This window comes from Ovis aries, chromosome 5 (genome assembly GCF_016772045.2).
Source record: "Ovis aries strain OAR_USU_Benz2616 breed Rambouillet chromosome 5, ARS-UI_Ramb_v3.0, whole genome shotgun sequence".
NCBI lineage: Eukaryota > Metazoa > Chordata > Mammalia > Artiodactyla > Bovidae > Ovis > Ovis aries.
Genome location: NC_056058.1, coordinates 57,426,038 through 57,478,301, shown reverse-complemented (window position 1 = coordinate 57,478,301; position 52,264 = coordinate 57,426,038). Strand labels below are relative to the sequence as shown.

Here is a 52,264-nt window from a genome sequence, read left to right as displayed (position 1 = left end):
AGAACAGTTTTTCAAAATATAGTCCTTTGAACTAATTGTTTTTCAGCCAACATAGCAGTGAACCTGGAATATTTTTACAAACTTATCTCCCTCTTGTAAGGTCTTATTTTTTTTATTGCCCTTAATTTCCTTGTCAGTTGTTCTTTCATCTCACCAGCTTGGGGTGAGAATGGAAATGGGAATGGTAAGGAGGGAGAAATGTGCAGAATGTTTTAAGTTCTATGTGGAGAGAACATGGCATCTGTGGGGAAAGGGTAACTGTGGCTCTGGGATGTGAAGGACAGAGCTATTTAACCCTGCTCTCCAGGAAAAGTGAACCCATCACTCAGGCAGTTGCATGTGTTTTCCTTCCAAGTGGTGTGATTGCCAGTGAAATTTGGCAAGAATGCCACCCCCAAATATGCCACTTTGGCATAATGATTATTTTGAGCTAAAGGCACTTATAAAACAGCAGGTGCGAGAAAGATATACTGACTAGTACAAGAAAACATGAATTAACACTCTCATGTGAAAGATGTCCTCTCTACACCAGGAGAAAAGACACACATCACCAAAAACAAGAGTCAATGCCAAGAGAATTGTATGCAAACAGACCTTATTAAAATAACTCTTATCTTCCTTTGCCCCTCCTATATTTCAGTTACTTTTCCACAATTGCCTCCCTTTGTTTAGCCAAGTATGAAAACATTTAGGTCTTCTTTAATTCTTTACTTCCTCCCATTTCATAAGTAAACCTTATACCAAATATATTAGTGTGCTTTTTTCTTGTTACTATGTCTTTTGTAACAGAGTCCTAGTCAAGATGTAAGACAGGTAGAAGAAATGCTTTCCTCCCCTGCATCATGATGAATGGCTGATGACATCACAAGCTTCCCTGCTCCTCTTTGTTAGATTCAATCGCTGCACATGCTTGGCAGAGGATTTAGCCCGCAGCTTCTTAGAATTCTTTCTCACACATGGAGAAGTTTTCTCGAGTTTTGAATGGAGATAATGTGGGTGGGCACAGCTATCATCCAGAGTCATCGTTTGGACAGATCATGAGCATAAGTATGAACAGGCATGCCAGCATTGCAAGAAAGAAGCAAATGGGGAGAAATCATGGCTAGTGCCTTCTATTTTCCCTGTCTGTGAAAGAATATCCTCAGGCTACCTCCGATGGTACGCCCTCAAAATGATGGTAAAGGGAAAAACTCCAGATCCTTAGGTAAGGAGATTGGAATGTGAAGACATTAGAGTGGGTTGACTTATAGAGTGAAGGGGCACAGAAGTTAGGAAAGAGTAGCTGAGGCAGGTGTGTGTGAGAGAAGGGTGTAGGAACTAAGGCTTTGAGAAGATGACAAAACTGGAGAAAAGGAATTTTCAGAGGAGTGGCTAGGCAGCAAAGATAGAGGGTTAGGAGTTGAAATCTAGGAAGAGGAGAAAAGAAGCAGGAAATCACACAGGAATTTTCTGATGATTCTTTTTTTTCCCAGTTGGGAAAACTAACTACAATGAGAAAGAGTTTTGGAACCAGAAGAGAAGAATAATATCAAGTTTTATAATGGAGACTATAAAGGAAGAAGATGAAAAGAGTTAGCATTGTAAAGAGACCCAATCTGGAAGAGCACTGAGGATGAGAGGAGGTTTAACAGGGGCTAGGAGTGATCAGTAGCCCAAATTTGAGAAGCTATTAATTTAGAAGGAAAGAGCTAGAAGATAAAAATTAGAAAGTATCAAGTTATGAAGAGGGAAAGTAGAAGGGATACCACTTATTGTTTCTAAGTGACAGTAACTTGAACAGTGAAAGAATTTAAAAGTTTTTTTTAGTGTGAAGTGAAGTGAAGTGAAGTTGCTCAATCGTGTCCAACTCTTTGCGACCCATGGACTGTAGCCCACCAAGCTCCTCCGTCCATGGAATTTTCCAAGCAAGAATACTGGAGTGGGTTGCCATTTCCTTCTCCAGGGGATCTTCCCAACCCAGGGATCGAACCCAGGTCTCCCACATTGCAGGCAGATGCTTTAACCTCTGCACCACCAGAATTAGAACAAATAATCCTAAAATTTTTATGGAACTATAAAAGGCTCAGAATTACCAAAGAAATCCTGAGGAAATAGAACAAAGTAAGTAATCAAAACAGCATGGTATTGGCACAAAAACAGAAAATACATCAACAGAACTGAATAGAGGGTACAGAAATAAAACCACACACTTAGAGTTAATTAATCTTCAACAAAGGAGGCAAGAATATACAATGGAGAAAAGATTATCTCTTTGGCAAATGGTGTTGGGCAAGCTGGATAGCCACATGGAAATCAGTGAAGTTAGAACACTCCTTCAAACCATACACAAAAATAAACTCTAAATGACTGAAAGACTTAAATATAAGATCAGTTCAGTTGAGTTCAGTCGCTCAGTTGTGTCCGACTCTTTGTGATCCCATGAATCGTAGCACGCCAGGCCTCCCTGTCCATCACCAACTCCCGGAATTCACCCAGACTCATGTCCATCGAGTCAGTGATGCCATCCAGCCATCTCATCCTCTGTCGTCCCCTTCTCCTCCTGCCCCCAATCCCTCCCAGGATCAGAGTCTTTTCCAATGAGTCAACTCTTCGCATGAGGTGGCCAAAGTACTGGAGCTTCAGCTTTAGCATCATTCCTTCCAAAGAAATCCCAGGGCTGATCTCCTTCAGAATGGACTGGTTGGATCTCCTTGCAGTCCAAGGGACTCTCAAGAGTCTTCTCCAACACCACAGTTCGAAAGCATCAATTCTTCAGTGCTCAGCCTTCTTCACAGTCCAGCTCTCACAGGACACCATAAAATTCCTAGAAGAAAACATAGGCAGAACATTCTCTGATACAAATTGTAGCAATATTTTCTTGGGCAGTCTCCCAAGGGAATAGAAATGAAAGCAAATATAAACAAATGGAATCTAATCAAACTTAAAAGCTTTTGCACAGCAAAGGAAATCATCAAGAAAACAAAAAGACAACGTAAGAACTGGGAGAAAATATTTGTAAATTATGAAACCAACAACAGGTTAATTTCCAGTATATGAAAACATCTCATCAGCTTAATATTAAAAAAAAAAACCCCAATCAGAAAATGGACAGAACTAAGTAGACATTTCTCCAAAGAAGACATACAGATGGCCGACAGGTGCACGAAAAGATGCTCCACATTGTCAATTGTTAGATAAAGGCAAGAAAAAACTACAATGAAGTTATCACCTCATATCAGTCAGAGTGCCCATCATTAAAAAATCTACAAAAAATAAATACTGGAGGGAGCATGGAAAAAAGGAGCCCTTCTACACCATTGGTGGGACTGTAAATTGGTACGGCCACTGTGGTGAACACTTAAGGAGGTTCCTTTAAAAACTAAAAATAGAGTTACCATATGACCCTGTAATCCTGCTCTTGGGCATATATCTGGAGGAAACCATAATTTGAAAAATACATGTACCCCAATGTTCACTGCAGCACTATATGCAATAGCCAAGACAGGGAAGCAACCTAAATGTCCATTGACAAATGAATGGATAAAGATTATATATATATATATATATATATATATATATATATATATATAATACAAATATTAAAATATAAATATATAAAAGATAGAATTATATATATATATATCTTCCCTGGTGGCTCAAACGGTAAAAAATCTGCCCAGAATTTGGGAAACCCAGGTTTGATCCCTGGGTCAGGATGATCCCCTGGAGAAGGAAATGGCAACCCACTCCAGTATTCTTGCCTGGAAAATCCCATGAACAGGGGAGCCTGGAGGGCTACAGTCCATGGGGTCACAGAGAATTGGACACGACTGAGCAACTAACACTTCCAATTTTCATACATATGTATATATATATACATATGTATATTCATATATATAGATACATGAAATGGAATATTACTCATAAAAACAAATGAAATTATGCCATTTGCAGCAACATGGATAGGCCTAGAGATTTTCATGTAAGTGAAGCGAGTCGAAGAAAAACAAATATCATATGATATCACTTACATGTGGAATCTATGAATCTATGATACAAATATACTTATTTACAAAATAGAAACATACATTAAAAAAGACCTGTGGTTATCAAAGGGGAAATGGTTGGGTGGAGGAATAGATTAGTAGCTTGGAATTAGCAAATACAAGCTACTATATATAAATTTGACTGTATAGCACAGGGAGATATATTCAACATCTTATAATGACCTGTAGTGAATAAGACGGAGAAGGCAATGGCACCCCACCCCAGTACTCTTGCCTGGAAAATCCATGGAGGGAGGAGCCTGGTGGGCTGCAGTCCATGGGGTCGCTAAGAGTCGGACATGACTGAGCGACTTCAATTTCACTTTTCTCTTTCGTGCATTGGAGAAGGAAATGGCAACCCACTCCAGTATTCTTGCCTGGAGAATCCCAGGGACAGCGGAGCCCGGTGGGCTGCCGTCTCTGGGGTCACACAGAGTTGGACACGACTGGAGTGACTTAGCAGCAGTGAATAAGAATATGAAAGAGTAATTCTAAAATTTGAAAAATTCTAATCTACACAAAATTCTGAAACATTACATTGTCAACAAATGTGGTCTAAGGTTTTGCCTAGTTGTATTTTTTGATACTAAACCTCTAATGATAAGAAAGCATGCTTAATGATTCTCTAGATTAAAGAGGTTACACTAGAATATAAATCACTCTATCCTTTATGGAGAAAGTTTCACTATGAAAAATACTCTTAGTAGTTGAATTAAATGTTCTTAATGATGTAGTAAGAACTGTGAATTGTATATGGCTAATGCATTACCACTTGGATATTACTGTCTTTTTTATATGATAATGTGGATGTTGATCTTAACCATGGTTGTTCTCTGTACTTATCAGAAAGAAATGATCTGTTGAATATTTTACCACAGAATATATTCCCACTATTTCTGCAAGACCTGAAACTAGTTTGATCTCAAATTTTATTTATTTTTTTTTTTTATTTTTAAATTTTAAAATCTTTAATTCTTACATGCATTCCCAACATAAACCCCCCTCCCACCTCCCCTCCCCATAACATCTTTCTGGGTCATCCCCATGCACCAGCCCCAAGCATGCTGCATCCTGCGTCAGACATAGACTGGCGATTCAATTCACATGATAGTATACATGTTAGAATTAAAGCCAGACTTATTTGTCTGATATGTTGAGTATTTTTAATTAATATATCCATTCAAAGAAGGAGTGTAAGATTTTTTTTTTTTAATGAGCAAAGGTGAAAAACAAAAGTTAGATGTTTGGATGAACAGAGTATCTACAAATTATTATGACATATATGATGATTTAACAATTATCAATAGCTAGTGATAAATTTGGTGTTGAATGTCTGTGAAAAGTTAACACCAAAATCTTACATATTTGTATCTAATTTAAATTTTATTTTCTGTCAAAAGAATATTAATGCATAGGAAATTTTTAAATTAATTAATTTATTTTAATTGGAGGCTAATTACTTTACAGGATTGTAGTGGGTTTTGCCATACATTGACATGAATCAGTCATAGGTGTATATGTGTCCCCCATCCTGAACCCCCATCACCCTCCCTCCCTATCTCATCCCTCAGGGTTGTCCCAGTGCATTGGCTTTGAGTGCCCTGTTTCATGCATCAAACTTGGACTGGTGATCTATTTCACATATGGTAATATACATATTTCAGTGCTATTCTCTCAAATCATCCTACCCTTGTCCTCTCCTAGAGTCCAAAAGTCTGTTCTTTATGACTCTTTTGCTGTCTTGCATAAAGGGTCATCATTACCATCTTTCTAAATTCCATATATATGCGCTAGTATACTGTATTGGTGTTTTTCTTTCTGACTTACTTCACTCTGTATAATAAGCTCCAGTTTCATCCACCTCATTGGAACAGATTCAAATGGGTTATTTTTAATAGCCGAGTAATATTCTATTGTGTATATTTACCACAGCATTCTTATCCATTCATCTGCCGATGGACATCTAGGTTGCTTCCATGTCCTAGCCATGGTAAACTGTGCTGTGATGGACATTGAGGTACATGTGTCTCTTTAAATTCTGATTTTCTTGGTGTATATGCCCAGCACCAGTAATTGCCCAATTACTTCTTTTACCTTACATCTCTATTAACTCCTCTAATGATATACAGACAAATGAATTAGAAAATACAGATCAAAAACAATCCTTATGGACACCATTGGTACTGAATATATCTGACCAAATATAAATATCAAAATTAATGGTAAAAGATTTTCTAGTCTCCTCAGTATTGGATTTGATATCACTGTTATTTCCAAACACTTATGGCCCAAATCTTGGCCTATACAAAAAATTTCTTGCCAAATTACAGGAGTTTCTCAAACCAAAATGCAAAAGCCTATCAAAGTATTCAAATTTATCCTTGTGAGGGACCAAAAGGTCAGCCTGCAACATTACAACCTTATGTGATAGATGGACCCCTTAATATCATAGGAAGGGATTTACTTATGCAATGGCAAACTCAGATATACATTCCACATTTTTCTTAGGGGCCACTGCTCATTTAACAAACAATGCAATTATTAAAATAACTTGGAAAAATGACGAGCCTATTTGGACAGAGCAGTGGCCTCTTACAAAAGAAAATGTACAAACTGCTAAAGAACTTATAGATACACAATTGAAATTAAAACATATTGAGAAATCTTATTCCCCTTGGAACTCTTCCATTTTTGTTATGAAAACGAAATCTGGCAAATGGCATCTCTTCAGTTCAGTTCAGTCACTCGGTCGTGTCTGACTCTTTGTGACCCCATGAATTGCAGCACACCAGGCCTCCCTGTCCATCACCAACTCCCAGAGTTCACTCAAACTCACGTCCATTGAGTCAGTGATGCCATCCAGCCATCTCATCCTCTGTCGTCCCCTTCTCCTCCTGCCCCCAATCCCTCCCAGCATCAGAGTCTTTTCCAGTGAGTCAACTCTTCTCATGAGGTGGCCAAAGTACTGGAGTTTCAACTTCAGCATCATTCATTCCAAAGAACACCCAGGACTGATCTTCTTTAGAATGGACTGGTTGGATCTCCTTGCAGTCCAAGGGACTCTCAAGAGTCTTCTCCATCTCTTAACAGACCTTAAAAAAGTTAATGCATTTATAATACCTATGGGTACATTACAACCAGAAATCCCATCACCTACTGTTATTCCTCAAAACTGGCATATTATTATTATAGATTTACAAGATTGCTTTTTTAATATGCTTTTGCACCCTCTAGACTGAGAGATATTTGCTTTCTCTCTTCCTTATCCTCATCACACCAGGCCTCATAAATGGTACCAATAGACTGTACTGCCTCAAAGAATGATAAATTCTCCCACCATGTGCCAATTCTATATAGTCAAAGCCCTTAAACCTGTAAGAATACAATTTCTTAACTTTCTTGTTATTCATTACATGGATGATATATTGTCAGCTCCATCTGTTTTAGAAACTCAACACATGTTTAATATAGCTCAACAATGCTTGAAAGACTGGATTAATCATTGCCCCTAAAAAGATTCAAACCTCTACACCTTACCATTACTTAAGATTTGTTGTTAATAAATAACATATTACTAACACAGATTTACAGTGATAAATTATCAACCTTAAATGATTTTCAAAAACTTTTAGATGATATAAATTGGATTAGATCTTCTTTAGACATTGCTAATTATCAACTGACTAATCTATTTATACTTTGAAAGGAGATCTCAATTTAAATAGCCCTCATTCACTTTCATAAGAAACATGAGAAAAACTCTATTTACAAAATAAATAAATAAATAAATTTTGTATTTTAATACAAAATAAATTGCAAAAGCAGTTTCTTACACATATTAGACTTAATTTGCCTCTAAAATTATTTATACTCCCCTCTCTTCATTCTCCCACAGGACTTCTTGCCCAACAGAAACACTCAATAAAATGGATCTATACCCATTGTAGAGGGACAAAATCGCCTACATCCTATCTTGATTTAATCGCTCTAATCATTATCAATAAAAGAAATAAAACTGACTTTAATTGGCTCCAATCCTTATAAAATTGTAATACCTATTGATAAACCTCAATTCAAGAACACATTACAAACTTCTACTAATTTCCAAATAACTTTTCTGGAATATTTTGGAGAAATTTCATTTCATTATCCTTCTAACAAGCTCTGGAATTTCTTCAAAAATACTGAATTTATTATCTCCCACATTGTCAACTCACAGCCTGTACCTCAAGCTGATGTTTTCTATATAGATGAGACTAAAAATGCCAAAGCCTCATTCTGGTTTCTCAAAAAAATATGAAGTCTTTTATACTAAATTTCATTCTGCTCAACAAAACAAATTATATGCTCTTATTCAAGTTATTCACCTACATCCTTAATCCATTAATATAATCCATTAATATAATCCATTAATATAGTCTCTGACTCCTTATATTCAGTTTTTGTATTATAAAATATAGAAACTTCCACTATAAACTCCAACCAACCTATTATTCAACGTCTTTTTTTCAAACTGCAATCTATTATTAGAAACCACAGTTCTTTCATTTATATTACTCATATTCAAACATATTCCTGCCTTCCCAGCCCCTATGACTAATGGAATAAACAAGCTGATAAACATTACTTTTGCTACTCCCAAGAAACAATATGCTTTATTGCACAATAATGCTGGCTCCTTATACCAAATTTGAAAAATTCCATACCGCCATAACAGCAACAAAAATTATTAAAAATTGCTGTACTTGTAGGCCCCTACATCTTTGACCTATTACACAGGGTATCAGTCCTCGAGGATTACAACCCAATGAACTATGACAAATGAATGTAACTCATTGCCCTGAACTTTCTCCCTCTTCCTTCTTACATGTCTCAATTTGATACAAATTCTTCTTTTATATGGGCCACACCTCTCCGAGGTGAAACTACATGGCATATTATAACCCAGCTGTTAACTTGCTTTACAATAATGAAAACTCCTAGTTCTATAAAAACAGACAATGGCCCTGCCTATATTTCTAGACACTTCAAACAATTTTTACAATCATTTTCTATTAAACATGTTACAGGTATTCCTTATAATTCACAGACACAAAACATAGTCAGACGGACACATCACGCACTGAAACTGCAAATGAAATAATAATTTAAATTTTAAAAAGGGGAATACACAGGAACACTACTATCTTCCTTATCTAAAGCAGACTTTACTAGATTCCAACATAAGTTATTTCTAAAGCTATAACTATTGTTAATACAGTTTTATTTGTTTTAAATTTTTTAAACTTACCACAAGGAGATATTTTGACAATAGCAGAAAAACATTTCGAGACATTGAAAGATGCCTGCCTTCCTCTTCCCATTTGGTATCAAGATGGGTTGACTAAACAATGGAAATCTGAAAAATATTACAGAGAAAGAGATATGCTTATATTTTTCCAGATGGATCCAATGAAGTCAGTTAGTTCCTTCTTCAAAAGATCCGCCCCCAGGGAACTACCAGCGTCCAAGATAGAGAGGAAAAGGCAAAATCCCCAGAAAGAAGAGGTTCCAATACAAGCCATAGTGGCTTTAGAGATTTCCAAAAAACACTGCACTGAACATCATCTACCTGGTGATCTCCCTCCTTGGAGACAGATTAAAAACCCTTACTAATCAAGCTGAAAATCTGATTTCTCAATAGGAAATGCCTCAGAATCCAGAAAATATTTTTGTCTCTGTGCTTGCTTTGCTTGCTTTTGCTCTCCCTGCTCAAGCTGAATATATTAATCATACTTACTGGGCTTATATACCCAACCCCTTTTACTGTAGGTTGTAAAATGAAGACAGAAAGAAGGATGCGGGGGACCCATGTTTCTAGTGGAACAAAGGCATTTTATTAGCAGAAATGCATGCTTATATATCTTCAGTAAAATGATTACTCAGCCATTACAAAGAGTGAAATTCCACCAGTTGCAACAAAATAGATATTCTAATAAACACAAGGTCACTGAAGAGAGTCACTGAAGGGAGTCACCAAAAGAATCCAAGCGGGTGCCCTTTCCCATGGTCTCAGTCCTGAGAACTGTGTGCAGCTCTACTCGTTCCTGTATTCCAGGAACTGATAAGGAACAGAGTCCTTGAGAAATGGCACAAAAGGAAAATGCAACATACTGGATCCCTTAAAATTGAACGTCCCCTGACAGTATGGCAGTTCTATTTCCAGTTTTTAAAAGAATTTCCACACTGTGATCCATAGTGGCTATGTTAGTTTGCATTCTCACCAATGGTGTAAGAGGGTTCCCTTTTTTCCCACACCCTCTCCAGCATTTATTGTTTGTAGACTTTTTGATAGCAGCCATTCTGACTTGCTTGAGATGGTACCTCATTGTGGTTTTGATTTGCATTTCTCTGATAATGAGTGATGCTGAGCATCTTCTCATGTGTTTGTTAGCCATCTATATGTCTTCTTTGGAGAAATTTCTGTTTAGTTCTTTGGCCCATTTTTTGATTGGGTCATTTATTTTTCTGGTATTGAGCTGCATGATCTGCTTGTATATTTTTGAGATAAATTATTTGTCAGTTGCTTTGTTTGCTATTATTTTCTCCCATTCTAAACACTGTCTTTTCACCTTGCTTATAGCTTCCTTTATTGTGTAAAAGCTTTTAAGTTTAATTAGGTCCCATTTGTTTATTTTTACTTTTATTTCTACTCTGGGAGGCGGGTCATAGAGGATCTTGCTGTGATTTTTGTCAGAGAGTGTTTTTCCTATGTTTTCCTCTAAGAGTTTTATAGTTTCTGGTCTTACATTTAGATCTGTAACCCATTTTGAGTTTATTTTTGTGTATGGTGTTAGAAAGTGTTCTAGTTTCATTCTTTTACAGGTGGTTGACCAGTTATCTCAGCACCACTTGTTAAAGAGATTGTCTTTATTCCATTGTATATTCTTGCTTTCTTTGTCAAAGGTAAGGTGTCCATAGGTGCATAGACTTATCTCTGGGCTTTCCATTTTGTTCCATTGATCTATATTTTGGTCTTTGTGCCAATACCATACTGTCTTGATGACTGTAACTTTGTTAGTAAAGTCTGAAGTCAGGCAGGTTGATTCCTCCAGTTCCACTCTTCTTTCTCAAGATTGCTTTGGCTGTTTGAGGTTTTTTTATATTTCCATACAAATTGTGAAATTATTTTTTCTAGTTCTGTGAAAAATATTGTTGGTAGCTTGATAGGAATTGCATTGAATCTATAGATTGCTTTGGGTAGTATACTCATTTTCATTATATTTATTCTTCTGACCATGAACATGGTATATTTCTCCATCTATTTGTGTCATTTTTTATTTATTTCACCAATGTTTTCTAGTTTTCTACATATAGGTCTTTTGTTTCTTTAGGTAGATTTATTGCTAAGTATTTTATTCTTTTCCTCACAATGGTGAATGGAATTGTTTCCTTAATTTCTCGTTCTGTTTTCCCATTGTTAGTGTATAGGAATGCAAGGGATTTCTGTATGTTAATTTTATATCCTGCAACTTTACTGTATTCATTGATTAGCTCTAGCATTTTTCTAGTGGTGTCTTTAGGGTTTTATATTTAGAGGATCATATCATCTGCAAACAGTGAGAGTTTTACTTTTTCTATTCTAATCTGGATTTCTCTTATTTCTTTTTCTTCTCTCATTGCTGTGGCTAAAACTTCCAAAACTATGTTGAATAATAGTGGTGAGAGTGGGAACCCCTGTCTTGTTCCTGACTTTAGGGGGAATGCTTTCAGTTTTTCTCCATTGAGAATAATGTTTTCTGTGGGTTTATCATATACGGCTTTTATTATGTCGAGGTATGTTCCTTCTATGCCTGCTTTCTGGAGGGTTTTTATCATAAATAGCTATTGAATTTTGTTAAAGGCTTTCTCTGCATCTATTGAGATAATTGTATGGTTTTTAATCTTTCAGTTTGTTAATGTGGTATATCACATTGATTGATTTTCAAATGTTGAAAAATCCTGGCATCCCTGGGATAAAGCCCACTTGGTCATGATGTATGATCTTTTTAGTATGTTGTTGGATTCTGTTTCATGCATAGAATGGATCCAGATCTATTTCTTTCATGCATGGGAAACTTACACATGAAGTGGATCCAGATCTGTTTCTTTCAGATCTAATTTCAATTTAACTTTAATTTTACACAGCTCATTTTGGAACTGGTTACTGATGAAAAATTAAAAATACAACATCACTTCCTTTATATCCTATAAAAGTTAAGAGTGAATATCCTGAGCTTTGTTGAAATTGCTTTAAATAGCTTCTAAAAAAACTTAAGTAAATATTGTTTAGGTTGTTTTTTATTTAAGTAAAACAACAAAACAGAAAAAGTTTTAAACATACATTATCCTCTGAGGCAGCTTTATCCTCTGGAGACAAGATTAGATGAGTTAACTAGCAAGGGGCATATTAAAACCTATAAAACTACAAGAACACAATTCTTTCAAAATAATCAAATAGGTGTTTCTTACTGGGAATTGCTATTTTGCTCAATTATAATTGCAAAAACAATACATTGTGAGTGAAAAAATAGCAATTAACTATATTAATGACCTATTTGTTCAATTTCAAAAACAAGTACAGTGTTCTAATTTTTTTCTCTTTTTTATGCTGTATTTGCATTTACTTAATTTATTAAAATTAATTTTATATGTGAATTTAATGTTGACTATTGTTTTGAGAAATAATGCTGACTGTTTTGAGAAATTTTTATCTTTTTATTTTCTAGTAATGGATTTTGCATTTTATAAAATTATTGATCTTTGAAGGGTTGAATGTTAAAAAATAATTGGTCTTTAGATAAAAGTGGTTAAAGAACTTCACTTGAGAGTTTGGTGACTTTATGGCTAAAGGTGGAGTCACTAGGGAGATAAAGGAAGAATAGCATTTTTGAGCCTCATAACAAAATAAATCTCCTTGGACTAAAACTGGGCCAGCAGGAAGAGGAGTTGGCTTGTGTGGCAAGGTGCTTGGTTGAATTTGGACCTTTAGATTGTAAGATGATGATAGAAAATTCAGATACAGGGTCTAGCAGGAGATTGGAGAGGAGGGACTGAAGCTCAGGTCATGGAAAAGCACAAGGAATCATTTGCACAAATATTGTAGTTGGGTCATGAAAATGACAAGACATTCAAAAAAATGAATATCCTATAAGAACTGATTGCACAGTTGCACTCATCTCACATGCTAGTAAAGTAATGCTCAAAATTCTCCAAGCCAGGCTTCAGCAATATGTGAACCATGAACTCCCTGATGTTCAAGCTGGTTTTAGAAAAGGCAGAGGAACCAGAGATCAAATTGCCAACATCCGCTGGATCATGGAAACAGCAAGAGAGTTCCAGAAAAACATCTATTTCTGCTTTATTGACTCTGCCAAAGCCTTTGACTGTGTGGATCACAATAAACTGTGGAAAATTCTGAAAGACATGGGAATACCAGACCACCTGACCTGCCTCTTGAGAAATCTGTATGCAGGTCAGGAAGCAACAGTTAGAACTGGACATGGAACAACAGACTGGTTCCAAATAGGAAAAGAAGTACATCAAGGCTGTATATTGTGACCCTGCTTATTTAACTTATATGCAGAGTACATCATGAGAAATGCTGGACTGGAAGAAACACAAGCTGGAATCAAGATTGCCAGGAGAAATATCAATAACCTCAGATATGCAGATGACACTACCCTTATGGCAGAAAGTGAAGAGGAACTAAAAAGCCTCTTGATTAAAGTGAAAGAGGAGAGCGAAAAAGTTGGCTTAAAGCTCAACATTTAGAAAACGAAGATCATGGCATCTGGTCCCATCACTTCATGGCAAATAGATGGGGAAACAGTGGAAACAGTGTCAAACTTTATTTTTTTTGGCTCCAAAATCACTGCAGATGGTGACTGCAGCCATGAAATTGAAAGACGCTTACTCCTTGGAAGAAAAGTTATGACCAACCTAGATAGTATATTCAAAAGCAGAGACATTACTGTGCCGACTAAGGTCCGTCTAGTCAAGGCTATGGTTTTTCCTGTGGTCATGTATGGATGCGAGAGTTGGACTGTGAAGAAGGCTGAGCACCGAAGGATTGATGCTTTTGAACTGTGGTGTTGGAGAAGACTCTTGAGAGTTCCTTGGACAGCAAAGAGATCCAACCAGTCCATTCTGGATGAGATCAGCCCTGGGATTTCTTTGGAAGGAATGATGCTAAAGCTGAAGCTCCAGTACTTTGGCCACCTCATGCGAAGAGTTGACTCATTGGAAAAGACTCTGATTCTTGGAGGGATTGGGGCCAGGAGAAGAAGGGGACGACAGAGGATGAGATGGCTGGATGGCATCACGGACTCGATGGACGTGAGTCTGAGTGAACTCCGGGAGATGGTGATGGACAGGGAGGCCTGGTGTGCTGTGATTCATGGGGTCGCAAACAGTCGGACATGACTGAGCAACTGAACTGAACTGACTGATGAGAACTGAGCATGCAGATTTTATCACAGAGTGACTTTCAATAAAATTGGTTTACACTTTTTACAAATGTTGTTATTTTCTGAACTGATTTACAGTTTTCTAAAGAGCTGGGCTTAGAAAAGACAGGAACTAGAGATCAAAATGTCAACATTCATTGGATCATAGAGCAAGTAAGGAAATTCCAGAAAAATATCTACTTTTGCTTCACTGACTATGCTAAAGTCTTTGACTATGTGGATTACAACAAACTGGAAAATTCTTAAAGATGAGAGTACCAGAACATCTTACTTGTCTCCAAGAAACCTGTAGCCAGGTAAAGAAGCAACAGTTAGAATTGGACATGGAACAATGGACTGGTTCCAAATTGAGAATGGAGTCTAACAAGGCTGTATATTGTCACCCTGCATATTTAATTTCTATGAAGAGTACATCATGTGAAATGTGGGGCTAGATGAACCACAAGCTGGAATCAAGATTGCCAGGAGAAATATCAGCAACCTTAGATATGCAGATGATACCACTCTAATGGCAGAAAGTAGAGAGAAACAGTTGGAGAAGGAAATGGCAACCCACTCCAGTGTTCTTGCCTGGAGAATCCCAGGGACGGGGGAGCCTGGTGGGCTGCCATCTATGGGGTCGCACAGAGTCGGACACGACTGAAGTGACTTAGCAATAGCAGAGAGAAACAGAAGAGCCTCTTGATGGAGGTGAAAGAAGAGAATGAAAAACCTGGCTTGAAACTCAGCATGAAAAAAATGAAGATCATGGCGTCCAGTCCCATCATTTCATGGCGAATAGAAGGGGAAAATGTTGAAGCAGTGATAGATCTCATTTTCTTAGTCTCCAAAATCACTATGAACAGTGAATGCACAAAGCTATGGTTTTTCCAGTAGTCATGTATGGATGTGAGAGTTGGACCATAAAGAAGTGCTAAGCACTAAAGAATTGATGTTTTTGGATTGTGGTTCTGAAGTCTCCTGAGAGTCTCTTGGACTGCAAGATCAAATCAGTTGATCCTAAGGAAAACAGCTATGAATATTTATTGGAAGGGCTGATGCTGAAGCTGAAGCTCCAGTACTTTGGCCACCTGATGCAAAGAGCTGACTCATTGGAAAAGACCCTGATAATGGGAAAGATTGAAAGTGAAAGGAGGATGGGGTGGCAGAGGATGAGGTGGTTAGATAGCATCACCAGCTCAATGGACATGAATTTGTCCAAACTCCAGGAGATAGTGAAGGACAGGGAAGCCTGGCATGCTGCAGTTCATGGATTCCAAAGAGACATGACTGAGCAACTGAACGACTATTCTCCCTCCAGCTCTATACTCTTGCACAAGGCCATCTGAATGTGAACTCCTTGAGAATAGAGGCTTTATCTGCCTAGTACCTCGAATGGTATCTGGCATAGTACAGGCACCAATAAATGTTTGTTATACAAATCAATAGGTTTTATTTGCCTGTGATCTGAAAAAAAAATTCTTAAACTGTTTTATAGACAATAAGTAGATCTGTAGATCAGAAAACAGATTATATCTAAAAGGCTGATTCAAAGTGAGTATCAGGTAATTTAAACATCTGAAAAAAATAAGCAGGAAAATTGGCTCCCATTTGAGGAGACTGAGGTTTCTAATTTTGCAAACAAAATTTTATTTTGATACATTATTTGTCCACTAATGCTTCTAGGCTGTTATTCTAGTCCCTTCTGGGTTTGTAGACAACATAAGGTTGTGGTTAGGAGCAGGGTCATTGAGTCTAAATTACAACCCTCCTTTGTAAACTACAAGGTTGCATAGTATACCTTGTCTAAGTTTAATTACCTCATTTGTAAAATGAGGATGACAATGGTAGCAGGCTCATAGGACTGTGGAGAGGATTCACTGAGACAAAGTAAATAAAAGACAGTACTTGGCATGGTGCATGTCCTCACTGAACATGGGCTAATTATTGTCAGTACTTACCTCTGCTTATAAGGCTGGACCAAGGTGTAAGTATTCCCCTTCCTTTTCTGGAATACTTGTATTCTCATCTAAAGCTTCAGATGGTTATTTCCATTCTCAGTTTATTTTTCATATGAGCTTAGGTACCATGTGTTTGTTCATATCTGTTTCCTAGTCAGTGCAGCATTTTCATACTACAGAGAAGCTACTTATGAGTCAGAGATTTCTAACTATCCCTGTTTATTTCTCTACTAAACTAGAATAATTGTGGACTCTCTCTTTTATTGAAGAAGGGAAAGTAAAAGAATTTTTATGCTTCTCTCTTTTTTATTCTATAGCAGCACAAGTTGTACCTCCCACCTCCTGTTTGGGGAAAAGATTCTGCTTTTGTTATTTTTTTGTGAGATAGAGATGGAAAGATGAAATAATGCAGTAGTCTTCAACTATACAAGATGATAAAAATTAATAAGAGAAGGTCAGTATTTTAAGAGCCTCTTTACTTTGAGGGACCCAAGAGAGCTGAAACTTTATCACCCCAGCTCCAGAGAGCCACCCAGATGGACCCTACTGACAGGGCACTGGAGACAGCAGGGAGAAAGGTATAAGAGGATAAAGGTCTCACCTATTAGCAGAGATGGACTGTGTATGTACTGAAACGGTGATGAAGGGACTTAATGTGCTTTTTCTGAACTCAGCTGGCTCAGTTCCTCAGAGTGAGTTAGAACAGTGAGGCTGGCATCTAGTGGCAGCACCAGGTACTAGGAACAGAGCACAAAAGCCTAAGGAGAGAGCTCCTCATTTTTCACTTCTCCAGATTAAATATAGTGATTTTACCTCACTGTATTAGTTAAGATCTTTCAGCCATAAGTGACAGATTATAGACCAGGTTAAGCAAAAAAGAAAAGAGGATTTATTGACCGGTGTAATATGAATGATGGGATGGCGTGAGAATTAGGCATGCTTGAACTGAGGGTCAAATGATAAGCACTTTCTCCCTTTCTCTCAAAAACATGCTTGTTCCCCAAAGCTCTTAACTCTTATTTATTCCTTCTATTAATATTCCCTTCTTTTCTACACTACTGAAGGTGGGCTTCATTCATGAATTTGAGGTAGAAATTCTTAAACAATTGTATTCAGGTGTAAGGGGAATATTTTCTGCTTTGTTCATGTCTTTAAGTGAGATTAGCAGGACAGGGACTGACTTTGCAGATAAACCAGCAATTTGGGATAAATTGATTCAGGGGAGTGTTCATAAGCATATTTGATAACAGACCCAAGCAAAATGAAAGGTGACTTGAAACAATCAATACCCAGAGATGAATACCTCCCTTTTCAGTATTGTGTTTATTTGTAATAAATGTGATACTCAGTTCTCCATTAGTTTTCTTTTGTTTCCAATTTTGTTCCAAATTTGGATAAAGCATAGATGTGTGTTACTTATTTAATATACATATTCAAATTTCAAAAGAAATAATTTTCGGAAGTCATGAAAAGAATAAGCAAGTATAACACTCAGTTATCCATTAATCACATTTTCCATACTTTACAAATTTTATATGAGGACCAAATTCCCTAAAGAAAAAAGAAAAAAAAAAGATTAGTATCATAAAGAAAGAGGGCTTTGCTTCACATTCCTTTCTCTTCCAAATGGAGTCCTGAGAAGGAAAGCTGCTTCTATAATTCTCTTTACCTCATCTCTTTTCCATTTCTGTTCATGACCACCACAGTTGGCACATTTCCCACCCATGTCTTAATTATTCAAAAAGTGTTCTGAAGATGATGGAGGAGTGGGTGGATGTGGAGTACATCTCTCCCCATGGATACATCAGAAATACACCTTCAGACACAGAAGTGTATGCAGAACACAAGTTGAGAGTGGACAGGAGTACCTGACCAGTGGAAACGAACGTATAGAACCATGCAAAACTGAATATCAAGCCCTGAGCCTTTGGAGTGAGACCACTGACTCCAAGACCCTAGACTACCGGAGAACTAACCCTAGGGAGGATCAAATAGTGAGAACTCACACAAAGGAAACCGCTTGAATAAAAGACCCAGCATCACCCAACCACCAGTAGCAACCCTGTGCATAATGCCTCATCTAAACAACAAACAAAACAAAAATACAAATCCAGTCATCAGCAGACAGGATTACCACCTCACTTAGCCTTGCCCATCAGAGGAAAAACAAACAAAAACCAGCACAAATCTCACCCTATATGAAGCTTACACAAACCACTGGACCAACCTTAGGAGGGCAGGAACCAAAAGGAAGAAAGAATTCTACCTTGAATCCTGGGAAAAGGAGACCTCAAACACAATCACTTAAAAAAATAATAATGAAAAGGCAGAGAAATACTACACAAATGAAGGAACAAACTAGAAACACAGAAGTCCAAATAAATGAAGAGGAAATAGGTAAACTACCTGAAAAAGAATTCAGAATAATGATAGTAAAGATGATCAAAAACCTTGAAAACAGAATGGAGAAAATGCGAGAATTAATTAACAAAGACCTAGAAGAATTAAAGAATAAACAGACAAACAACACAATTACTGGAATTAAAAATACTCTAGAATGAATCAAAAGCAGAATATCTGAAACGGAAGAACAAATCAGTGAGCTGGAAGATAAAGTGGTGGAAATAACTTCTGAAGAGCAGAATAAAGTGAAAAAAATGGAAAGAACTGAGGATAGTCTCAGAGACCTCTGGGACAATATCAAATGCACCAGCATTCGAATTATAGGGGTTCCAGAAGAAGGGGAGAAAAAGACAGGGTATGAGAACATTTTTGAAAAGGTTATAGTTGAAAATTTCCCCAACATGGAAAAAGAAATGGTCAATCAAGTCCAAGAGGTGCAGAGTCCCATACAGGATAAACTGAAGGAGAAGCACACCAAGACGCATACTAATCAAACTAACAATAACTAAACACAAAGAAAGAATATTAAAAGCAGCAAGGGAAAAGCAACAAGTAACATACAAGGGAAACCCCATACGTTTAACAGCTGATCTTTCAGCAGAAATTCTGCAGACCAGAAGGGAATGGCAGGATATATTTAAAATACTGAAAGGGAAAAATCTACAACCAAGATTACTGTACCTGGCAAGGATCTTGTTCAAAACTGAATGAGGAATAGAAAGCTTTTCAGACAAGCAAAAGTTAAGAGAAGTCAGTACCATCAAACCAGCTTTACAGCAAATGTTAAAGGGACTTAAATATTCAAGAAATACAAGAGAAGAAAAAGGCCTACAAAATCAATCCCAAACAATTAAGAAAATGACAATAGGAACATATATATCAATAATTATTCTAAATATAAACGGATTAAATGCCCCAACCGAAAGACACAGACTGGCCAAATGGATACAAAAAGAAGACCCATATATATGTATTTATAAGAATCTCACTACAGACCTAAAGACACATATAGACTGAAAGTGAGAGGATGGAAAAATATATCCCATGCAAACAGGAAGCAAAATAAAGCTGGAGTAGCAATCCTCATATCAGACAAAATAAATCTTAAAGTAAAGATTACAAGAGATAAGGAAGGACACTACATAATGATCAAGGAATCAATCCAAGAGGAAAACATAACAGTTGTGAATATCTATGCACCCAAAATAGGAGCACCTCAATACCTAAGACAAACACTAACAGACATAAAAGGAGAAATTGACAATAACACAATAATAGTAGGAGATTTTAACACCCCACTCACACCAATGGACAGATCATCAAAACAGAATATTAACAAGGAAACACAAGTCTTAATGATACATTAGATGAGATGGATCTCATTGATATCTTCAATACATTCCATCCAAGTGCAGAAGAATACACCTTCTTCTCAAGTTCACATGGAACATTCTCCAGGATAGACCACATCTTGGGTCACAAATCAAACCTCAGTAAATTTAAGAAAATTGAAATTGTATCAAGCATCTTCTCCAACCACAATGCTATGAGACTAGATATCAATTACAAGAAAAAAACTGTAAGAAACACAAACACATGGAGATTAAACAATATGTTTCTGAATAACCAAGATTACTGAAGAAATCAAAAGGGAAATAAAAAAATTTATAGAAACAAATGACAATGAAAACATGACAACTCAAAACCTACGGGATGCAGCAAAAGCAGTCCCGGGGGAAGTTTATAGCAATACAATCCTACCTCAAGAAGCAAGAAAAACATCGAATAGACAACCTAACTTTACACCTAAAACAACTGGAAAAAGGAGAACAACAACAAAAAAACACCCCAAAAATTAGTAGGAGGAAAGAATTCATAAAAATCAGAGCAGAAATAAATGAAAAAGAAATGAAAGAAACAACAGTAAAGATTAATGAAACTAAAAGCTGGTTCTTTGAGAAGATAAAATTGATAAACCTTTAGCCAGACTCATCCAAAAAAAGAAAAGAGAGACAAATCAAATCAACAGAATTAGAAATTAAAAAGGAGAGGTTACAACAGACAATGCAGAGCTCTTGCCTATCCTTCTAAAACTCTTTCAAAAAATTGCAGAGGAAGGAACACTTCCAAACTCATCACCCTCATACCAAAACTAGACAAAGACAACACACAAAAAAGAAAAGTACAGGCCACTATCACTGATGAACATAGATGCAAAAATCTTCAACAAAATTTTAGCAAACGGAATTCAGCAACACGTCAAAAAGCTCATATATCATGATCAAGTCGGGTTTATTCCATGGATGCAAGGATTCTTCGATATATGCAAATCAATCAATGTGATATACCATATTAACAAATGAAAGATGAATACCATATGATCATCTCAATAGATGCAGAAAAAGCCTTTGACAAAATTCAGCACCCATTTATGACTGAAACTCTTTAAAAAATGGGCATAGAAGGAACCTACCTCAACATAGTAAAGGCCACATATGATAAACCTACAGCAAACATTATTCTCAATGGTGAAAAACTGAAAGCATTCCTCCTAAGATCAGGAACAAGACAAGGGTGTCCACTTTTGCCACTGTTAATCCATGTAGTTCTGGAAGCCCTAGCTACAGCAATAAGAGAATAAAAAGAAATAAAAGGAATCCAGATTGGAAAAGAAGTAAAGCTCTCACTGTTTGCAGATGACATGATACTGTATATAGAAAACCCTAAAGATAGTATCAGAAAATTACTAGAGCTCATCAGTGAATTTAATAAAGTTGCAGGATACAAAATCAATACACAGAAATCACTTGCATTTCTATATAACAACAATGAAAAAGCAGAAAGAGAAATTGAAGAATCAACCCCATTCACCATTGCAACAAAAAGAATAAAATACCTAGGAATAAACTTACCTAAGGAGACAAAAGAACTGTACACATAAAATTATAAGACAATAATGAAAGAAATCAAAGATGACATAAACAGATGGAGAGATAGTCCATGTTCCTGGGTAAGAAGAATCAATACTGTGAAAATGACTGTACTACCAAATGTAATCTACAGATTCAGTGCAATCCCTATCAAATTACTGTAGGCATTTTTCACAGAATTAGAACAAAAAATTTCACAATTCATATGGAAACAAAAAATACCCTGAATAGCCAAAGCAGTCTTGAAAAAGATGAATGGGGCTGGAGCAATCGACCTTCCTGCCTTCAAATCATACTGCAAAGCTACAGTCATCAAGACAGTATGGTCCTGGCACAAAAACAGAAATATAGACCAATGGAACAAGATATAAACAAGAAATAAACTCATGCACACATAGGTACCTTATTTTTGACAAAGGAGGCAAGAATATAAATGGGGCAAATATAGCCTCTTCAGTAAATGGTGCTGGAGAAACTGGACAGCTACTTGTAAAACAATGAAATTAGAACATTCTCTAACACTATATTCAATAATGGATTAAAGACCTAAATGTAAGCCCAGATACCATAAAACTACAAAGCTTCTAGAGGAAAACATAGGCAGGACAGTCAGTGACATAAACCATACCAGTATGTTTTTGGATCTCTCTCATAATAGAAAGAAAAACAAAAACAAACAAATGGGACCTAATTAAACTTAAAAGGTTTTACACAGCAAAAGAAACCATAATGAAAACAAAAAGGCAACCTAAAGACTGGGAGAAAATATTTGCAAACATTGAGACCAATAAGGGAATAATTTCCAAAATATACAAACAGCTCATCAGCTATAAAAACAAACAAGCAACCCAATCTGGGCAGAAGATCTAAATAGATATTTCTCCAAAGAAGACATGCATAGTCTATATACAGAAGCAAAAATATTCAACATTGCTAGTTAAAATAGAAATGCAAATCAAAACTACAATGAGTTATCACCTTGTATCAGATAGAATGGCCATCATTATAAATAATAAATGCTAGAGAGGCTCCCCATGGAAAAGAAATGCAAAAGAGCAAAATGGCTGTCTGGGGAGACCTTACAAATAGCTGTGAAAAGAAGAGAGGCAAAAAGAAAAGAAGAAAAGGAAAGATATAAGCATCTGAATGCAGAGTTCCAAAGAATAGCAAGAAGAGATAAGAAAGCCTTCTTCAGCGATCAATGCAAAGAAATAGAGGAAAACAACAGAATGGGAAAGACTAGAGATCTCTTCAAGAAAATTAGAGATACCAAGGGAACATTTCATGCAAAGATGGGCTTGATAAAGGACAGAAATGGTCTGGACCTAACAGAAGCAGAAGATATTAAGAAGAGGTGGCAAGAATACACGGAAGAACTGTACAAAAAAGATCTTCATGAAGAATATTATTGTTGTTTAGTCGCTAAGTCATGTCTGACTCTTTTGCAACCCCATGGACTATAACCTGCCTGGCTCCTCGGGCCTCTCTGGTGCCTGGTAAGGCCCAGAATATTTTGAGCTTGAGTTCTATATGTCCTTTCTAATAAATTTCTATTTGTGATGAAAAAAAAAAATAAAGCAGAAAAAAGAAAAAGATCTTCATGACCCAGATAATCATGATGATGTGATCACTAATCTAGAGCCAGACATCTTGGAATGTGAAGTCAAGTGGGCCTTAGAAAGCATCACTATGAACAAAGCTAGTGGAGGTAATGGAATCCAGTTGAGCTGTTTCAAATCCTGAAAGATGATGCTCTGAAAGTGTTGCACTCAATATGCCAGCAAATTTGGAAAACTCAGCAGTGGCCGCAGGACTGGAAAAGGTCAGTTTTCATTCCAATCCCAAAGAAAGGCAATGCCAAAGAATGGTCTAAATTCCACACAATTGCACTCATCTCACATGCTAGCAAAGTAATGCTCAAAATCCTCCAAGCCATGCTTCAGCAATACATGAACCATGAACTCCCTGATGTTCAAGCTGGTTTTAGAAAAGGCAGAGGAACCAGAGATCAAATTGCCAACATCTGCTGGATCATGGAAAAAGCAAGAGAGTTCCAGAAAAACATCTATTTCTGCTTTATTGAGTATGCCAAAGCCTTTGACTGTGTGGATCACAATCAACTGTAGAAAATTTTGAAAGAGATGGGAATACCAGACCACCTAACTTGCCTCTTCAGAAATCTGTATGCAGATCAGGAAGCAACAGTTAGAACTGGACATGGAACCACAGACTGGTTCCAAATAGGAAAAGGAGTACGTCAAGGCTGTATATTGTGACCCTGCTTATTTAACTTCTATGCAGATTACATCATGAGAAATGCTGGACTGGAAGAAACACAAGCTGGAATCAAGATTGCTGGTAGAAATATCAATAACCTCAGATATGCAGATGACACCACCCTTATGGCAGAAAGTGAAGAGGAACTAAAAGCCTCTTGATGAAAGTGAAAGAGGAGAGCGAAAAAGTTGGCTTAAAGCTCAACATTCAGAAAACGAAGATCATGGCATCTGGTCCCATCACTCCATGGGAAATAGATGGGGAAACAGTAGAAACAGTGTCAGACTTTATTTTGGGGGGCTCCAAAATCAGTGCAGATGGTGACTGCAGCCATGAAATTCAAAGACGCTTACTCCTTGGAAGAAAAGTTATGACCAACCTAGATAGTATATTCAAAAGCAGAGACATTACTTTGCCGACTAAGGTCTGTCTAGTCAAGGCTATGGTTTTTCCAGTGGTCATGTATGGATGTTAGAGTTGGACTGTGAAGAAGGCTGAGTGCCAAAGAATTGATGCGTTTGAACTGTGGTGTTGGAAAAGACTCTTGAGAGTCCCTTGGACTGCAAAGAGATCCAACCAGTCCATTCTGAAGGAGATCAGCCCTGGGATTTCTTTGGAAGGAATGATGCTAAAGCTGAAGCTCCAGTACTTTGGCCACCTCATGCGAAGAGTTGATTCATTGGAAAAGACTCTGATGCTGGGAGGGATTCGGGGCAGGAGGAGAAGGGGACTACAGAGGATGAGATGGCTCGATGGCATCATGGACTTGATGGATGTGAGTCTGAGTGAACTCCGGGAGATGGTGATGGACAGGGAGGCCTGGCGTGCTGCGATTCATGGGGTTGCAAAGAGTCGGACACCACTGAGCGACTGAACTGAGAGAGGGTGTAGAGAAAAAGAAACCGTTCTACACCATTGGTGGGAAAGTAAATTGGTAGAGCCTCTATGGAGACTAATATAGAGTTTCCTTAAAAAACTAAAAACAGAGTTAGCATATGATCCTAGAATCCCACTTCTGGGCATATATCTGGATAAAACTCTAATTTGAAGAGACCCAAGTACCCCAAGTTTCATTGCAGCACTATTTACAGTAGCCAAGACATGGAGGTAACCTAAATGTCTATCAACAGATAAGTGGATAAAGAAGATGTTGTGTGTGTATGTACACACACATACACACAATGGGACTATTACTCAACCATAGAAAAGAATGAAATAATGCCATTTGTAGCAACATGTATGGACCTGGAGATGATCATATTAAGTTAAATAAGTCAGAAAAAGACAAATATCATATGATATCACTTATATGTGGACTCTTAAAAATGATACAAATAAACTTATTTACAAAACAGAAATAGACTCATAGAAGAAGAATTGATGCTTCTGAACTGTGGTGTTGGAAAACACTCTTGAGAGTCCCTTGGACTTCAAGGAGATCCAACCAGTCCATCCTAAAGGAGATCAGGCCTGGGTGTTCTTTGGAAGGACTGATGTTGAAGCTGAAACTCCAATACTTTGACCACCTGATGTGAAGAGCTGACTCATTTGAAAAGACCCTGATGTTGGGAAAGATTGAGGGCAGGAGAAGGGGACAACAGAGGATAAGATGGTTGGATGGCATCACTGATTCAATGGAGATGGGTTTGAGTGAACTCCAGGAGTTGGTAATAGACAGGCAGGCCTGGCGTGCTGCTGTTCATGGGGTCGCAAAGTGTCAGACATGACTGAGCGACTGAACTGATATGTGGAATCTTAAAAATAATACAAATAAACTTATTTACAAAACATAAATAGACTCATAGACATAGAAAAAGCTTAGGATTACCAAAAGGGATAGGAGGTTTGGGGAATAAATTAGGAGTTTAGGATTAACATATACATGCTAATATGTATATAATTATTATCTTATAATACTTTAATATTTATTATAGTATATAATATAATTATATAATATTAATAGTTATTATTAATTTTGGATTGGATCCAAATTGGGAAAGGAGTACATCAAGGCTGTATATTGTCACCCTGCTTATTTAACTTATATGCCGAGTACATCATGCAAAATGCTGGGCTGGATGAAGCACAAGCTGGAATCAAGATTGCCAGGAGAAATATCAATAACCTCAGATATGCAGATGACACCATCTTTATGGCAGAAAGTAAAGAGGAACTAAAGAGCCTCTTGATGAAAGCGAAAGAGTTGAGAGTGAAAAAGCTGGCTTAAAACTCAACCTTCAGAAAACTAAAATCATGGCATCCAGTTCCATCACAACGTGGCAAATAGATGGGGAAACAATGAAAACAGTGACAGACTATTTCCAAATAGTCTATCACTATCTGCAGTGATCTCCAAAATCACTGCAGATGATGACTACAGCCATGAAATTAAAAGATGCTTGCACCTTGGAAGAAGAACTATGACCAATCTAGATAGCATATTGAAAAGCAGAGACATTACTTTGCCGACAATGGTTTGTCTAGTCAAAGCTATGGTTTTTCCAGTAGTCATGTATGGATGTGAGAGTTGGGCTATGAAGAAAGCTGAGCAGTGAAGAATTGATTCTTTTGAACTGTGGTGTTGGAGAAGACTCTTGAGAGTCCCTTGGACTGCAATGAGATCCAACCAGTCCATCCTAAAGGAAATCAGTCCTGTATATTCATTGGAAGAACTGGGGCTGAAGCTGCAACTCTAATACTTTGGGCACCTGATGTGGAGAACTGACTCACTAGTAAAGACCCTCATGCTAGGAAAGATAGAAGGCAGGAGGAGAAGGGGATGACATAGGATAAGATGGTTGGATGGTATCACCAACTCAATGGACATGAGTTTGAGCAAGCTCTGAGACTTGGTGATGGACAGGGAAGCCTGGTGTGCTGCAGTCCATGGGATCACAAAGAGTCAGACACGACTGAGCGACTGAATTGAACTGATATATAAAATAGATTTAAAAAGGACCTACTGTTTAGCACTGGTAACTATACACAGTATCTGGCCTAGAGAATTCCATGGACTGTATAGTCCATGGAGTCGCATAGAGTTGGACATGACTGAGTGGCTTTCACTTTCACATAATAGAAAAGAATCTGAAAAACAACACACACACACACACACACACACACACACACACATGGGGAGGGGGAGGGAGCAGAGAAAGAAAGGAGGGGAGAAAAATCTGTGTGGAAAAAAAAATTCTATCCTGTAACTGCCTCTTCCATCAAATGACTCTCCATCCTAATCCCCATATTAGGCTTACATTTGATATACATTTGATTTTCTCTCTTGGTTCAGGGGTTTCAAACATAATTGTTTGTAGGGGCCAAGCTGGTAATATAAATAAGTGAATTGGACCACCTTCCCACAATAGAGAGAGGTGGGACTGTGGCTTTCTGAGATACCTGGACTCCATTTGGATGGAGAGTTGCTACTAGATAACTGTTGATTTTCTTGCAAGTGAAGTCCTAGCTTCACTTTGTATTTTTTAAAATAAATTAGAAATCTGTATTTTTAGGTAAAATCTGATTTTTTAAAATACTGTCAACTATAAAAATTTAGTGATATACTGTTCTGGTTAAACAGAAGCAATACTGTTTTCTATTTCCATGAATTTTCTTATGCAATATTTCTTCTTGGCACATAAAACCACAAATTTATGAAGAGTTGGGGATGTGTTTCATACAATTGTGTTTTCTTGGTAGTTATTCTTAGGGCCCTACAATGAGTAGGCTTGTATTTTCCAGTTTTCTTTTTTCTTTTCTTTTTCTGAGGGATTTACATTGTTCATAAATGGTAGATATCTCTCAGGATTATGATTCCAATTTATCAGAATTTTTCTTCAAAACACTAGCTAAGGGCAAAGACAGCCTTAGTGTTTTGACTGCCTCCCTCACTCCAAGAACATCAGGACTGTTCTTTTTGCCCTGAATACAGGAATGGCATAAAGGCCAAGTTTATACATGCAAGTCACAGTGAAAATTAAAACAAATACACAGTCTCCTGTACCATCCCTGCCATTGGCGTCAATATTCTCTGGCACACTTATAAAATGGAAAAGAAAGAAAAATGAAAAAGAGAGGGGGAAGGAGGGAAGGAAAGAAAGAAAGAAGGGAGGAAAGAAAGGAGAGAGAAAGAGCCAGAATAGATCAGAGGCATGATCTTAGAATTTCTAAAACTTTCTCAAGTCTCCCAGTTGAGGCTGAAGAAAATCTCAGAACCATCTTTGAGAAGTCATTGGGTTGTAGCATACTGGAGAATCAAGCCCACAATGTAATTCTGTGTCAACCTATTCTAATTTCCAAAAGCCCAGGCCATTCTGGGTAGGTCCTTCTTATGCTGGTCATTGTAGTGGTGTGCACCCAAATACCAGACAGTATGAAAAAAGCTTATGTGTAAGAACTAGGAAGACACTTCCAAGTTTCTTGCCTAATTATCCCTGCCTGAGAAAGTGACAACCACCATATTATGTAATTTAATCTTCTACATAGTCTGACAATATTCATGAATTCTCATTCTTCTTTCTTAGAAATCAGTGGTAGATACTTGTTTAATTCACATTTTTCAGTTTCCAATTCTTTCCTTTAAAGTCATCCTCTGAGGCTACTACTTGCTGTGAAGATGAGTCAGTATTACTTTTATTGGACTAATTTCTACACCTTGTTTCCTTCAGTGCTCAGAAATAATTCTCTTGGTGTGGTAGCATGGTGCCAGAAATCCATGAAGATTCTTCTCAAAGAAAGATAGGCATAAAGGAGTTAGCTCAGCAGACTCAAGATGCTCAAAATCAATTCAAAGGAAGTAGCCTATAAACCCTTGGGATATTCTGCCTAAGAATAATTTTGTAACCTAGGGCCATAGGCCATGCCAGATAGTTTACCCTCTGGTGAATGTTTTTTTTTTTTTTGGCTGTGCTGCTAAGTCACTCTGTATCAGTTTAACTCTTGAGGGGAGGGGGCTCGAGACTAGTAGTTGTCAGTCGAGTAGGTGCTGCCTGTCCCCATTAAAAAGCCTAGACACCAAAGCTTTTGTGGGTTTCCCAGGTTGGCAATACTTTATACAAGTTATGACACATCATAGCTGGGAGAATTTAAGCACTACCTTTGTGACTGTCCTGGTAGAGCACAACTGGAAGATGGTGCTTGATCTCTCAGACTCTACCCAATGAGTTTTCTGCCTTTGCTGATTTTATTCCATATACTTTCATTGTAATAAACTGTTACCATGCATGTAACGGCTTTTCTGACTTCTATGAGTCCTACTAGGGCGTCATCAAACTTGAGGGTACTCTTAGAAACTCCCAACAGAGAGGATCTCATAGGTCATGAAAGAGTTACTTACAAGACACAACAAGACTGATTTGTAAAAACAATTTCAAATAGAGCTAAAACATATTACAAGGAATATAATTTTTAGTCTAAATGTCCCATTGAATTTATTTGAAAGGCAAAAAATATTAAAAGTTCACTGTCAATTTTTATCCATGTAAGACCACATAGCCACTTTGTTACTCATGTGTATATCTACAACTTGTGTTTTTGTCTGTGTCTGTATCTATGTCTATATCAGTACCTGTATTTATTTCTTCCAAGCTAAGGTATGGGTGCTATTCATATGTATGTCACTGTAAGTTGTTAAAGAAAATTTGATTTTTTAAAAATGGATTTCTATTTATGCTTGTATGATCTATAGACTATCTACTAATACGATCTCTGTACAATTCTGCCAAAATATTGTGTAAGCTTTTTATCTTTTGTTTTTAAATGAGTCAACTAAATTTTTTTAAAAAGACTTTTCTCTTTACTATATGTATAGTCTATCTCCAGTCTTCCAGTCTTTTGTGAACCAATGGAGGCTATTAAAAAAAAAAAAAATCCATGAATCAGCAAATCCAGCTCCTTGCTAAAATTATTGGAAATTTCTGTGGAGAAATATAGAGAAAAAATAATGGTATCTTATTTTGAACTTACCACTGATCAACACAAAGGAAACACTCATTCTTGTAAGTGAGGCCATTTGTCCCACAAACATATGCTGTCACTTCAGGACAGTCTGCATCATAAAGAGGATCCAGTGGGTAATATATTTTACACGGGGGCTGCAAACATCATAAAATATCGTATGAATAAGAACTGATCAATTTTCCCTCATCTATTTCTGGCCTGTCACTTCTGCCCCGCATAAAAGTAATATCAGATGTTACTAGTTAATGGATGTTAATGGATCTTTCTCAAGATTTTGTCTCCTTTGGGCTTTAGTTAGGCAAGTTTCTTTTCTGACTACAAAGTCGTCACCCATTCATCATCTGTTGAAGCCATAAACAGTGTAATAACTCAGTTTAAACCCCAAATGGAAAGTTCTCCTTTAAACTTGGAGTCCCCATGCCAGTAACTCAGAAGTTTGTGAGTAGAGATAGCTATGTGAACTCCTAGAATACAAGGGTTTAAATGATGAGGTACCACTTCACACCAGTCAGAATGGCTACGATCCAAAAATCTGCAAGCAATAAATGCTGGAGAGGGTGTGGAGAAAAGGGAACCCTCCTACACTGTTGGTGGGAATGCAAACTAGTACAGCCACTATGGAGAACAGTGTGGAGATTCCTTAAAAATTGCAAATAGAACTACCTTATGACCCAGCAATCCCACTGCTGGGCATACACACCGAGCAAACCAGAATTGAAAGAGACACATGTACCCCAATGTTCATCGCAGCACTGTTTATAATAGCCAGGACATGGAAACAACCTAGATGTCCATCAGCAGATGAATGGATAAGAAAGCTGTGGTACATATACACAATGGAGTATTACTCAGCCGTTAAAAAGAATTCACTTGAATCAGTTCTGATGAGATGGATGAAACTGGAGCCGATTATACAGAGTGAAGTAAGCCAGAAAGAAAAACACCAATACAGTATACTAACACATATATATGGAATTTAGAAAGATAGCAATGATGACCCTGTATGCAAGACAGGAAAAAAGACACAGCTGTGTATAACGGACTTTTGGACTCAGAGGGAGAGGGAGAGGGTGGGATGATTTGGGAGAATGGCATTCTAACATGTATACTATCATGTAAGAATTGAATCGCCAGTCTATGTCTGACGCAGGATACAGCATGCTTAGGGCTGGTGCATGGGGATGACCCAGAGAGATGTTATGGGGAGGGAGGTGGGAGGGGGTTCATGTTTGGGAATGCATGTAAGAATTCAAGATTTTAAAATTAAAAAAATAAAAAACTAAAAAAAAAAAAAAGAGTGAGGGTTCTGTATTGAGACTGGGATTAAATTCTGAACGTGTGCTTAGCTTCTCAGTTGTAGCCAACTCTTTGCAACCCTTTGTACTGTAGCCAGCCAGATTCTTCTGTCCATGGGATTTCCCAGACAAGAATATTGGAGAGGGTTACCATTTCATTCTCCCAGGGATCTTCCCAATTCAAGGATCAAACCGCATCTCCTTGGTCTCCTGCATTGCAGGTAGATTCTTGACCCACTGAGCTATTGTACCACTGTTAAACTTTTTAAGTGTTAGTCGCTCAGTCGTGCCCAACTCTTTGTGACCCCCATGGACTGCGGCTCACCAGGCTCCTCAGTGCATGAGATTTTCCAGGCAATGATACTGGAGTGGGTTGCCATTTCCTTCTCCAGGGGATCTCCCCAACCCAGGGATCAAACCCAGGTCTCCTGCACTGGATGCAGATTCTTTACCGAGTGAGCTACAAGCCTTGGACAAGTGACAGGGATTATTTCATTTAACGTTCAGAGATGCATTTTATTATTATAATGCTTATGCTACATGGGGGTAAATTTAAGCCTGACAAGGTTAAGTTACATGCCCAAAGTCATACAGAAAACTTCCATTCTACTTTACCACTATGAAGTTTGAGATCCCTTGAAGAGAGTGATCAGATTAAAATAAAAATTCAGAACTGCTATAAATTTAAATTTACCTCAGGCCATTCAGAGTAATCATGTGGTTTGAAGAGTTCTGCAAATAAAGAACAGACACAATAGGTTAGTAGTTCTCCACGGAATTTGATTTCACTCACTGAAGTTACTGACTGAATAAAGAAATGTAATGCAGTTACTTATTTGCACAAAGTGTACAAAATAATTTATGGCAATAAAATTTGTAGGTGGTCTGCCTTTGTTAATTACTTCATCCATTTATTTATTCTCTACTTCTTTTTCACAGTCCTAACTTCATTTATAAATTTGCTGTGTCATTGAAGAAAGAGTAAAAACTATTTGGGGTTATATGATCTGAACATAAAAAATAAAACTATTCAAAGATCAAAATACAACACAACTGAATTCCTCTTTAATCTTAACGTAGGAAAGACTTTCTGGTAATGGTTCATTGATCTCTGTGCAATAACAGAAATAACTGATACACTTTATGACATTCAAATAAAAATAATTTTTTCATGACAAAACAAACTAAAAAATTCTGATAAACTGGAAAAAATATTTGCAACACCTATCATAAAGGGTTCATATATACACACAAACCCCAAAGATATGGAAATGACCCTTAAATTTGTAAAAGATATTTAAATGCAGTATGATAAGAAAAATGCTATAAAACTATATTGAAATACCATCTATTACTGGTGGGAATGCAGATTCGCACAACTTTTATGAAGCGAAATTTGGCAATGTTGAACAAAACTACTTTGCATTCATATTTGATCACAATTCAGGGAATATACCCTGAAGATAACCTTCCAACAATAGAAAAATATATATGCATAAGATTATTTATTGCAGCATTGTTTTTATTGCAAAATGTTGGACACAAACTAATGCCTGTACACCTAAAGACTGACTGAATAAACTTTGGTATATTCATCCAATAAAGTTTTATGCAGTTGCATAAAAGAATGAGGAAATCCCTGTAAACTGATAAGCACTGGTTTTCAAGACATTCTTAAATTGGGAAAAGCATGATGCAAGTAGGTACTTATACTATGCTATCTTTTATGGGAGAAAGTAGGAAGAATGACAAAATGTACATATGTATGTTTATTTGAGCAAAAAGAAACACAGAAAAAATAAACCAGAGACTAATAAGATTGGTTACATAAAGGATAAGGATGGAATTGCAGTAGAAGGTGAAGGGTTTGAAGGTAATGACTCTCTTTGAGTCTAAACTTTTGTTCGTTTCATTTTTGTCATGTTCAAAATAATTTAAAATTGCATTTTGATTTTTCTTGACCCATGGATTATATAGAAATGTGTTATTTATTTGATTTCAAAATAATGGAGGATTTTCCATAGTAACTCCTTTTCTAATGTGTGTGTGCGTGCTCAGTCACTCAGTCATGTCTGACTCTTTGTGATCCCCATGGACTGTAGCCTGTCAGGCTCCTCTGTACATGGGATTATCTAGGCAAAAATACTGGAGTTTCCATTTCCTCCTTTAGAGGATCTTCCCATCACAGGGATTGAACCTGTGTCTCCTGAATCTCCTGCATCGGCAGCAGATTCTTTTACTCCTGAGCCACGAGGGGAGCTCTCCCTTTCCATAGTGCTGTGCTCAGTCACTCAGTCATGTCTGATTCTGTGTGATCCCATGGACTTTAGCCTGCCAGGCTCCTCTGTCCATAGGGATTCTCCAGGCAAGAATACAGGAATGGGTTGCCATGCCCTTCTCCAGGGGATCTTCCAAACCTAGGAGTCGAACCCAGGTCTCCCATATTACAGGCGGAGTCTTTACCATCTGAGCCACCAGGGAAGCCCCCCTTTCCGACAGTGATACCCAGTTGGTATTATCAAGCCCAAAGGCTTATGTTTCAGCAAAATTTTCCCATCCAGTCACAAATGACTCTTTTTCTTTTCTACAATGAAAAGAAAAAAACAGGTGTTTTGCTCCTAAGTTTGCTTACCTGAAAAAACAATATGTGCCAAAGTGGAGGATTCCAGGAAAAATATGATCATACAGGGAAAGGCAGTCATTTGATCTCATCTAATGCCCTTCTTGAAGAGGCCTGTGGAAATGCTCAAGATAGTTTATTCATCATTTCTTGCACAGCTGTCTTTCCAAACCTAAGATAATCCACTACTCTGAATTGAACTTGGTCATGGTGGTCTCAAACTGGCCTGGTCTCTAGGGATTCAGACCTAAGAAGGCTCTTCTGCCCTGAAGAGGGAAAGAAAACCATTAAAATAACTGTTTTCCCCCAGCCAGCAAGCATTGTGTTATTACAATCTGTTTTGACTTGGAAGAAGAATTAGCCTCAAGGCTATCACCAGGACTGGACCCAGGCATGTTACATATAAATGGATTTATCCTACAACATAAAGTGAGGTTAATGAATATGGATACTTTAAGAATTCTGAGAAAAAAGGTATGATCTGAGGACTATCTTATACAATCAGAGCTATGTCACTTTATAATGCACATTGTTTGATTCCCTAGGGTAGACCAATTTCTGCCACACTGAAATGCTCCATTTCCTAGTTAAGTTTCTTCATCCAGGCCATTTACATGTGCTCAAATACAAAGAATAGATTGAAAGTGGAATTGTTGGTCTGGTGATCATAAAGATTGTATATACCTTTCCTGATAGATGAATCAAGATAGTTGATATTAATCATTTTTTGATTCATATATAGGTACACATGATTTGATGCCATCTATCAGTGAGATCCAAGTTCAAATTCTAGCTTCAACAGTTTTTAGAAGTGTGAGCCTCAGAAAAAGTGTGAACATCATAGGATATTGAGAATATCAACTGATACTAGTATCAATATAAGTGGAGTTTCTTTTGTAAGAATGGAAATATTTAGCCCAGAGAGAAGATAATTTCCAAGTTATTTACACTCAACTTCCTTATGCCCTACTCTATTCATTCTGTCTCTTCTCCGAATTGCAGTTGGTGGGCACGTAGGGAAGTAAGGGAGATCCACATTAGCCGTACAGAGGAAACAAAAGCGGGTGATGGAGGAAAACAAACATAATGACAGAGAAGAGAGAGAGATACCATCACTGACTTAGACTAAGAATCTGAAGAGCTGTTTACCTGAATGGGCTTGCTGCAAAAGCCTACTGTAGTTACCCTGAGGTCACAGCTAGCCTTGAGCAAAGTTACTGTTCAGTGAGTCTGTGGCTAGGGGCATATTGAGCAGAGGAGGCTGGCTCCCTGCTCAGTTGAGCGACCAATTGTTTGGCAAGAACCACCTCCTCTGATGTTTCATGCTCCAGCAGGCAGGGACACACATGGATGTTCTGTACTTGTGGTTTTTGATTGTGGATCATGAGGACAAGATGACATTTGCAAAGCAGATTAATTACCTACCTCATTCCAGACAATCTGGTTTACATTTTACTAGATACAAGACTGGTTCTTTTTCCTGGTGTCTGCCTCCAGAGGTCGCTTAGCCCATCCTGCTTCTCAGAAGGTTTATCTGTTTTGTTCTTTCTAGGACAGGATTTCTGACATCAGTCAGAGAAACTCCAGCACCACAACTAATAATCTCTGCAATACCTTAGTCTTCTGATATTTTCATTTTTTTCCTTCCACTCCATCTTAATGTTGGCAAGTGTGAAAATTTGCCATTATGTGGAAAATTTCTCTCTCACACACTTTAAGCTCTCCTAGAGTAGTCTGTTAGTGTACCTTCTGCTGTTTGTCTTCCCTTCTCAGCCTGAGTCCCATAAACTGACATTTATATTAGCCCCTTGGCATGACCATATTTTCTTGACATCCTACTCTTGATTCTTCCCTCCTTCTTCCAAGCTGGGATAAATTCAGCATCCTCTTTTCCTGTCCCAGACCTTGGCTGTGGAGCAAGGAGAAAAAGTTCCATACAATGAACTCTACAATCCTGCTATCATTACTACCTATCTAGGCCCTCTAGACTCCTAAAGAGGCCTCTTATTTTAATGTCAGATTGCTACCTATGCCACCCATCTCCATACAATTTCCTTTTTTTATCTAACTTTTTCCAGCAAAACACACCTCCACATTACTTTGAATAGTAAATTTCACCTCTTCTTTATGGAATAGGGAAAACTCAGGATGAACTAGCTCCACTTCCCCCCACCCTCACCCTCAGCCCCTGCCTTGTAATTCTGGTAATTTATCATCTACATTTCTGTATTTACCCTTCTCTCCACATCAGCTTACCTAGGGACTTACACGTTCATCCATTCCTTTCTTTTTGCCAGTACCTGGCTATGTGGTTTACATTTCCCATCATATTTATTCCTCACAGTAATCCCATGAGGTTTACATAGTTCTACAAGTTGTAAAGGAAAAGGAAACTGAGGCTGAAAGGACTAAATTCATGTGCTGAAACTAACTAACTACTAACAAAGTTACGAATGGACAGAGATGGGATTCAAGCACAGGTCCCTTTAACTCCAAAGTCCGTATTCCACTACTTTTAAGTTTTCTTTCATTTTAGAGAGTGAAATTCCCCTTTAATTTACTATCTATAATTTTCTGAGACCAGTACCATGAACATCTTGTGTGACACCCTGTGCCTTTCTTGGCAGTATCTTTGCTTCTAACTCCTTCTCTCCACGGTTGGTACTCTTAATCTCTCCACCATACTATCCCTCCCCCACACCACCCTCCCCAAGTAATTAGTTTGCATGCTCTGGAACAGAAAAATTCTATCTTTACCCAATTTTTACCTTGTAACTGCAGTATATTGCAGGGTTTTGTTTTTTAAATCAGTTAATAAATATACAGTAATATGTACAGAAGGAAGGAAGAAAGAAATCTATACATTTTTGAAAATCGTGTTCTTGGATATTCTTGGGAGTATCATCACAGATATATTTTAGACACACTATCTAGTCCACAAGACATAATCTTACTGGAATTTTTATTAGTCACATAAATTTGGTAAAAGTAACATCTCATGAGAAGAGTTGACTCATTGGAAAAGACTCTGATGCTGGGAGGGATTGGGGGCAGGAGGAGAAGGGGACGACAGAGGATGAGATAGCTGGATGGCATCACGGACTCGATGGATGTGAGTCTGAGTGAACTCCGGGAGATGGTGATGAACAGGGAGGCCTGGCGTGCTGCGATTCATGGGGTCGCAAAGAGTCGGACACGACTGAGTGACTGAACTGAACTGAACTGAACATCTTTATAACAGTTTCTTTTTACACTAATATGTTTTATTACAAAAGGTTCAAACAGACACAAAAATATAGAAAATAATATAATGAGCTCATATATACCTATCATATAGATTCAGTAATTATCAAGATTGGCACTTTTGCTTTACCTATTCAATTTTTTAGAAAAATGCTAAAGCATTATAAAGTGTTCCAGGCTTTGTCATTTCTTCCCTACAACTTCAACTGGCATCTCTCATACAGAGAATTATTTTCTCAAATAATCTTACTGAGATTCACACATTTAACAATTTAACATTAAGAGTAATTCGTATCATCTGAAATAATGGCTTTTTGTAATCAAATTGCCCTATTACCTCAAACTTGTTTACAGTTTGAGTAAAAATCCAAAGAAGGCCCACTTGACACTTGTCTCTTACAACCCTTAATGCAGAGCAGTTTCCTTCTCTTCTCATTGTTTCTCTGTGCCATTGACTTGTTTGAACGGGGTCAGTTTTTTTTCATAGAACCACATTTTGCATTTGCCTCTTAGCTTCCTTGTGATATTTTTAAACTCTTCCTCTGTATCAAAATACACTTCTGAATTGTCGGCTTTCTACTTATAAATGCCTTTCTTGAACAAGATGAATAAGTTAGGGGAATATATTGGGGTGAACATAAGCTTTATTTTTCTCGGATGAGTAGAACTAAAATTAAAAAAAAATTATTGAATTTTAGTTGATTTACAATGTTGTGTTAAGTTTCAGATGCATAGCAAAGTGATATATATGATATATATATGATATATATATACATATATTTATTCTTTTCCAAATTCTTTTCTTATATAGGCTTTTTACAGATTATTGAGTAGAGTTCACTGTGCTATACAGTAAGTCCCTGTTGGTTATCCATCTTAAATATAGTAGTCTGTATGTGTTAATCCCAACATCCTAATTTATCCCTCTCCATCCATGTTGTCCCTCTGGTAGAGATGTTTGTTTTGAAATTTGTGAGTCTGTTTCTGGTTTGTAAAGAAGTTCATTTGTATCATTCTTTAAAAATTAGATTTCACATGTGAGTGATATGTCTTTAACTTATTTCATTTAGATAATAATATGTTGGTCCATCCATGTTGCTGCAAATGGCGTTAGTTCATTCTTTTTTATGACTGAGTAATACTCCATAGTATATATGTAATAGCTTAGCTTATGGTGAATGGTGCCAGTATCTGTGGTCTCTGAAGGAGGAAATTTCACTCCAGTATCCAAAAGATGTGGTCTCAGTAACTCAAGATTTGTGTAATAAGCTTTTATTAGAGTGAAAAGTATAGAGAAAGCCTCCAGCAAAAGATACTGGCAGAGGGTAAAAGAATACCCACCTCACTAGTTTAAACAGGGCATTATATGCTTTTCAACTGGCTGCTGAGGACAGATAAAAAGAATGCCTCAAGGTTGGTAAAGTTCCACTAGACCCTGTCCCAAGGCATACACCCTGATATAACTTTGACACATATTAGCCAGGGATAACAGGTTCCAGGCAACTTCTCTGGACAAGATGTACTGTTGCTGTGTAATTAGGGGGAAAGTCTTGAGAAATAGATTCCCAAGCAAGAGTTGATACAATTATAATCATTAACATAGAGACATAGAGTCTGAAAAAAGCATTCCCATGAGCAAGATATATTATACTTAAAGAAAGGCCAGTTTTCAAATGAAATATATTGTTACGAAGTTTACACAGAGCTTTCTTTTTTTCCTTTAAATAAGCATGTCCTTGAGCAAGAGAGTTCCCGAAAAACGTCTATTTCTGCTTTATTGACTATGCCAAAGCCTTTGACTGTGTGGATCACAATAAACTGTGGAAAATTCTGAAAGAGATAGGAATACCAGACCACCTGACCTGCCTCTTGAGAAACCTGTATGCAGGTCAGGAAGCAGCAGTTTGAACTGGACATGGAACAACAGGCTGGTTCCAAATAGGAAAAGGAGTACGTCAAGGCTGTATATTGTCACCCTGCTTATTTAACTTATATGCAGAGTACATCATGGGAAACGCTGGGCTGGAAGAAGCACTAGCTGGAATCAAGATTACCAGGAGAAATATCAATAACCTCAGATATGTAGATGACACCATGCTTATAGCAGAAAGTGAAGAACTAAAGAGTCTCTTGATGAAAGTGAAAGAGGAGAGTGAAAAAATTGGCTTAAAGCTCAACATTCAGAAAACGAAGATCATGGCATCTGGTCCCATCACTTCATGGGAAATAGATGGGGAAACAGTGGAAACAGTGGCTGTTTTATTTTTCTGGGCTCCAAAATCACTGCAGATGGTGACTACAGCCATGAACTTAAAAGATGCTTACTCCTTGAGAGGAAAGCTATGACCAACCTAGACAGCATATTGAAAAGCAGAGACATTACTTTGCCAACAAAGGTCTGTCTAGTCAAGGCTATGGTTTTTCCAGTGGTCATGCATAGATGTGAGAGTTGGACTATAAAGAAAGCTGAGTGCAGAAGTATTGATGTTTTTGAACTGTGGTGCTGGAGAAGACTTGAGAGTCCCTTGGACTTCAGGGAGATCCAACCAGTGCACCTAAAAGAGATCAGTCCTGGGTGTTCATTGGTAGGACTGATGTTGAAGCTGAAACTCCAACACTTTGGCAATCCTGATGTGAAGGGCTGACTCATTTGAAAAGACCCTGATACTGCATCAGATTGAGGGCAGGGGGAGAAGGGGACAGCAGAGGATGAGATGGTTGGATGGCATCACTGACTCAGTGGACATGGGTTTGGGTGAACTCCTGGAGTTGGTGATGGACAGGGAAGCCTGGCATGCTGTGGTTCATGGGGTCACAAAGAGTCGGGCATGCCTGAGTGACTGAACTGAAGTACTCCTTGGAAGGAAAGTTATGGCCATCCTAGACAGCATATTAAGAAGCAGAGACATTACTTTGTCCACAAAGGTCCATCTAGTCAAGGCTATGGTTTTTCCAATCGTCATATGTAGATGTGAGAGTTGGGTGCAAAGAAAGCTGATCACAAAAGAATCAATGCTTTTTAACTCTGGTGTTGGAGAAGACTCTTGAGAATCTCTTGGACAGCAAGGAGATCCAACCAGTCCATCCTAAAGGAGATCAGGCCTGGGTGTCATTGGAAGGACTGATGTTGAAGCTGAAACTCCAATATTTTGACCACCTGATGAGAAGAGCTAATTCATCTGAAAAGACCCTGATGTTGGGAAAGATTGAAGGCAGGAGGAGAAGGGGATGACAGAGGATGAGATAGTTGGATGGTGCCAGCGATTCAATGGACATGAGTTTGGGTAAACTCCAGGAGTTGATGATGGACAGGGAGGCCTGGTGCCCTGAGCCATTACAGGGCCTACATGACTAAGACAAAAGAATGCATGAAGAAAAGTGTTTGCCTCCTCTTCCTTCTTTTGGGTCCCTGAACTCCCTACCAAACTGCCTAAGTATAACTTTCTCATATGTACTGCACTTTATTCATTACTCTGTTGATGGATATTTAGGTTGTTTCCGTGTCTTGGCTATTGTAAATAGCACTGCAGTGAACATCTTGAACATCTCAGGGTACATTTATCTTTTCAAATTATGGTTTTCTCCAGATATGCCCAGGAGTAAGATTGCTGGAGAATTTGGAGTTCTGTTTTTAGGTTTTTAAGCGGCTTCCATTTGTTCTCCATAGTGATTGTACTGATTCACATTCCCACCAACCGTTCATTTGTTGTTTGTAGACTTTTTGATAATGGTCTGATTGGTGTGAAGTGATACCTCATTCTAGTTTTGATTTGCATTTCTCTGATTAGTGATGTTGAGCTTTTTTTTTTTCATGTCTTATTTTGGCCGTTTATATGTCTTCTTTGGAAAAATGTCTGTTTAGACCTTCTGCCCATTAAAAAACTTTTTTTGGAAGGGGAGATATTGAGCTACATAAGCTGTTTGTATATTTTGGGCATTAATCCCTTGTCACTTGCTTCATTTGCAAATATTTTCTCCCATTCTGTGGATTGTCTTTGCACTTGTGTATGGTTTCATTTGCTGTGCAGAAGCTTTTAGGTTTAATTTGGTCCCCTTTTAAAATTTTTGTTTTTACTTTCATTAATCTAGGAGGTAGATCAAAAAAGATATTGCTAAGATTTATATCAAAGAGTACCATATGTAAAATAGATAGCCAATGGGAATTTGCTGTATGGCTCAGGAAACTCAAACAGGGACCCTGTATCAACCTGGAGGGGTGGATGGGGAGGGAGGTGGGAAGGAGGTTCAAAAGGGAGGATGGAGTTTCAAAAGGGAGGGGATATATGTATACCTTAGCTCAACTGGAATTCTGTCACCTCCACTAGCTTTGTTCGTAGTGATGCTTTCTAAGGCCCACTTAACTTTACATTCCAGGATGTCTGGCTCTAGGTGAGTGATCACACCATCGTGATTATCTGGTCTTAACGATTTTTTTTTTTGTACAGTTCTTCTGTGTATTCTTGCCACCTCTTCTTAATATCTTCTGCTTCTGTTAGGTCCATACCATTTCTGTCCTTTATCAAGCCCATCTTTGCATGAAATGTTCCCTTGATATCTCTAATTTTCTTGAAGAGATCTCTAGTCTTTCCCATTCTGTTGTTTTCCTCCTATTTCTTTGCACTGATCACTGAGGAAGGCTTTCTTTTCTCTCCTTGCTATTCTTTGGAACTCTGCATTCAGATGGGAATATCTTTCCTTTTCTCCTTTGTTTTTCACCTCTCTTCTTTTCACAGCTATTTGTAAGGCCTCTCCAGACAGTCATTTTGCTTTTTTTTTGCATTTCTTTTCCATGGGATAGTCTTGATCCCTGTCTCCTCTACAATGTCACGAACCTCAGTCCATAGTTCATCAGGCACTCTATCTATCAGATCTAGTCCATTAAATCTATTTCTCACTTCCACTGTATAATCATAAGGGATTTGATTTAGGTCATACCTGAATGGTCTAGCGGTTTTCCCTATTTTCTTCAATTTAAGTCTGAATTTGGCTATAAGGAGTTCATGATCTGAGCTACAGTCAGCCCTGGTCTTGTTTTTGTTGACTGTATAGAGCTTCTCCATCTTTGGCTGCAGAGAATATAAGCAATCTGATTTCGGTGTTGACCACCTGGTGATGTCCATGTGTAGAGTCTTCTCTTGTGTTGTTGGAAGAAGGTATTTGCTATGACCAGTGCATTTTCTTGGCAGAACTCTATTAGTCTTTGCCCTGCTTCATTCTTCATTCCAAGGCCAAATTTGCCTTACTCCAGGTGTTTCTTGACTTCCTACTTTTGCATTCCAGTCCCCTATAATGAAAAGGACATCTTTTTTGGGTGTTAGTTCTAAAAGGTCTTGTAGGTCTTCATAGAACCGTTCAACTTCAGCTCCTTCAGCGATACTGGTTGGGGCATAGACTTGGATTACCGTGATATTGAATGGTTTGCCTTGGAGATGAACAGAGATCATTGTGTCATTTTGAGATTGCATCCAAGTACTGCATTTTGGACTCTTTTGTTGACCATGATGGCTACTCCATTTCTTCTAAGGGATTCCTGGCCGCAGTAGTAGATATAATGGTCATCTGAGTTAAATTCACCCATTCCAGTCCATTTTAGTTTGCTGATTCCTAGAATGTCGATGTTCACTCTTGCCATCTCTTGTTTGACCACTTCAATTTGCCTTGACTCATGGACCTGACATTCCAGGTTCCTATGCAATATTGCTCTTTACAGCATTGGCCCTTGCTTCTATCACCAGTCACATCCACAACTGGGTATTGTTTTTGCTTTGGCTCCATCCCTTCATTCTTTCTGGAGTTATTTCTCCACTGATCTCCAGTAGCATATTGGGCACCTACTGACCTGGGCAGTTCCTCTCTCAGTATCCTATCATTTTGCCTTTTCATACTGTTTATGGGGTTCTCAAGGCAAGAATACTGAAGTGGTTTGCCATTCCCTTCTCCAGTGGACCACATTTTGTCAGAACTCTCCACCATGACCCACCCATCTTGGGTGGCCTCACGGGCATGTCTTAGTTTCATTGAGTTAGACAAGGCTGCGGTCCTAGTGTGATTAGATTGACTAGTTTTCTGTGAGTATGGTTTCAGTGTATTTGCCCTCTGATGCCCTCTTGCAACACCTACCATCTTACATGAGTTTTCTTACCTTGGACGTAGGGCATCTCTTCATGGCTGCTCCAGCAAAGCGCAGCCTCTCCTCCTTACCTTGGACGAGGGGTATCTCCTCACCGCTGCCCCTCCTGACCTTGAACGTGGATTAGCTCCTCTAAGCCCTCCTGTGCCTGTGCAGCCATCACTCCTTGGATATGGGGTAGCTCCTCCTGGCTGCTGCCCCTGGCCGCGGGCGTGGGGTAGCTCCTCCTGGCTGCCGCCCCTGGCGTCCAACATAGGGTAGCTTCTGTCGGCTGCTCCTGCGCGGTCGCAGCCTGGCACTCTTGGCTGCTGCCCCTGACCTCGGATATGGGATAGCTCTTCCCGGCCGCTGCCCCTGACCTCGTATGTGGGGTAACTCCTCTTGGTCGCCGCCCCTCGGGCATGGGGTCCTCCCGGCTTCTGCCCCTGACCTCGGACGTGGGGTAGCTCCTCTTGGCTATGCTATGTGCGCCAGTCACAGCCACCCATGCTATGAAAAAGATATTCAAGACCAAGATAATCACGATGGTGTGATCACTCACCTAGAGCCAAACATCCTGGAATGTGAAGTCTCGTGGGCCTTAGAAAGCATCACTAGGAACAAAGCTAGTAGAGGTGATGGAATTCCAGTCGAGCTATTTCACATCCTGAAAGATTATGCTGTGAAAATGCTGCACTCAATATGCCAGCAAATTTGGAAAACTTGGCAGTGGCCACAGAACTGGAAAGGTCAGTTTTCATTCCAATCCCTAAGAAAGGCAATGCCAAAGAATGCTCAAACTACTGCACAATTGCACTCATCTCACATGCTAGTAAAGTAATGCTCAAAATCCTCCAAGCCAGGCTTCAGCAATACGTGAACCGTGAATTACCAGATGTTCAAGCTGGTTCTAGAAAAGGCAGAGGAATCAGAGATCAAATTGCCAACATCCACTGGATCATGGAGAAAGCAAGAGAGTTCCAGGAAAACATCTACTTCTGCTTTATTGACTATACCAAAGCCTTTGACTGTGTGGATCACAATAAACTGTGGAAAATTCTGAAAGAGATGGGAATACCAGACCACCTGACCTGCCTCTTGAGAAACCTATATGCAGGTCAGGAGGCAACAGTTTGAACTGGACATGGAACAACAGACCTGGTTCCAACAGGAAAAGGAGTGTGTCAAGGCTGTATATTGTCACCTTGCTTATTTAACTTCTATGCAGAGTACATCATGGGAAATGCTGGGCTGGAAGAAGCATAAGCTGGAATCAAGATTGCTGGAAGAAATATCAATAACCTCAGATATGCAGATGACACCACCCTTATGGCAGAAAGTGAAAAGGAACTAAAAAGCCTCTTGATGAAAGTGAACGTGGGGAGTGAAAAAGTTGGCTTAAAGCTCAACATTTAGAAAACAAAGATCATAGCATCTGGTCCCATCACTTCATGGCAAATAGATGGGGAAACAGTGGAAACAGTGTCAGACTTTATTTTTCTGGGCTCCAAAATCACTGCAGATGGTGACTGCAGCCATGAAATTAAAAGACAGTTACTTCTTGGAAGGAGAGTTATGACCAACCTAGATAGCATATTGAAAAGCAGAGACATTACTTTGCCAACAGAGGTCCATCTGGTCAAGGCTATGGTTTTTCCAGTGGTCATGTATGGATGTGAAAGTTGGACTGTGAAGAAAGCTGAGCACTGACAAATTGATACCTTTGAACTGTGGTGTTGGAGAAGACTCTTGAGAGTCCCTTGGACTGCAAGGAGCTCCAGTCAGTCTTTTCTGAAGGAGATCAACCCTGGGATTTCTTTGGAAGAAATTATGCTAAATCTGAAACTCCAGTACTTTGGCCAACTCTTGCGAAGAGTTGACTCATTGAAAAAGACTGATGTTGGAAGGGTTTGGGGGCAGGAGGAGAAGGGGACAACCGAGGATGAGATGGCTGGATGGCATCACTGACTGGATGGACATGAGTCTGGGTGAACTCTGGGAGTTAGTGATGGACAGGAGGGCCTGGCGAGCTGAGATTCATGGGGTCGCAAAGATTCGGACACGACTGAGCGACTGAACTGAACTGAACTGAACTGATATGTATACCTATGGCTGATTCATGTTGAGATTTGTCAGAAAACCACAAAATTCTGTAAAGCAATTATCCTTCAATAAAAAATAAATAAAATTTAAAAAAGAGTATTCTGTCTATGTTTTTTTCTAAGAGTTTTATAGCGTCTGATCTTACATTTGTCTTTCATTATTTTTGAGTTTATTTTTGTGAATGGTGTTAGAAAATTTTCTAGTTCGTTCTTTTACATGTAGCTGTCCAGTTTTCCTAGCACCCCTTATTGAAGGGACTGTTTTTTATACGTTGTATATTCTTGCCTCCTTTGTCATAGATTAATTGACCATAAGTGCATGGATTTGTTTCTGGGCTTCCTATCCTGTCCCACTGATCTATATTTCTGTTTGTGTGCCAGCACCATGCTGTTTTATTACTGTAGCTTTGTAGTATATTCTGAAGTCAGGAAGTCAGAGTCTTGTATCTCCATACAAATTTTAGTTTTTTTGTCCTAGTTCACTGAAAAATGTTTGGTAGTTTGATAGAGTTTGCACTGAATCTATCGATTGACTTAGGTAGTATAATCATTTTGACAATATTGATTCTTTTAATCCATGAACATGGTATATTATTCCATCTGTTGAGTCATCTTAGATTTCTTTCATGAGCATTGTATCGTTTTCAGAGTACCAGTCTTTTGTCTCCTTAAGCAGGTCTGTTCTTAGGTATTTTATTCTTTTTACTACAACAGTAAATGGACTTATTTCCTTAATTTCTCTCTTATATTTTGATGGGATTATTTCATTAATTTCTCTTTCCAATATTTTGTTGTTAGTGTATAGGACTATAAAAGATTCTTGTACATTAATTTTGCATAGTGCAACTTGACTGAACTCATTGATGAGCTCTAGTGGTTTTCTGTAGCATCTTTAGGGTTTCCTATGTGTACTATCATGTCATCTACAAACAGGGACAGTTTTACTTCTTTCCCAGTTTGGATTCTTTTTATTTCTTTTCTTTTCTGATTGCCATGGCTGGGACTTTCAAAACTATGTTGAGTAAAATTGATGACAGTGAACATCCTTGCTTTTTTCCTGGTCTTAGAATGCTTTTAGCTTTCTTTTCACCTTTGAGAATGATAATAACTTTGGGTTTGTCATATATGGCCTTTGTTGTGTTGAGGTAAATTCCTTCTGTTTCCACTTTCTGGAGGGTTTTTATCAAATGTGAATGTTGAATTTTATCAAAAGCTTTTTCTGTATATATTGAGGTGGTCATATGGTTTTTATTCTTCAATTTGTTAATGTGGTATATCACACTGATTGATCTGCAAGTATTAAAAAATTCTTTCACCCCTGGGATAAATTCTACTTGATCCTTTTAATGCATTGTGGATTCAGTTTGTTAAATTTTTTGTTGAGGATCATTTTGCCCATGTTCATCAGTGATGTGCTGTGCTTAGTTGCTCAGTCATGTCCAACTCTTTGTGACCTCATGGACTGTAGCCCGCCAGGCTCCTCTGTCCATGGAATTCTCCAGGCAAGAATACTGGAGTAGGTTGCCATGCCCTCCTCCAGGGGCATTTTCCCAACCCAGGGATCAAACCCAGATCTCCTACATTGCAGATGGATTCTTTACCATCTGAGCCAACAGGGAAGTCCATATCATTAGTGATACTGGCCTGTAATTTTCATTTTTTGTGGTAGCTTTTCCTGATTTTCTTATCAGGGTTATGATGGCCTCATAGAATGAGCTTGGGAGTGTTCATTACTCTGTAATTTTTTGAAGGAGTTTCAGAAGGATATTATTAACTCTTCTCTAAGTGTTTGATAGAATTTGCCCAAGAAGCCATCTGGTCCTGGACTTTAATTTTTTGGAAGTTTTTAAACACTCTTTAAATTCCAGTACTTGTGATTGGTCTGTTTATATTTTCTATTTCTTCATGGTTAAGTCTGGGAAGGTTGTATATTTCTAAGAATGTATCCATTTTTTTCTAGGTTGTCCATTTCATTGGCATATAATTGTTTGTAGCAGTCTTATGATTCTTTATATTTCTGTGGTGTCAGTTTAAATTTTTCCTTTTCTGTTTCTAATTTTTTTTAATTGGAGTCTTCTCTCCTTTTATTCTTGTTGAATCTGGCTAAGAGTTTATCAATTTTGTTTATCTTTTCAAAGAATCAGCTTTTACTTTCATTGATTTTTTTTTTCTGTTGTTTTCCTCTTCTCTCATTTATTTCTGCTCTGGTTTTTATGATTTTATTCCTTCTACTAACTTCAGGTTTTCTTTGTTCTTCTTTCTCTAGTTGCTTTAGCTGTAAGGTTAGACTGTTTATTGAGTTTTGCTTGTATCCTGAGGTAAGTTTGTATTGGTACAGTCTTCTCTCTTAGAATTGCTTTTGCTACATCCCGTAGGTTTGGGACCAATATTTTTTTGTTGTCATTTTCTCTAGATATTTATTTACTTCCACTTTGATTTCTTCAATTATTCATTGTTTAGCAGCATAGTTTAGCCTCTGTGTGTTTGCATTTTTTTACATTTTTTTCCTGTAATTGATTCATAATTACGTAACATCATGGTTGGAAAAGATGTTTGATGTGCTTTCCATTTTGTTAAATTTACCAAAGCTTTATCTGTGGCCCAAGATGTGATCCATTCTGGAGAATGTTCTATGTGCATTTGAGAAAAAATTATTTCTGCTGCTTTCAGATGGAAATATCAAGTTCATTTGGTCTGATGTGTCATATAAGGCCTGCTTTACATTATTGATCATCTGTCTGGATGATCTCTCCACTGATTTAAGTGCCCTAGTATTATTATGCTAGTGTAGACCTCTCCTTTTCTGGGTATTAGCATTCGCCTTATATATTGAGGTGTGCTATGTTGCATGTGTATTTATAATTGTTATATCTTCTTCTTGGATTGAGTCCTTGATCATTATGTAGTGTGCTTCTTTCACTCCTGTAACATTCTTTATTTTAAAGTCTATTTTGTCTTATATGAGTATTATCAATATTTGTGTTTTATTGCCATTTCTCTAATTGTTTTGGACTTTTTGGAAGGTCTTTTATTTTTCTTTACTTTTTTGTTCTCTTGTGATCAATGTCTATTGTTAGTGTTGTGTGTGAATTACTTTTCTTTTTTTGTGTATCTGCTGTAGATTTTTGGTTTGTGGTTTCTCATGTGGTTTTGATATAACAGTGTATATATGTACAAGATTGTTTTAAATTGCTGGTCTCTTAATTTCCAGTGCATTTTCAATTATCACGCACTAGGACTTCCATCTTCTCGTGATTGCTGGTTTTTATATCATATTTGGGTGTAGATGATTTCCTACATTTACTTTATGTTTGCCATTACCAGTGAGCTTTCCTATTCATAATTTTCTTGATTCTAGTTGTGGCCTTTTCTTTTCTGCATAGAGAAGTTCCTTTAGGATTTGTTATAAGGCTGGTTTGATGGTGCTGAATTTTCTTAGTTTTTGCTTGTCTGCAAAACTTTTGATTTCACCTTTGAATCTGAATGAGAACCTTCCTGAGCAGAGTATTCTTGTTGCAGGGTTTCCCCTTTCATCACTCTAAATATATTGTGCCACTCTCTTTTGGCCTACAGAATTCTGCTGAAAAATCAGCTGATAACATTATGGGGATTCCTTTGCATGTTGTTTGTTGCTTTCCCTTGTTGCTTTTAATATTTTTATTTGTCTTTGATTCTTGTCACTTTGATTTATATGTGTCTCGGTGTGTTCCTCCATAGGTTTATCTTGTGTAGGATTTTTGTGCTTCCTCTACTTCAGTGAATGTTTCCTTTCTCATATTAGGGAATTTTTAGCTATAATCTGTTCAGATATATTTTTCAGGCTCCTCCTCTGTTTCTTATCCTTTTGGAACCACTATCATGTGAATGTTCATGCATTGAATTATGCCCCGAAGAATTGGACATGACTTAGCAACTGAATAACAGCAACAGAGGTCCCTGAGACTGTCCTCATTTCTTTTCATTCTTTTTTTCTTTATTCTGTTCCACATTGGTGATTTCCATGATTCTGTCTTCCAGTTCACTTGTTTGTTCTTCTACCTCAGTTATTCTGCTATCAATTCCTTCTAGTGTATTTTTCATTCCATCTATTGTGTTGTTTATCTCTGCTCTTTTGTTCTTTAAATCTTCTAACTCTTTGTTAAACATTTCTTGTAACTTCTTAGTCTGTGCCTCCATTCTTTTTATGAGATCTTGGATCATCTTTACTATCATTACTGTAAAGTCATTTTCAGATAGGTTCCCTATCTTCACTTCACTTAGTTGTTTTTATGGGTTTCTGCTTTTTCCTTCATCCAGAACAGTTTTCTCTGCACTTTGATTTTGTCTGCCTTTCTGAGTTTGTGGTCTCTTTTCTGTTGGCTGGAGGATTATAGCTCTTGTTGCTTTTGGTTTCTGTTATCTGGTGGGTGAGTTTGGTCCTAAGCCTTATGCAGTTTTTCCAGTAGGAGGAAGTGATGCCTGCCCAATGGTGGGTAGTGCTGGGGCTTGTCCCACTGATGAGCAGGACCATGTCAAGGTATACGTTTAGGGGTGGCTGTGAGCTCAGTATGGCTTTAGGCACCCTGTCTGCTGATGGATGGGGCTGTAGAGCTGAGTTTTAATGTAAGTTTCTCCACTTAGTTGTATAAATTCATATTTGTATACATTTTAAAATTTCTCCTAATTAGTTTCATTATCAATAATTTCAGGGGGTTGCAGCCAGTCTTCCTATTTATTCTTCTTCTTAAGTGAAGGAATTTCCCATAACAAGTTCTGGCAAGTTTAGAATAACAATTGAAAAGGTCAAGCAGAACCTTTGTACATTGAGTAGCAAAAATTCCTAGAGCAGCCACAGGTTGGATGTGCTGATGTACCCTCTCTAATATAGTCTTTTCATAAATGAATGTGATATCCCTTCTTTTTGACTTGCAGGGAAATTTATCTATCCTCTCAGTATATGGGAATTTCAAGAATACTATTTCTAAAATACAAATCTATTCTTATTTCCTTACTGAAGTCATCTATTGACTGTTCATTGTTTGTATTATGAGGTTATTATTTATAGTAAAACTTGAATATGAAGAAGTATAAGATTTTATTTTGTGTAACTGAAATAAACTTGTTCATGAATATCCATGAGCCAGTCTACCTGATAAAACAAAAAGTATGTTTGGACCTGTGGCTTCTGGGAGATGGAGATTGAATTCAGGTATGGGTCACAAGAAAAAGAGTAAAAAGAAAGGTAGATAAATTGGAAAGTCTTTAAATATGCTCAGCACTAGTGTCCACCTTTTCAGTGTCATTAGAGGCACTTTATAAATTAAATTCACATAAGAAAAGAAAGCTGCCTGTACTTTCCAACTAAAAAGAGTTTTGTCTATTAAAGATTCAGAGGTCTTTCCCTTCTAATTGCCTTTTGCTTCTCTTGAGCTCCTTTTCCTTTGCTCTCAAGAACCTAAGTGATACTTTATATACTAGCATAGTTTTAGTTTTGCCAGGTGGAAAAAAGGCACTAATATTAAGATTAAGACGATTTCCGGATCCCTATTAGAAAATGACACCTACTTAAGTCAGATCTCCTCATCCATCTTTCCCCTACCCCCAAATACAGATTAATTTAGAGACCGCATAAAATTGCACATGGCCTATGTATGTCTGGAGCATAACTGACAATATTATCCACTTTGCATTCCTAAATTGTGTGCTTCAATCATAATAAGAACCACAAGGGCCTGACCCATACAGCATTGGCTCACTGGGGAAAACGGGGCTGCCACAGTACTTTAGGCCTCAGGTATTCCTGGTCATTCCTAGCAATAGTCATCTGCATCATTAGATTGAGACTGACATATTAAACATGCTTAATATTCAAAGATACGCAGCTCCATACAAAAGGTTGATTGAAGTTCACTGTATTTGTTAGGATATAGGCTAAACTAATATAACAGCCATAAAAGGGTATAGCATCCTCATTCATGACTTCTTTTCTTTCCATGTAATGGTTCCAAAGTTGACGGGTAGATCTGAACTGGAGGAGACTCTGACATACACAACCAAAGTCTTGAACTTCTAGATGTTCAAGCTGGTTTTAGAAAAGGCAGAGGAACCAGAGAGCAAATTGCCAGCATCCACTGGATCATGGAAAAAGGAAGAGAGTTCCACAAAAACATCTACTTATGCTTTATAAGCAAAAGCCTTTGACTGTGTGGATCACAATAAACTGTGGAAAATTCTGAAAGAGATGGGAATACCAGACCACTTGACCTGCCTCTTGAGAAACATGTATGCAGGTCAGGAAGCAAGAATTAGAACTGGACATGGAACAACAGACTGGTTCCAAATAGGAAAAGGAGTACGTCAAGGCTGTACATTGTCACCTTGCTTATTTAACTTCTATGCAGAGTACATCATGAGAAACACTGGGCTGGAGGAAGCACTAGCTGGAATCAAGATTGCTGGGAGAAATATCAATAACCTCAGATATGCAGATGACACCGCCCTTATGGCAGACAGTGAAGAACTAAAAAGCCTCTTGATGAAAGTGAAAGAGGAGAGTGAAAAAGTTGGCTTAAAGCTCAACATTCAGAAAATGAAGATCATGGCATCCAGTCCCATCACTCCATGGGAAATAGATGGGGAAACAGTGGAAACAGTGTCAGACTTTATTTTTCTGGGCTCCAAAATCACTGCAGATGGTGATTGCAGCAATGAAATTAAAAGACGCTTATTCCTTGGAAGGAAAGTTATGACCAACCTAGATAGTATATTCAAAAGCAGAGACATTACTTTGTCAACAAAGGTCTGTCTAGTCAAGGCTATGGTTTTTCCAGTGGTCAAGTATGGATGTGAGAGTTGGATTTTAAAGAAAGCTGAGTGCCGAAGATTTGATGCTTTTG

General features: G+C 37.9%; 1 protein-coding gene and 1 long non-coding RNA gene across 2 annotated transcripts; both read right to left on the bottom strand.

The window, feature by feature from the left end:
* Positions 1–6,469: 6,469 nt before the first annotated feature.
* On the bottom strand, positions 6,470–18,166 carry LOC132659893 (uncharacterized). Its single transcript, XR_009600868.1, has 2 exons — positions 9,316–18,166; positions 6,470–7,117 (listed from the first exon to the last, which is right to left on the bottom strand). It is a non-coding gene; the product is annotated as an uncharacterized LOC132659893 (long non-coding RNA).
* Positions 18,167–29,930: 11,764 nt separating this feature from the next.
* On the bottom strand, positions 29,931–34,056 carry SPINK13 (serine peptidase inhibitor Kazal type 13). Its single transcript, XM_015096122.3, has 3 exons — positions 33,948–34,056; positions 32,010–32,047; positions 29,931–30,154 (listed from the first exon to the last, which is right to left on the bottom strand). Exons 1-3 carry the CDS (start codon positions 34,015–34,017, stop codon positions 30,023–30,025), a joined length of 240 nt encoding a protein of 79 aa, XP_014951608.1. The 5' UTR covers positions 34,018–34,056; the 3' UTR covers positions 29,931–30,022.
* Positions 34,057–52,264: the final 18,208 nt, after the last annotated feature.

Excerpts from the sequence above, each read along its gene's own strand:
- SPINK13 (XM_015096122.3), bottom strand. The coding sequence starts at position 34,017 with ATGACTGCCTTTCCCTGTATGATCATATTTTTCCTGGAATCCTCCACT. Across the intron at positions 32,048-33,947 it reads GGCACATATTGTTTTTTCAG|AACTCTTCAAACCACATGAT; the intron begins GTAAGCAAACTT and ends CTTTATTTGCAG. Across the intron at positions 30,155-32,009 it reads ATTACTCTGAATGGCCTGAG|CCCCCGTGTAAAATATATTA; the intron begins GTAAATTTAAAT and ends TGATGTTTGCAG.